We start from the raw sequence: 72,089 nt of genomic DNA on the forward strand, positions 1-72,089 counted from the left end.
TGATTTATTGATACAGCTCTTCTTGCTATCTCCATTGCACCAGTACCAAGGGTGAGAACACTGGTTTGCACAGAGGAGTGAGGTAGGAATATCTGAAGACAGCGGTGGGGTGGGGGGTGGGGGTGGGAGAGATACCCAGTACTGACCGCCCCCAGCTTGGGGAAAGTCACTGTACAGCGGCTGTTTGGCCTTCCTCTTTGCCATCATGTTGCTTTAACAGTACCTGCTGATCAGGGAATCTGGTGATCCAGCCAACATGACTAGTTAACCCAAAGGACAATATTGTGTGGGAGGGAGGCAGGGAGCACCATTGCCGGAGCCGGGCTATAAAGAATACCAGCTCCATCTACTTGAGCCGTGCCAAAGCCATTATTTCTGTCAATCAACAAGCAATTGCAGTGGAAGGATAGCAATTGGGGGTTCAGTTATATGCAAGGTATAGTTATACTGCAGCTCCGAGCTGTTAGTGGGTGTGGGAAGGGTGCGAATTTGAGGGCGAGGAAGAAAAGTAGCAGCTGCGTGGAGTCACTGTGAATGGGCCACCGTGAGATGGAAAGGGGAAACAAGAGCTGAGCAGGTTGTGCACACTGGACAGTATCAGGGTATTTGCTTCGGAGAGATTCATGCTGTGAGGCAAAGGAGCACCAACTTGTCGGTTCTGGAAAGGGAAATAAGGAACTCCCCTCTCTCTTTTTTTTTGGAAAGAAGAAGAACAGACTTTGTGGCATTAGGGGCTGTCTCCCTTTTTACTTACGAGGAGTATTGGACGGAGTGGCACAATGACTCATTTGCAGGCAGGCCTGTCCCCAAAGACGCTGGAGAAAGCCCGGCTGGAACTGAATGAAAACCCAGACACCCTGCACCAGGACATCCAGGAGGTGCGGGACATGGTGATCACCCGGCCAGACATTGGCTTTCTCCGCACGGATGACGCCTTCATTCTCCGCTTCCTTCGGGCCAGGAAGTTCCAGCATTTCGAGGCATTTCGCTTGTTGGCCCAGTACTTTGAGTACCGCCAGCAGAACCTTGATATGTTCAAGAGCTTCAAAGCCACGGACCCAGGCATCAAGCAGGCACTCAAGGATGGCTTTCCAGGAGGACTGGCTAACCTTGATCATTATGGCAGGAAGATCCTGGTTCTGTTTGCTGCCAACTGGGACCAAAGCAGGTAAACATAAGAGTTTGGGTTGTGGGTAGCTGGGGTCAGATGAGACACTTGCCTAAATTTACCATCGTGCTGTGATCTAGAAATGCCACCTCATCATAGCAAACTGAAATCCCGTTTGGCCCTAGTGATGAAATGATGTTAATATTCCTTTCCCAACCAGCAGGATGCCGGGCGTAAGGAATCTTGTTTTGTCCATAGTTCTCCATGTGGCAAATTGCAATTTTGATGATCTGATCCAGGTGTCCTGTCATAGTGGGGTGGTTTGATAGGTGTCCCTCAAATTCTTTCCAAATGCAGAGCTCAGAGACAGGGATAATCAACATTCTTAGGTTCACATTTGCATTGGGCCAGGTTGGGCCATAAAATGTAGGAGAGGGGAATGATGAATGAAAACTTGTTCTTTTATCTAGGATTCTTCACTTGGAGGGCTGTTGGTTAAGCCATTTTAGAGATCGTGCTCAGTAGGGGAAGAGGGATGCTCTTGATATACCACCTTTAATATCTTTCTGTGACAAGAGCTGTGATGCCTGTAAAGGAGCAAAAGTGCTGGCCGTTTGTCCTGACACTGACAGATATTTATCCAATGCAGTTTTGCCTGCTTCTGTGAAATAAGCAGTCAGCTGGGACACAAACAGAGGATGACGTTCAGTAGTGCTCATTTGCATGTCACTGTTGTCCACTCTTTCCAATGTGGTTTGCTGTTTCCCAGCTCTCAAAAGCAGCTGAGGATGTAGTGTTTGTCCTTCACACTTTGAGAACTTGAGATGGGCTTTGCCATTGTGGGCAAAAAAATTTGCACAGAGGGGTCTGTCCATCAAATAGGACAGATGGATTTTAAATTTCGGTATGATAATATTTCTTACACCATTTTAATATCCCTAATCCTAATCCTGGCTGCGACATATAAAAGTGCCTCTAGGGTTAAATATTTGTCATTCTTCCACAGGAAAGGAAATATCTCTTCTTCCTAAGCTATTTTAACCCAAATGGTCAAAGGGTGGGCACATAGAGGTGCTGTGGGCTGCCCAACATCACAACATTGTTAGAACAGCCTTCTCTAACCCCAGTGCCTTTCAAATGTAGTTGGACAGTTCCCATCATCCTTTACTATTTGGCCTTACTGGCCAGTGCTGATGGGAGTTGTAGTCCAGTAATATTTGGAGTACTTTGGCCACCTCATGAGAAGAGAAGACTCCCTAGAAAAGACCCTGATGTTGGGAAAGATGGGGGGCACAAGGAGAAGGGGACGACAGAGGATGAGATGGTTGGACAGTGTTCTTGAAGCGACTGGCACGAGCTTGGCCAAACTGCGGGAGGCAGTGGAGGATAGGGGTGCCTGGCGTGCTCTGGTCCATGGGGTCACGAAGAGTCGGACACGACTGAACGACAACAACAACAACAATATTTGGAGGGCACCAGATTGGGGCAGGTGAATTAAGTAAAAACAGCTTCTTCAAGTCTCTTGGAGTGAGGACTTTTAATGTCATCCTGTTACCTATGAGGGATATATTTATTTATTACATATTTTATTGAAGGCTTCTCTCCCTCTTCTATCTTCACAACAGCCTTTTGCATTAGATAAGTCTGAAAGATAGTGTCTAGCCCACTGTCACCCAGTGAGCTTCACTGCAGGAGTGGGGATTTCAACCATAGTCTCCCAGGTCCTGGTCCTACACCATTCAACCCATAATTACTCAGAATTTGCCCCAGTTCGGAGGTAATTTTTATAGCGTTTCCTTCTGGTCATCTCCCAAGTTGTAGCAGTAAAGCCTGAACTTCTGCATCAACATGGGTTGCCCAGAAGATAGAGGTACTTCCTAAGACAATATTTCAATCCTCTTGGTGTCTGCATGGTGGAAATTACCCATTGTGATATATAATTTCAGATGATAGCCATGAAATGTGGGAGCCAATCATAGTGGGGCAGAAAATTTGAACTCTGACTTGTTAATTCTACCAGTTTGGTTCAGTGGAAGATGATGGAACTCAGCTGAGATAACTGCTGCACACATGCTGATTAAGCACTCTGTCACAATGCTACTCAGCCCCTATGGACTTGATCCAACCCTGCAGGTACCTTGGAAAAGCAAGGACTTTATCTCAGAGGCAAACTCCATGACTCCTGCCAGTAAATCTATTTATCCTTAAATTTATCAGATGCCTTTCCAAGCAATGCACCTCAGTTGCTTAAAATGTAGTGAAGTGATAATGCAAAAGCAGAAGCACAGTAGTCCTAAAAATATCTTGTAGCAGGAAATTGAATATTCATCCCTAAAGAAATGCCTTTATTCTAATAAAATCCTGCAAGGCTCCATCAAGTCTCCAGAGCATGCAGACTTCCTGGCCCAGGCTGGTCCCAGTTTCCATTGTCTGGTATGTGTGAGCACAGGCAAGGGACCAGCCTGGTTTACACCACTGGAATCTCTGGTGTGATGGGGATGGGTATGCTTTAGGGCAGTGATGGGGAATCTATGACCCTCTAAATGTTGCTGTACTGAACTCCCATCATCGCTGACAAGTGGCCAAACTGTTTTGGGTTGATGGACACTGGAATCAAACAACATCTGTAGGGTCACAGGTTTCCCACTCCTCCTCTACAGTTAAAAGGGTATTGGCTATCAGGTCTGGCAAAGACCTTTGCCCAAGGTTTTGGAGGGTTTTGAATTACTAGGCATAAACAACCATGAGTTAGGTGTTCTGTGCTGTGATTGTTCTCATTTGTGCATTCTCTCATGTATATGCTGAATGGATGGAGAAGGGAACAGAATTAGTGTTTGGCTCCATCTTCAACAGGAACAGTAAAACAACAAAATAGGCCTTATTATGGCATAGGTTTTCATTGACAACAGCCGTATTAATCAGATGCAGGAATTGAACTGAGACGGTAGGAGGCATGAGGTAAAGTGTAGTAGAAAATAAATCATACTAACCTAGTTCTGAATTTTCATTCAAACCCTTCCATTTATCAAGCTAATACATGTAATACAAATGATTGTACATAGAGCAGCGTGAACAATACATATCTTGTCAAAATGACAACAGAAACCGAAATACAAGGAAGCCACAGTTGCTTATAAGCACTTACACTTTTTTTTGGGGGGGGGGCAGTTACACCCAGGAGTTGATGTTAAACACTGCCACCACCATAAGGTGATTGGTGGGGGCTTTTTTAATTAAAAAGGTAAAGATGACATCATCAGGATGCTGTCAATTTTGAGCTTTTCCTGCAATTGCACATAACCATGAAATAGGCACAGCCCTGGTTAAAACCCGCTGAAGCGTAATTTGTAAATCAAGCCTTTCCAAAAGGAAATTCTACTCTGTCAGTAGTTTATCATTTATGCTGGTACAACTCCATGCTGAATCGGTGTGAAAATAACAATAGCACAATCCTATATATCTTTGCTCAGAAGGAAGCCCATTTTGTGCATGTTGGGGATTACTCTCAGGTAAGTGTGCATAAGATTGCAGCCTCAGTATGTGCATTTACAGGTACTTTTAAATATGTTTTGAGAGTTGGCAACAGTAAGAGTTAATTTTGCTTATAGCACACAAGTGCTACAACCACTTTACAGATGTGTAATTGTGTCTCTTTTCTTAAGGCATACAACATTTTAGAAATGGGATAAACAGTGATTTTCTAACAGCATGCATAAATAGGGGGCATTAAACACAGTTAAATTAATCATGAATCTCAGATTATCTTTAGAAATTAGTTATACACCACTGAGTACATAAATGTGACCCATGAGACACTATAAGAAAACAAAGTTTCAGTGAAGGCAGCTGGATGTAAAACAGAATTTAATTTACTGGCATGCTAATACATTTTTTCCTCTATGTTACTGAAAGGCAATAGTTCCTAATTTACTTTTTCAGCTCTTGACATCCTTTACTGTTTCTTTGAGAAAACTTGAAGCTGGAGAAGGAAGAGGTTACTCTTACTTAAATTGTGTCTAATTTTGTCTTACGGACACCCTACAGTGGCCTTTGGGAAATTACACATAACTTCATATGTGGCAACATACACACTGCTTACTTTTAATCACTTGATAAGTCATTGAAATGGGTTGGGTAAGTATTTTATAGGCACTCCCAAAGTTGGCAAGTTTGAATTAGCTCTGAAACAAACTGAGGCTGGGGGATCCTGAAGCATATTCTCCAAACTCAGTTTATACGCAGAAATTTGAATGCACGTTGACCCAGTCTTCCCTCCTCCACACACAGTCCTCTCATGGATAGTTTTTGATGTGGTGGTAGTTGTAAAAGCACTACATTTCCTTCAAAGAGACTAACAGGATCGCAAATTTAAGTGTCCCTCAGAATGGAGCACTTGGGAATTTTTCAGAATTCAAACTCTGAAATTTTAAATTTGAGCAAAACTTCGTTTCAGCTCTACTTCAAACGTAACATTTAAGTCCTTAAGGTCTATTTCAGAATGGAGCATGTGTTGTGTTTCATCACTCAAGAGAATACATTAATGTAATCTGTCACGAGCCTGTGATGGAGCTTCAAGTTTACATTCATCCGCCTTACTGTGCTGTCAACATAAATAACGATAAGGATGAGGTGAAATGTTGGATATTGCAAGTCTTGGGTGAATTTATGCAAATAGTTCCTTGCTGTGGGAAGACTTCAATGCAGACGTCTTTCATCATAATTTGCTTGATGCTGCTGCTTTGAAAACAAAAGCTTACAATTTGTGATTCCCACAATGTATCATGGGGCTAATGGTTCGGATGTCTTAGCCATGTCTGGAATCAAGACCTGGTATTCTAACACCAGTTGCTGGGTTTGTCAGCTGCCATTTACACTTCCCAGGAAATTCTGGACTAACATTATGTTGGGCACTTCGGAGCATTGCTAGAAATTTAAATGCCAGCTCTTAACCACCCTTGGAGTGCGACTACCCATCCATTTTCAGACATGCCTGAGGGATCCAGCAACACGAGAAGGGAGAAACAGAAGGCATTTTGCTCATGCCTCTTCAAACCTAGCTTTGGCCCTGGTTTATCATTGAGCTATTTTATTTAATAAGAAAATTGCTGCCTTAAATTGTATCCTGTAGTGGATATTATGTTCATCAGTGGTGTTGTAAAATGAAGCTTCCTTATCTCAATGCCATGTAAGGCAAGGAGAAGGCCACGTAAGAAAACCAAGGTATCCACGGAGATTGCATATTGACTGCTATTTTTAAGTACTTTTAATAGGTCTTTCTGGATGAGCAGGTTCTTTAAATGCCCTGTTCTTTTTAAAGTTAATGGCTGCAAACCTGAAAACAGTTACGCTTCAAGAATCCAATTGACTTCCATGAGCTTTAAGCAACTCAACAGGGAGCAGGACTGCAGCCAGTATTGCTACTCTTTCTTGCTAGCTAGCTAATGGAAATTCCACAGTAGGTAAATCATGGAGAGGCATAGAGAAACATACTGAAGGAACGTAGCTCAGTGGTAGCGCATACACTTTGCATGCAAAGAATTCCAGATTCAATCCCTGGCATCTCCAAGTACCGGTAGGTTGGGAAAGATTCCTTCCCCAAATCCCTGAGAGCCACTGCCAGTCAGTATGGACGAGAAAGGGATGGGAAACCTGTGTCTCTCTGGATATTGTTTGCACCATCCCTGATAGTTGGCCAGCTGGCTGTGGCTGATGGGAGCAAAGTCCAATTGCATCCGGGGGGGGGGGCCCTAGGTTTCCAGACCCTTGAACCTAGTACTAAGCTAGGCCAATGGTCTGACTAGGTGTAAACACCTTCCTATGTGGATGAGGCTCAGGGAGCCTGAACAAAGTGCTGGGCTTGCAAACTCTCCCCTTTCTGCCTCCGCTGAAACTGGAGGAAGGATTTATGCAAAGTTTAGTTTCACATTTAAAAATTCTTGCCTTAGTGTTATGTACCAACCGGGAATCCTATTTTAAAATACAGTATATTCTAGCCAGTTTATAGCAAGGCAACTTCAAAGCTTGGGCTATTATTAAACTAGGCAAAGTTTGTTGCAAACCAAGTAACACTAAGATCAGACGCTTTAAAACTGAAACTATAAACTAAGAAGGGGGTTGGGAGTGTACAAACCTGGCACTTCACTTGGACTCATTGAGACTCAGCCACATAGTTTCATGTTTTCCTACAAATTCTGCTGTGTTGCAGTGTCACCCCAATCTTAAAGGTTTGTGTATTTATCTAATCACATATAGTGAAACTGTGATCAACATACTTTATCATGTGCAAACTGGATACTTTGACAGCAGATTGCAAAGAATACTGTTAGCTAGTGTAATACGATCTTGTCTTTGTTGGCAGGTACACACTGGTGGATATTTTGCGTGCCATACTTCTTTCCTTAGAAGCCATGATTGAGGATCCTGAACTTCAAGTAAATGGATTTGTTTTGATTATAGACTGGAGCAACTTCACTTTCAAACAGGCTTCTAAACTGACACCAAGTATGCTTCGATTAGCCATAGAAGGCCTTCAGGTAAAAAACTTGTTTTTAAGCATTACTCGTATATCTCCTAATATCTCCTCCTCACCCAAGAAACTCCCCAGTTGGTGTGGTTCCATGCTAAAAACAGAACAAGAAGAATATAAATTCAAATAATCCAGGAATTGAAATTTTAGGATATATATTCATTTCTCGTAATTTGTGACCTAACTGAAGAATAATCAAGTGGTTGTTTATTTTATGGCTGAGAAACTGAGTCTTATATTTGATGTTATAGGTAGGTAGCCGTGTTGGTCTGCCATAGTCAAAACAAAACAAAAAATTAAAAAATTAAAAAAATCCTTCCAGTAGCACCTTAGAGACCAACTAAGTTTGTTCTTGGTATGAGCTTTCGTGTGCATGCACACTTCTTCAGATATGCACACGAAAGCTCATACCAAGAACAAACTTAGTTGGTCTCTAAGGTGCTACTGGAAGGATTTTTTTATTTCATATTTGTTGGTTGCCTCAAATCAATCAGCTCTAAATTATTATTGAGGGAAGAGAAATAACAAAAACTCCCAAAGGAGGCAGAGTTAGATTACTGATGGATGTTGTGCATTGTCCAGCCAAAGCAAGTTCCTCTTCAATAGTGGAATTCATTTCCTATGCTGTGTATGCCTCACTCAAGTAAGTTATTTGGAGACTTCCCTCTGTGTTGTATCTGTCTCATCTTTGCCTGGGGCACATACTAGTCTGGATTGAAGCAGTTGACCTCATGTGGGTGGGGAAGAGCATCTAAATGCAGGGAGGTGGAGTCAGTGGTGGAGCTTCAAGCTCCGGCAGGGGGAGCAGAGAGCAGGTGTGGGCATGGCTGGTGCACATCCCAGGGGCGTGGCATGCTGCCCACAGGGGTGTGATGCGCATCCTGGGGTGTGTGGTGTGCCACCCGCAGGGGCATGGCACGCATCCCAGGGGTGTGGTGTGTTGCCTGCGGTAGTGTGGCGCCCATTGTGGGGTGGGGCAGCCATGATGGCACCCCACCGGGATTGTGCCGCCAGGGGCGATGCACTCCCCCTGCACCCCTATTCCTCTGCCAGTGGGTGGAGTAGATGGCATTTTGGCCTCTTCCTTCTGTAACTCATGTTTTTTCACTGATATCTTTTCTAATAACACAGAATAAGTTGGTTGTGCTAGTTGCTATGTATCACATGTAAGAAAACTGAAATTAACCCCCTGCACCCCTCAGAAAAAACCTATAATGTAATAGATGTGCTATATTAGGTTTCTGGTGTGTTGTGAGGAGAGAGACAGAACACATAACTGGATCTCCATGCTTGTATGAATGATTGCAGAATTAATTTTACAATAGCCACTGCTTCGGCCACCTCCGGACTATGGAGATACATTTCATGCGAAATGCCATTCCTATGCAAGATTCTCACCTCATGTGTTTCTAAGCATCGCTCAGCACATGAGTTGGGTGTGTGTGTGTTGCACAGCCCTGCCAGCTGCCACCATTGCCTTGAGTAATGCACAGTGGCCTTGTTTCCTGTGGTGAATAAATGCTTCACAGCATCTATTTGGGAGGTAGGAAATTTGCTACTGGGACATTGACCGCTGTGGTGAAAGTAATGTCTAGATTGGCTAAAACATATCTTCATGTCCTCAGGATAGAGTTCTGAGGTGGCCTCAGTAGTTTGCAAGCCACATGGAGAGCTTATTGCTTGTAGTTTCAGGCTATACAGTAAACTGGCTGTCACCACACACCCAGTTCTCTAAATTTTCTACCATGTTTAGGAGCGGGGTGATTCTTGGCCTGAGGGCAACAGAAAATGAGTTCATTAGTGTGGTTAGAGGCACCACGGCACAATGTTTTCAGAGGCCACTATGCAGTAAATGGTTGTGTGATTCAGCCCTGTATCTTGAGAGTTTGCTGATACCTTAATGCTTAATGGAGGTTGCTGTAAGCTTTTCTTAGCCATTAACTGCATACTTGATTAAAGTTATCTATAGGTTAAAGTGCTTCTCTTGCAATGTTAAATCATTGAATCATGGTGCATAAGTGCTTTATGTTGTATTTAATAAATGCAAAACTATCTTCATTAAAGCAAATGTTTATCTAAGAGGGAACTGAATTTTTAAATATCCAAATATTGAGGTTTTTGCCTCACTTCTTACTGCAGTTGGTTCTGCTTTTACTCGAGGAAATGCTTTCATTCCCTTACACTTCAAGCTCTGAAATGTTTTTATGACTCCTATAAAGCAAATGAGCAACCATCTCTATGAGCTTTTATGCGCTCTGATATTGCAGTCAATTTTAGCAGGGCCTGCCAGAATTTTCATCGTTCTTCTGTAGAGTTATGATCTAAGGCCACTCTCCCATGTCAATTCTACACCCAATATATATCAGGCTAATGAAATGGATTCGCATGTCCCTGGACTTGACACAGGACTGTTAGATAAATGCCAGTTTGGTTGAGGAAATGCACATTTCTTTGGGGCTGGGGCAAAAATGACTCATTTCTCACCCTCATCTCTGAGTGCAGAAAGTCACTTTCCATTTCTGGAAACTTCAGACACACTTATTAGTTCTTCTGGGCACCATTTTCCTGCTTCTGTGCCCACTCTAGCCCTCTTCAGGTCTTCTAGCTTCTGTATAGAAGAACGTAGGAGCAGGGCTGCACTCAGTAGCCCTGCCTCTAATATGATGCAAGCTGAGAAGCCAGTCTGCTGGCACCCACACATGCTGTACAGAATAGATGTCTGCTGGGAAGGTGCCCCCCCATGCATACAGCTGGATGTACAAACATCTACAGATGTTCTCACTGTTTGCACAGATGTTGGGAGAGGGTCTTCCCAGAACACATGATATTAGGAGGGGGATACTACTTGACCTGTTCCTGCTCCTGTGTCACTGCATGAGTGAACTAGAATGCCTGAAGGGAGCTACTGTATTTTGCCCTGTTTGCCCACCCAGTTGTTTAATCTGATTGGTGGTGGTAAGCCATGTGACGTCACCATAGTATTCTGACATGATGATGCCACAGACACATTGAAACAAACTCACGAGCCCATAATTTGAAATGACATTGTGGGAAAATCAGAAAGGAAATAGTGTTCAGGAAACAACCAGAAGAACAAAAGGAGCAGCATGGAAACAAAGGAAATGTTCAGTTGGAACTTAAACCTGCCTCTTATGTATGTTGTTTTTCTCTTTCGTTCCACATGAGTTGTGGTTACACTTCTCTTGAAAATATGCACCCTTGGAGTGGATAAAGACGTCCCACAGGTTTTTCAAACAAAAACTAATCTAAGGAGGTAGACTTACTTACAGAGCAATCCATTACATGTTTACTCAGAAGAAGTTAGTCCCATTGTGTTTACTGTGGTTTGCTCCCAGATAAGTGGCTATAGGATTGCAGCCTCCAGTGCCCTTCTCTTGACACCTCACATGTGGATTTGTTTTGGGGTATTATACTTCCTTGAGATACATTGGAATTTGGCTTGGGGACAGTCAGTTGTTCTACAAATCATCTCTTTGTTTATGTTCCTATTTATCAATGTTAAAGCATTCTTGTACATTGCAATATTAATTCAGCACCACCCACCAAAACATTTTAAGGTGCCATTCAGGACTCACGATGACTGCCCTGAATGGGCTAGAGTGTTGTGTTGGGAGGCCACTTGCTGAATCTGAATGAAAACCTTCAGGTGACCGTCAGGAAAAGAAGAACATTTATAAACTGGTTCCTTTCCTTTTCTTGCCATATGACGTGCACATCAGAAAGTCTCCTTCTTTGGATCAGAAAGTTTCCTTCTTTGGAGGTCTTTAAGCAGAGGCTTGACAGCCATCTGTCAGGAATGCTTTGATGGTGTTTCCTGCTTGGCAGGGGGTTGGACTGGATGGCCCTTGTGGTCTCTTCCAACTCTATGATTCTATGAACTGTTCTATCTGAGTTACAGAGCAGGTTAGAAAACTACAGATGGGAGATACTGAAAAAGGAGCATAACCAATAAGTACACACTGCGTACTTGCTGTCTTGATAAACAGCTACACCATTTAATCAGTGGAATTGTATTTGCTTTGGCTTACAAGACTTTGCCGAGATCACATGGCAGCTGAGGAAGAAAAAAAACCTAGCACTCTAGTAAATTAATTGCTTTTACAGGAAAAGAAAAAAGACGCAGAGATGGGTGGTTACCCCAGGATTACAGGAAAGAGAAAGTTGGACGGGCGACTCCAGCAGACTAGCACAGGCTGTTTAACGCCAAATGCACCTGTATACCAAATCAGCCTGCTTAAAGGTAGCCAACATTTTATACTCCAGATGTTGCATGACAACTCCCATTACCTCTGATTGTTGTCCATACTGGCTGGGGCTGATGGGAGTTGGAGTCCATCTGGAGGTCACCACATTGCCATTCCCTGATAAGCAATGACCAGATGGTGGTGGGTGAAGAGCAGTCTACAACAGCTCCTTAAGCTGCAGTTCTAACCCCACTAACCTGGAACTGAGGTCTGTTGATGACTTCTGATTGTGCACAATGAGGATTGCACTGTTATTCCAAAAAATGGTTGGAATACATACTGGGTGATTCTTTGGTGACCTTTTTTTCTGCAAGGTACAGATGGGCCTTGGTTGTGTGTGAGAGATAAGGGATAAATACATGGACGTGAGTCCTCCAGGGTTCCCTTTTGTCTTGTCTCACTTTCTGGGCCCACATGCATGATTTCCCTCTGGATGTCATTAGGCAATATTTCGTCCAACTGTACCTGATTACTTTGTATGGATGACATTTGAATTCCAGAAGCATTTCAAGAGTTGAAAAATAATTTCATACAATTGAAATGGTAGAGTTTGGTGCTCTTCTTTGAAGGACAGCTTGTTGTTTCCTGGTTCTTCATTTTCATTGCTTAACTCAGAAAAATTTTGCTCTTGGTGTAGAATGGTAAGCAGTGTCTGATCAATTTTGCGTAGGAAGCCAGATTCTGAGTGTTGTGATAAACAAATGTGGGGATTTGAACCCTATTCTTTCGAAAACAACAGGCATGTTGGTCAGAGGTGAAGACCGAGGGCCACATTTTCTTCTAGGCTGTCTCATACCAGTGCTGGGCGAGGTGAGAAGTCAACGTGAATAGATGCAAAAGGTTGAGCGTTGGGTTTACGCTATGCTCAGTGCTATGGAGCTTGTGGAGTTGAGTCAGCATGGGAGAACTCATTCATTGTGTCTCCTTCTGCATCATAGGGATTATAATAAAGTGCATTTTCATGTAAAAGCCTACCACAAGACTCTGAAACAGTGCTTTGGCAAAAAAAGAAAGAAAAGTGTATCAGATTGTATTGATGCTTTGTAGGTAACCTGGATTGAAAGTGTGGTGGCTCTACTGTTAGAAATAAAAATCACACTGGAGCTTGTTTGTTCGCAGCAAAAACATGTTTTGTTTTCAAATAGTCTAAAAGTCTTAAGCACTTACTGCTGCCTGAGCAGGCCACAGTGAATCCAGATAGATCTGATGTTGAGCAGTTCTACATTGTTGCCATGGTCGTTACACAGGATTGGGCTCCCAAGTCCCCTCTTGCCCAGCTCCCCTGACTTTTAGGGGTTGGTGAAGGAGGTCTTCTTGTCTGTACAGTGGTACCTCAGGTCACAAACGCTTTGGGTTACAAACTCCGCTAACCTGGAAGTAGTTACCTTGGGTTGCGAACTTTGCCCCAGGATGAGAATGGAAATTGCACGATGGCAGTACGCCGGCAGCGGGAGGCCCCATTAGTGAAAGCGCGCCTCAGGTTAAGAATGGTTTCGGGTTAAGAACGGATCTCTGGAACGAATTAAGTTTGTAACCCGAGGTACCACTGTATTACTAATGCACCCAATGGCTAACAAGCCTAGTGTTTAAAAATCTGTCCCTGTTTCCTTCCCCCTTTTTATGTTATTACATGTAATTGGCCTTCACACATCGCTGAGCATTTCCAAGGAAGTCTGCTAATTAATTAAAGCAAAAATTACTTAATAGGGATCCTTTTAAGAACATACAGCTCTTCCTTGCTTGAAAATATTGTGATGTTAATTAACACTTCCATAATTTCACACGCATAGGAGAAGCTCTGTGTGTCATGGCGCTTCCTGTTGTCAGTATAACTGAGTGAAGAACAGGGACTTACATCACGATCCCTGCTCTCCCCCTGTCCCACACTTCCAACACTCTAGCTACTGGGGATTCTAGAATTTTCTTCCAGTTCTCGGGAACCTTTTTCATCCCAAAGGCCACATTCCCTTCCATGCAACCTTCCAGGGGCTGCATGCCAGCGGTGGGCAGGGCCAGGGGTAAAAGTGGGCAGAGCAACAAATGTGAATGTGATCTTTGTTTCTTCACACACTTGCGCACCCCTCCCTATCCTGCAACCAGGCAAGCAAGAAGCGTTCCAGCTGCACAAAACTGGGCACTCAAAGAGGATACAAAAGCATAGCCAGTAAGGGGTGTGGCATGGGAAGAAGGGTGTGGACTGGAGAGAATCCCAAGGGGCAGATAGAGAGGCTTGGAGGGCCACATTAGGCCCCTGGACCTGATGTTCCCCATTATCCCTGATCTGCTTCCATGTTCCCCTTTCCTGCATACAATCATAATAACTTATCCCCACCTCTCCTCTCTCTCAGTGCTGAGTGCTTGGCACCTCCCACAGGGCCAGTATTTAGTTATATTCCCAGGGACTGATGGGTCATTTGAGAATGGTCCAGCATCATACTGATTCCCAGGTAGGTACTTCTGTGCATCTTGATGAGATTCATTTATACTTCCCCCTCACCCCTGACCCCTGCTTTCCCGCCATTATGTTGTCCAGATAAGTTTGATATTTGAAAGCCTCCTTAGAGAATGGCATTCAGCATGACGCTTCAGTTCAAGGTTGGCTGGGACAAGGGGGCAGTCAGGCCTGTTTTGTGCGCTCTCTCTTTCTCCTTTGACTGGTTTTGCTGAGCTTACTGGCTTGTTGCTCACATTATGTTGCAGAATCAAAGGCTAGAGATGAACCAGCAGATCAACACACTGCATGGATTTCTGTGAAGGTAGCAGTGTAGTAAAAGGTGTCTGTGTGAGATACATATATATATAATGGAAAGGACAGTCAGAGTGCCACATTATTAACATGTCTGTGTCAAGGTGATATTTAACTATTTGAGGCAAAGTAAAATGAGGGGGGACGTGGGTGGCGCTGTGGGTTAAACCACAGAGCCTAGGGCTTGCTGATCAGAAGGTTGGCGGTTTGAATCCCCGCGATGGGGTGAGCTCCCGTTGCTCGGTCCCAGCTCCTGCCAACCTAGCAGTTCGAAAGCATGTCAAAGTGCAAGTAGATAAATAGGTACCACTCCGGCGGGAAGGTAAACGCCGTTTCCGTGCTCTGCTCTGGTTCGCCAGAAGCAGCTTAGTCATGCTGGCCACATGACCTGGAAGCTGTACACCGGCTCCCTTGGCCAATAAAGCGAGATGAGCGCTGCAACCCCAGAGTCATCCACGACTGGACCTAATGGTCAGGGATCCCTTTACCATTTACCTTTTAAAAGGAGGGGGAGGGAAAAGGATATCCAGCTTAGGTTGCCATCCTTCTAAGGGAGCAATCCTAACTGAACACAATGGGATTTTCTTCTGAGCAAACATGCATACAATTGCATGCTGTGGATGTATAAATAAATCACGTGATAGGACTACTTTTTAACAATTCACTTCAAATGAGGGAAGGGAAAATAGGGAATGTTCTAGGTGTTTTAAATTGATTGTGGGTGGACTCTCTGGACAGAATCATTGTTTTTTATATCTTGGTTTGGAAACACATGTTGAGGGGAAAACTTGCTCTCTTTAAGGGTAAATTTAACGTTGCACAAAGGCAGAAGGCAAATGCCAGAAGTTCTTTTTAAAATTATTATTATTCCATCTCTTTGGAAATATCTTAAAGCAAAACTAGAAAAATGCTAAAGCTGCATTTTAAATTTGAGTTACAGAAAATATATTAGAAAAACAGAGCAAGTTTGTTTTTAAGAAGCTAAGCTTTCCAGTGTTGTCATTTGGTGAAGTCATTTCTGGGATCTGCTGCAACAGATTAAAAACAAAAACCAACGTAGGCACAGTGGTACAATACTGCAGCTCTTCATTTGTATGCTGACAGATGGGAGAATGTATTGTTCATGCCTGAGAGGGACAAGGAAAGGCTGTCTGGGTTTGCACTTACAGTAGTTTTCTCTACATTTTGAGCCTTTTTTGTGTAAATATACTTCTATCTATTCCCCAAAATGATTTTGTAAAAGGATGGTATAGGCAATGGGAAAGAATTTGTATTTTATCTCAGCTATTCAATTTGTATTCATGTTTGTCTAAGGTAAACCTTCATTGCTTTTACTTGCTGGGTTTTGATATGATAAGGTATATAATTTTGAAAAAAGGGTTTCTGGATCTTTATCTTTGCCCAGTGACAACCTATCATCAAACACATACATCCATGAACTCCCATTTCTTTTCAAGTCTATTGAATGGAAAAGGGAAGTAATCATCACTCTTGTCCATGAGCAATTAATTACTATTGCTTGTTCTCCTGTAATGGCATTAAAAACCATGCTGATGACATTAACAGCTGTTATTCAAGCCAGGCTAATTAGCAGTTCTGGTCTAAGGTAATGTTGAGTTGCAATGAAAATCATGTCAGACTAATGCTGGAAATATTGTCAGTTATCAGCATAGTTCTCGGTATACTTGGATGCCAAGCAGTTCCTCACTTAAGCTGACAGTTACCATGGTGAGCCTTGATCAGTTAGTATGCAAACATGCATTAAATTGTGGTACAGGAGAATAAACACAGATCTTAGATGCTTAAAGCGGTAGGCAAATAGTTGTGAACTATGTGAAGAAAATTGCTCCATTTGTTTCCCCCCCCCTTTCTAACTCATACTGTTTCCAAAGGGCAGCCAGTAGGTTTTTAAGATACAATAGAAAACTTGAAAATAGACAATTTTAAAAAGTAATCTGCCATTCAAATAACCCCCTGTTCTTCCCTGACTGTTAAATGAATGATCAAATTAGGCTTCATGTTGGTTCTAGAGCAGATTTTGGTTGGATTTTCTTAGCCATCTGATGAAAAAGAGTCACCTAATGAACTTTCCACAAATGGATTTGCTGCTCTGGGGACACCACACAGAAACTTCTCTCAATTGACAGTAAAGTTTGTAGCCAATTGTAGGGAAGGAAACGAATTATTTTTTTTTTAGTTCCTCCAGATCAAGCAAGCAAGCAGGTCAGAATTGTTGTAGCTTTGACCTGAAAGGTGTTCAGGCATATTGATTTCTAAAAGGAGAAACTGGAAACTGGAGGAAATGAGTGATAGGTTTCAAAGTTTGGTTTGATTTTCTTTGAAAAATATGAAGGACAGCAACATTCAATTTGTTCTGCTAGAGCAGGCGTCCCCAGACTAAGGCCCGTGGGCCGGATGCAGCCTGAGGGGCTCATTTATCCGGCCCCCGGTGACCCCCACCGCCCGCTGCTGCTGCCTGCTCTTACCGGTGCGGTGCAGCGCGGCTGCCCACTTTCGGGTCAGCGGAGTGCTGGAAATAGCTTGTGCACACATGCAAGCATCATTTCTGGCACAATTCAGGGTCTGCGGAGGCCTGTGTGCACGCGCACAAACTATTTCCAGCGTTGCACCGACCCGAAAGTGCGCCAGAAATGATGCTTGCACATGCACACAAGCTATTTCCGGTGCTCTGTCGACCTGAAAGTGTGCCGCAAATAGCATGTGGGCGCACGCTCCCCCGCCCTCCGGCCTGCCACGCAATTGGTGCTAGAGGAAACGGCCTGAGGTCTGGTAAGTCTGGGGACACCTGTGCTAGGGTTTTAGATAGGGGCTTGGCCTGCTGTCAGAAACTATGCAGCAATCAGACAATGCACTAATGGGGTTTTATTGCTATTTTCCTGTTCTGCTTTCCAGGAAATGGGGAGGATGACAGGTACACTTAATTGTTTTCTGGCCTGTTGGCAACCCTACTACAATTACATGGTGGGGGTGGTTGCAAATTAGCCAGTCGAATAGATTGCAGGTGGACCTTGGTGGATCAGATATTATATAAATCTGTAGCAGGGAAGTGACTTTGTAGAGCTGTGACTTCAGTGCTTAAGAAGCTGAGCAGAAATGTAGTGGTAGCAACAGAATCAAGGAAATATGCATAGATAAGGTGACATCTGGAAATAGGATTTCATTGTTGAGAAAATAGCCAAAGGTTGTATCCAACACTACAGTTGAACTTGCTCAACAGACCTCTGCTTCTACAACAGAACCTCCTGTCGTCCCTCTCCTCTGCATTCCCTTTCCTCTCAAAATCTGCTCCAGGGCGTAGGCAGACCCTCCAGAACCTGTTTTGGGGGCACACAGAGAGAGGAGAGAAAGAGAGAGTCCTGTTGTGCAAAGAGAACTATGCATGTTCAGCACTGGACACAATTCTTAAGTACTTGCCTGTTGTTTTAGAGTACAATCTTATGCATACCTACTCATAAGTAAGCCCTTTTATATTCATTTGGGCTTGCTTCCAGGTAAAAGTCTTAGGCTACAATCCTGTACCCCACTTCTTATTTCGCTGAGAATATATTTATTTGTTGGTGCTGTTAAACATAGATTGTTGGACAACAACTCAGCATTTTATTGTTTCCCTCCAATATCCATTCACCTGGAAACATGGCCACGAAAGACACAATAAATCCCTCTTTTTCCTCCATAGAAATGATGGATTTTCTTTTGCTTTCACTCACATTATGATGACAAAAAGCCTCAATAATTTTTATTGCTTTGTGTAGGAGTGTAGCACTGAAGGAAACCTTTATGTAAGTGTAACAGAAGAATTATTTAATGACCGTATTATTTATTTATTAATATCTTGTGGACCGAGTCTAAGCTTTCAGCTCTTAGACTCTGCGTTCAAATGTTATGATTCCTGCAAGAGGGTTTTTCTGTGTGTGAAATATATATGATGTAGTTTATATAAGGGCATCTTAACCTGTCAGCATCCTCCATTTAACAACTGCTGCTTTGAAAAACGACATTATTTTCAAAGAGCTATATGTCTACATTTATTTCTGTGAATAAAAACAAGCTGAAGGAGCTTTGTTCTATCCAGTATTTAGCTCTATTTTTGAGTTGCAGAACCCATTCAAAAACCTGTTGAGGTATTCTGTGTGTAGACACACACACACACACACACAGAACTTTGTGTACAAATTACTAAGTATAATTATTATAAATTATGTTCATATTTATACTTTCTGTTCTGCCACAGGACACTTTTTATATGCATGTCATATGCATTACAAAAACCACCCATGTCCATTTGGGGACAAACACTTTTAAGCCTAGATATTGGTGCTTTTGGTCAACACCCACCCATATCTGTATAAAAACTTCATGATTGGAGTAATTTTAAAACTTGTCTAAATGCAAGATATTTCAGTCCTCTTTATTTCCAGTACAGACATCCAAATGAGGATGGTAATTATTTTAAAAAACCATTAAGAATCCATAGGGTCATCGCTTTCAGATATGGTGCCAAGACAACGTTCAGGCTTGGCAGTCTCCAAACATTCCCTCAGAGCCTCTTTGTTCATACAATATCTAGCAGTCATGTTTGCACCACCTACACTAATGCTGCAATGGGGTTTCCTGCAGGAAACACATATAGCAAGGATGAGGAACCTGTGATCCTCCAGATATCGGTGATCTACTGCTGCAATCACCTGTGATCATTGCTTGAGGCAGGCGGGAGTTGGAGTCAACACCTGGAAGGTCACAGGTTCCTTGTCCAAGATACATAGTGTGTAGGGCAAATGTGCATCTCTAAATATTAAAGAAAAACACATTAGGAAGCCAAGATTTGATGCTCCTTCCTTACATACGTCCGCTATGCTCATTCAATTCATCCAACCTATTCAAGCCCTTAACAGGGTTCAAGATGATCACCATTAGATCTATGTGAGTTGGCATGTAGCATTAGCCCGAGGTTCTTTCATGTCAGTTACTTTGTGACTTTCATCAAACTTAACAAATTGAAATGACAACAACTGAGAAAACCTGAAAATTTTGTTTATTGATTGACCACTGGGCTTTCCACAACTACTCTTTGGGTGTCTCCAAGCGGTAGATTTGTCCCTTAAAAAACTAATGGGAAATATATTAATGTGATTAGATTTGCCTGTGATGGTCTGATTTGTGAATGACATTTCCAAAGCCAAGCAATCCTATGATAATGAACAGTGCATGATGCTGATGTTGTGTGAATGGGCTTGAAGAAACTAAACATAATTAAGTGAATGTTCAGCATCTGGAATAGTTCAGGGTGAATTCATACTTGCACTTTCCAACAGCAGTAAATTAGTCCAGCATTAAAGTACCTTACTCTGGACTTTCCACACAGCCAAATCAGTAGGGAGCTGGCTAGCAATATAGACAGTAATGAGGTGAAACATAACATTGTTGGAGTTACTGCTGGAATAAAGTGATGCTGTTTGATTGCATAGATGCAAACACACACACCCTGATGGTTAACCTTTCTTTCCAAACAAGTTTCAGTATTTATTTCCACAATTGAGGGTGATTTCTTTTGAATGTGAGAAGAGCTATATGGTGTGCATTTGTTAATATTTATTATTTATCAGGCATTTAGACAGTAGATTGGAACAGCTACTAATCTCTGTAATTATGTATTTAAACAACAGGCGATAACAGCTCCACAACAACCATTAAAACCTGTCTAATCAATAGTGTGCAACTTTCTGAATGTTTACTGATTTAAAGCCCATAAACTCGTAAATGTATTACTGCTGGGACAGCATTCTGTGCATTTTAAATTCAGGCATGCAGCTGCAGATATGATCTTCAGACAAAATCTGTGCTGTTCAAATGTGTGCTGAGCTGTCAGCAGTTAGAACGAGCTGCTCTGAATGCTTCAGGGAGTTCAGTGTGCCAGGAAAGTTGTTGCAGGATCACTAGGCTAATGGACATAGCCCATTTGTGTCTTCTGGGCATGCAGTTACCATCCAGCAGCCTTTAGATATCAGTCTGTCTTAGTTAGGTACGTGATTGGTGTATTTCAGCACCTCCAGGGCTCTGGACAGAGCAAGCATGCCTTGGAGTCAATAAGTGACTTCTGAAAATGAACAGAATACTTGCAAATTCTAGTAAGCAGTTTCTACAAATCTTCCCCAAACCTTAGCCCTTATATCAATTTCTGCTGGAATTTGAATGAGGGCAAGAAATTCTGAGTAAACTTCCTTCCTTCCTCCTTGTGGGGCCCAGATTGATTCATGGAATTTCCCTCTCAGTTTTTGTCCATCTAATGAACATCATTAAGATTATAGACTCATGTAGCTGGAAGAGAATGAATCACCCCAGGGCAGTACCAGCTCCCTATAACTTAGCCTTGTTGATCAAGGTGACAGCACATCACATGTAGGGGGAAAGGTGAAAATAAACGTGGCTAGAAATAATGCTAGCTTATCACATCTTTTGTGCACAGGCCATGGAATATGGTAGATTTCAATCAACTTGACCTTTCTGAAGGTTTCAAAAGAAGTACGCATTTCTGGGGCATAGCCAGCGTTTCTCTTCAATTTATTAATTGTGATAAGTCACTGCTGAATTTACAGTTCTTGACCCATTGTTCATTCCATTAAGCAAATGCAACCATTCCTAGTTTCCGAAAAGAAAAGAAAAAAGTACACAGCAAGTTTTCTTACAACTTCAGGATACAAAGAAAGGTTACTTTGTTTAAGTGAAGCTAAGGGAGGAATTTCAGACCAAAGAAAATAGCTCAAGTTGGAATCTAAACTGAATTTTAAAGATACTTTTTGAGGGTTACTTTTCCAAAATTTTCAATCCAAAACTATTGAGAGCTTTTTAGAATTTTGTTACCGGTTTTAACAAGGTGCAGATTGCTGCCATAGAATGCTGTATGATCTAATTCTACATATGTTGTTACTACTTCAGTTTTAGATGCATCATAGAAGTAGAAAAGTATTGCACTGTTGCTTCTTAGAAGAAGCCTAGACAAGGGGCATTATTTTTGAATTCAGTTAAATCAGAACATTGCATTGTTTTGAATTGCCAACATTAAGTGGAGTAAAAAGATAATACTGGATTTGCAGCTTACAGTGCATTATTGCTGAAACTACTTCTAGATATGCCCCTACAAGCTGGAGGATATGTACCTGGCGAGCATTAGTTTGCCAATAAATTATTTCAGGAAACTCCAGCAGTAAGTAGCTTCTGTTTCTCCTTGGATATTTGAAAGGGATGGCTCAAGTGAGTTGGGAGTGGATCAGTACCCTGTACAATTGCTAGTAGATACTACTAGTACCAATTCTTTACTAAGTAGGGTGTGCAGAATTGCAACCATAAATGGATTTTCTGTGCCTTCGGTGCAGAAGGGAAATATTAACTTTATACAGTCCTTATTCTGTCACCTTAAATTTATATCAAATGACTAATAAACACCAAATAAAACATGTCAATTTACTCAAGTCTTGATAGTTTGGGGCCAAAAAACAACAACAACACTGCTTTAAATCCCTCTTTATATAAGAAGACAGTTTCAGCCAACATTGCCTTAGATTCAGCACTTTGTCTGGCATTTCCTCTGAATACACCCCCCCCGCCCTGCTGCCGCCAACCATGTGACCTTGCACCTGTTATTGACTCACTCAAGTGTTTGATTGCTGGCTCCTTTTGTCTGTGTATCTGTACGGAGGTGTGAAAATGACTTTTTTGTGACATGATCTCTAGGCTGTCTCAGCACCTGCATCCTCTGTCAATGGCAGATCGGCATAAGCAGAATCAATTTGCATCAAGCAAGAGCAGTTTTGATTGTGCCTGTGCTTGTCATATGGCCTCACTGACTGAGGCTGCCTGCAGCTGGTGAGAATATGCCTCTTTTCTCCAAGGGCGGCTCTTGACTGTTCAGTGAAAAGATGGCAATTCTCATTCTGGGATTAAAGCCTCATCCTCTGGGGATGCTGATGCCGCAGATGCCATTTATTTAAGAGGAGCTTGAGCTCGCAGATCCCTTTAAGGAGCACTCTGGTGCAAATCTTTTTGTTGCACACTTGGGCATTGATCTAGCTCTGGTAATGTTATTTATTTTAAGGCATTCTGTGCCATCTTCCTGTCAGACAGGACATTCAAGGCAGCTTATAGTTTCATAAAAGCAGAATGAATTTTTCAAAAAGCAACAACCCTGAAAACCACTGTAAGAACAGAGGGTGATGCCTAGCATGGGCATGCACACAGGGTGTGTCGGGTGTGCAGTAGCAACTGGAAGGTACCATATATCTATTTATATACTGTGCCTCGGTCCTGCATGTCTAGCAAAATACATATCAGCTCCATTCACATTCGGCTGTTCATCTGTGCCCCACTGAAATGATGTGCATCCCCTATCCAGAACCACCCCTTTGACTGCCGAGTGATCATGTCACAATTTTTATGTAGGGTGGCGTAGAGATTAGGACTAGATGTTGCATTTTTTGTTTTCCTTTCCCATTAATGACACTGCTTTAAACTGCTGCTCCTAGATTCTTCTCTGATGCTTCCAATTTATATTGTGGCCTGAAGTATTTGCTCTGTTCTCCTTCTCCTCAGCACCTGCAGTTTTGCTGTAATTCATTATATGGGTTGTATCTAACTAAGTCATATTCACATAGATCCACTGAAATGAATGCACTTACATTAATCATGTCTACTGACTTCAATGGGTCTTCCCTTATCTCACCAAATTCACAGCATTTCCATGACTTCTGCCACCTCTTACCGTTTATTGCATTGTCTGACCTCTTGGGGGTATTAACTTCTTTTACTTCTTCAGAACCAAGAGAAAAACTCTTAGAAAACAATATTGGTCTAAGGAACTTCATAAAGAAAGCACAAATGTTTTTCCATTTTGAAATGGATAGAATGCCCCTAGCTCTTGTCTTCTAGCAGGTCAGCAGGAGATCATTGCCCTTGCAGATCCTGAAGAGCTTCAGCTGTCATCTCCAATGCCTCATTTATCTGAGCACTGACCGCCTGCTTTCTGTGATGGTCTGGTTGGCTCCCTCTCCTAACTTCTCCTACAGAAGTTGCTTCTCTGCTAACTCTGCTCTTTGTCCCAGACTCTGCTGGCTCCCCCCCCCCCGCCCCAGTCCTTCCTGCCCCTGAGCCTACTCACTTGATGTCATGGACGGGCTGGATACAAAGGAGTGGTGGGAGGTACCAGCTGGGGAACCTCCAAGGGAACCCCCAGGGGAAGAAGGCTCAGAGCCAGGGGATTGGTGGTGGGACAAGAGTGGTCAGAGAGAGAAGATGGGGCAGACTGGGAGGAGGAGGTGTCAGAAACTGAAGAGGCAGCAGGGTTTAGTGAGCAGGAAAAGGCGGAGACGGAGTGCAGTCCAGAAGCAGAGGCAGAAGCAGAGGCTGGAGAGGAGTGGGGGCAGGACTGAAGAAGCTAGGGAGTATTTGTCTCCTGCTGTGACCATCTCCCTTCCCTTCCAGTGTTCCAGAACACAGAGAGGAATAAAGTGCTTGGAGCAAGAGAGACAAGACAAAGGAGCCTCAGGTTGTTGGGGTAGGACCTGGGGGAGGGGTCTTAGAGACCAGTGGGAAGGTGGAGACCTTCAGTCCTTGCAGCTATTGGTCCGCTCAATCTACTGGAGCTGGTCTTTGCATGCAGGGGAAGTCCCTAACTTATCCACGGTTTGAGACCCATCAGCTACCCTGGTTTAGCTGGCCAGTCAAAGCCATTTCTCAGGGTGTGGCCACTGTTGCATGCTGACAGCTTCTAGGGGCCACAGATGAGAGATGAGTGGAGACCAAGGCAGACAAACTACCCCAGAAGCAGGATGACGTGCACCCCACCAGAGGTACTACCCCTACCCCACAAACCCCTGCAATATTATCTTACATACTCTGTCCTGGAGTCTATTGGGTGTTCACATCCTTGCACAAGCAATACTGCTTTCACTGCTGAGAGCAAAATCTGCAGAGACCTGTGCTTCTTATTTATCTCTCTGTAAGCAAGTGACGTTCCTTTCTTGCTGCTCTTACTTCCTGCCAAGTGTCATCCTGGCCTTTATGCCCATTCATAATTGCCTCCTTGGTGAGTATTGCAGCGAACAATGATTTTGGTAGATTCCTTTTGTAGGGCTTCTCTTAGCTCGCTCTGAAAGGCTTTCCCAAGGGTAGCCAGCTCTTATATGGTTTCTTGCCACTTCCTTCATGTTGCTCTTGCCTCTAAGCAGAACCTTTTTTGTCATCTGTTGTATTTACTTTAAAATGAATCCAAGAAAGCTTAGCCCTTCAATTATCAGGGCTTGGGGGGCATTCCTTTGGTTGGGTCCTCAGGCTACCAGCCTTTGCCAACCTGTAGCGATGGGAGTTCTCACCCAAAACATGCAGAGGGCATCAGGTTGCTGAAGCTTGAGCTGAGGAGCTTTTTCTTATAAAAGGAGACACATGAAAAGGCATACCCACAGAAACTTCAGGAGGTGTGGATAAATCTAGTTAGTTTATTCAGAGGAATTCATTTTGGACAAAGGTGAGGTTAAAAAAATAGCAGTTTTTTTTTCTTGCAGATCTATCAGTATCACGAAACACACGAATCAGCTTTCCAACTTATAAAACCTCATTCATCAGTAATGAAATGTGTGATCCATAGCTAATGAAATGTGTAGCAACAGCTGTACACCTGAGGGGATTGTAGAACAGTAACAGATCTGACAGCTCCAACTAAAGTCTTAGATTTTGGATTTTTCCATTTCTTTCATTGATATGTGTCCCCCCCCCCTCCATCTGAAGGCATCAGCTGCATGTTATGTCATTCTAGGGTCATATCAACCACAGATCAACTTTATATAGTAAAATAACAGGTAGGAGTGTGCTCTCATCCTGGGAATATGCAGTGACGAGCTATACGACGTTTTAGCTTGGGGATTTAGTGGACCCGTATTTAAAAGTTCACGAAGCTGAATGAGAGTTTCTGATTCGGAACTGCAATGCGAACAGGAACATAACTCCAGAGAAATGATCTGTTGGTCAGTTTCATGAGTCATCATTGTGGATTCCTCAAGCCTTCTCTGAGTTGACAACAGACCAGGAACACTGCTGGAGTCTACACCGTCATCATCAGCAGTATGGTTGAAGATTTTGTATCCACAGCTTTTAGTACCGATAGAAAACAGAAAATCCAATAAACTAGCCATTAAGCTGCCATAGGAACAAAAGACACATGTACTCTGGGTTTTATCCAAAGTACCACATCGCTTTCAGGAGAAAAGAAAAGAAAAACCACATGTGAAGATTAGTACTTGTAGACTGATGATCCTCACTGAATCAAACGGCTGATTCTGCTGTTTTATACTCTCACCAGGTCGCTTTTCCTGTTTTGCTGACCATGCATTCTGCAACTCAGGTGTTCTGTAGGGAGGGGGAGAGAGAGAGAGTGTGTGAGAGAGAGAGAGAGGTAGATGATTCAAGAAGATAATAAAAGTCACATTTTAAACTTCTGCTGAAAATAAAAAAGCAAGGCATTCCTAGGAATCATGGAAAATTTCACATTTACCGGTAAGTGTGTGTGCCTCACATTTAGAAAGTGGGTGAAGAGTTTATATATGAGGGCTCCCATGTGAGGAAGGGCAATATATAATGAAATCATCATCAGAAGATGTTGAGCTGAAAAGGGAAACAGTGAATCTTTTAGCAGGAAGTTTAGGAAAAAGTCAGTGGGATGATTTTTGAGAGAGGCCCTCAGAGTTGGGAAAACATCTTTGCTTGAATTGTTCATTTGAGAATAATCATGGTGCAGGCTTGACTGGAAAGCAGGAAAGTGACAAAGGGTATATGTCTACTGCATAGGAGACTTGGCTGTTAAGTTTGAATGAATATGATCCAGCCTCTTCATAAATCTTGACATTCAGTCAACAACCAAAAAGTTAACCTGATTGTAGTACAAATATATCGTAGCATTAAAAATTCCAAGTGCTATATGCGTTGTTCCCTAATCAGCTCTTGCTACTATATAGTTGTACAGGTACATGGATATTCAGCAATTACATTTAATTGACATTTAAAAATCCATTGTTCCTTTGCACAATGACTTGTATAATTTCCCTAAGAGCTAGTGAAGTACAACTAGAATATTGCATGCAGATTCCAATAACGTTCCAATCTTTTACACACAATACAATGTTTGTTCTGCACCTGCAAGGAATAGATCTTTTAGTTAGTGTATATTTGTATATAATAGGTATTTATGTATACTGTATTTGATATCTATGTATACATGTTTTTAGTGTACTTGTATATGATAGATCTTTATGTTGTGTTGTTGTTGTTCAGTCGTTCAGTCGTGTCCGACTCTTCGTGACCCCATGGACCTTTATGTATATTTGTTTAAAAGTCTGTTAATTTTATCTATATTTTGATAATTTTATGTTTACTTGTTTTTGAAGGCTGTTGATTTTATCAGTGTTTTACTTAAGGTACACAAGGTATTCTTTTTTTATTAAATGGTCAATAAATCTTGCTTTAAAAAAAATCCCACTTTTCCAGGAACAAATAGGTCACTACCTCTTAGTCTGGTCTATCTCACTGTGTTGTTGCGAAAATAAACCAGACACTTCTTTTTTTTACACACACTGACTTGGTTATTATAGTGATAGCCTAAACATCTTTACTTGGATGTAAGACCCACTGAGTTTAATGCAGCTTCCTCCTAGGTGATTAGTTTGGGATTGCAGCCTTGCTTGGAGAATGTGACATAAATAAATAAAGTTTAAGAGCATACCCCAGGAGCTGGGCATAGCAGTAATGCATGGAAATGCACATTGGGCTGAGGGGCAGTATATAGACGTGTCTCCCCACTTACGTGGGGGTGATGTTCCCAGGTACCATGCAGAATTGTGTATTGTGCGGAACACCATCTGAAAAGCCTGTAAATGCCCTCTAAACTTCTGAAAACTATTGAATACCCCTTTAAAAACCAGCAGCACTTACCAGACTGGCATGAATGGTGGCAATGATGGCTCTCAGCCTTCCTCATCACTGGAGGATGATGTGAAAATAACGACAAAGGTGGTATACCCAGTACCCCAAAGTGGGATTGCAGTTGCAAAGGTTCCTGGGATTGCTAGCTGTTTTCTTGCTCTTTTCAGGCTGTTTTTGCCCTTTCCACACTTTTTTTGCAGTTTAAACCAATTTATTTACTTATTTCCTGGCTTTGCATGTATTTGCTGTTGCACGCAAAGTCAAACATGTGTCGGGGTGTGTGTGCCTGTACTGAAGCATAAATCTTTAAATAACCGAATTTATTACTTGGAACCTGCCAGAAAAGATATTCTTGATCATCAAAGCTCTGCTGAAACTTATGAAATCGCAGCATTTCTCTTGCTGCTTAAAATTAATACAATAACTACAATATGTTGAGAGAAGGATGTGTTTTAAGTGATAACTTGGAAAGATGTAGACAGAGGCTATGATTCTACAGAGAGGATGGATAATTGTGTTCCCAGGGAGAGATGTATACATGGCATGAGTGGGGAAAAAAGTGAGAGGGATAGATGGACTGGAATGTAGATAGGAAGGTTCATCTAGGTTACGTTTTCAAGATTGCCTTTTTTCTTTTGCAACAATGAGGCCTTGGAACTTGCATTTTAATATGAAAACCCAACATTCCAGGGTTTTAACAAAATCATTAGAAACCTGCCCCCTGTATACAGATTCTGTGAGCCACCAAGTAATGCAGCAGAGTCAAGTATTGCTTGTAAAATTGGTTTGCACGGTTACATTTTCCATTCTTTCATGTTTCTTTAATAGCCGCCTGTAGAGAAACAGCCAAAACCAATTTAGAAAGCAGTTCAGTAGAGAAGCTTTCTCCCTACATTTCTTATAGGAAAATCTCTCTGAGTCTGCAGCATAGACAGAGGTTCATAAATATTCTACAGTCACATTTAAAGAATACATAATGTAGTTTCAGCTTTATGATGTATTGTGAGTACCGAGTAAGTATTTACCTGTAACTCCCTCATCTCTTTTAATAATCTATAACATAGGAAAGCAAATATATAATTGTTAGACCGAGGAATGGGACAAACTACTGTGTTAATTTATTCAAACATTTATAGGTTCCCCCTCCCCAATCAAAGGCTCACAAGGCAGCTAACAACATCTATAAAACAAGAATAGTGTTCATTCATAAAAGATAAATGAAAGTGAATTTGGGTACATGGATGGGGAAAACAACTTGTGATGGCAAATCTTGTATCTAGAATGAACATATTTTAACTGCTACCTATCAGGCAAAATTGCCACCTCTTTATCTGAAAGATTGAGAGAGACTACTGACAGGAAATTGGGCATCTTGGTTATCGCTATCCTGAAATGAAAAATTGGAATTCCATTCTTTAAATATTACCTTACTTTTGTTCTTTGCCTTTTATGTTTAAAATAACGTGGCTACATTTTAGGATAGAGAATTCAAATGCCATGCATGAAATGACTTAGGTGTGATAATTGCCAATAGAATATTGGATTTGGAGTGAGAAGGTCTGGATTCAGAATCGCATTCAAGCATGATTGCACTAGCCGAAATCTCAGCCAAACGTACTGTACAAGGTTGTGTGAGGGTACACTTTGCGATGAGAAGGAAGCAAATTGCAAAACTGTGATGAATAAAACAAGCCCACTAACCATCTTTTATATATATTATATCCTAGGACAGTTTTCCAGCTCGCTTTGGAGGAATTCATTTTGTAAATCAACCATGGTACATCCATGCCCTCTATACAGTTATACGGCCATTTTTGAAGGAAAAGACAAGGAAAAGGGTATTTTTCTCTTGTTTGTTTGCATGGTTTTGCAAAATTGTTCTTTGTTTCTGGATTGATCACTTTGGCAAGCAACACAAGCAGCAGAGGCAGTGCCCCTAATATTGAAATAAATTCCTTATGAGACACATTCACTCATTCTAAAACGATGTTTGTTTCATCATGCAGTGTGCCAATGGGGAATGGCTTCTGTTGTTCTATTAAGAGTTTTAACTTCCAAGATATTAGGAAGCTTTGCAAAATTGTAATACAATAATCACATTTTTTAAAGAGTAAGAACATTTGTAAATATATTTTATGTAAGAGATAAAACATTGATATTAATAGACTTTAGCACCCAGATGGTAACAGAGACTAATCAAATTCATCTTCAAACACTGTTCCTTGATCAATCAAAGCTAGCCCTGATTTTATAAGTTTTATAGTGCTTTAAAATGTTCTGAACCTAATGCAGTGAGCATAGTTTAAAAATGCTGTGTGTCAGTTAATAAAGAAGCTGTCATGAAATGAGACATAATCAAATTGCCTGTGTTTTAATTTATGGGGATGTACATATTCAGAAATCTTGGTTATGTTGGGTGCAGGTTCCTAACCTATTACTTTTATTGAGATGCATAATCCTGTAAGTAGCCAACATGTGAAGCATTGGAGTAAAATATTCCCAGGAAGCACTGGACTATAGTATTTTGTACCATCTGATACTTCTGAATATCATCTCCAGCTGAATATCACCAGCTGAATATCAGCTGGTACAGAATACTATGTTGACTAGTCAAAGTTATAAAGTCATGAATGGCTCGTGTTAACTTAACATTAGACAAAAATACAATGCCTGTGTTTTAACATATGGTGATGTACATTTTTCACAAGAGTCATAAATGGAAATCTGACCTGCTGGCTTAAAAGAGAAATGGTGGTTGGACTCTGGAGCATTGATTACTGCAGCACTCTGTGTTTTCATTGCCCATTTTCATCAGTCCAGTGTACCAATTTGTCTGATGTGGACACTAATCAAACTCCAGGAAAGTACACCAGCAAGAAAACCTACCCATATGTGTTAGGGCTTTTTTCTATCCCTTTCCCAAGAACAGCCCTTGCACCACATTCATACGCTGCCTTTGAAATCCATAGGAAATCCAAAAGCAGCTTGAAATGACATGCTAAGTAGCACTATTCTTTGAAGGGAAAGAAAAGAAAGTTCCACTGTACATGCTTTGAGCCCTTGAGGGTACATGAAAAGGCTAGCTAGATGGCAGCTACTAATGGTATCTAGAAGCAAAATGAGATGTAGCTGAATTAACCATGTCCTGCTGTAGTCAGAGCAAGTGGAATTTGATGAAGGAAGAAGAAATAAATTCCATGACACACATCACAGACCCCACTCAGTAGGATATTTAAAAAGACCCTGGCGGGGTGCTGTGGTTTATCTTAGATTTCTGAGAAGCAGAGATGTTGTGTTATCCAAGACATTCTGGGTTTTTCTCTCCAAAAACACTGTAGTGTTTTTCGGTCATATGTCAGATTTTTTTTTTATTTTTTAGTCTGGAAAATATGCTTGGGGATATTTGGGGGCACTTATGAACCTATGATTGCCTATTCTTTTAATATAAACACACACACGCGTGCGCGCACACACACACACACACAAACAAAAGCCATCTTGCTGGATATATTTGCATTCTCCCTTCAGCTTCTGCCGCAAAGTGTCAGCTGCATGAAACTTATGAGATGCACTTGAAGTAGTCCGAATTTTAAAATTCTGCCCAGCGGGTTTGTATCCAGTGCTGTGGATTTGAATTTGAATTTGAATTTGAATCTGAGTGCTGTGTGAATGGAAGTCCACTTGTACCAGGAAGTATCTTTGCAACCATTTGCTTGCACTAGCTATTTCAATCTAATTTGGCAATCCTCCTTCCCTTTTGTACCCTCCTGCCCCACACCTCAGGCCATACTTGAGAATGCCTGCCCTTGGAGAGGTTTTTCAGTGGGCACAAGAGGCTACATTGGGGAAGAGGTATGTGAACTTCTGATTGCATTGGGTACAATCCAGTACGCATGATTTCTAATAAATTAGAAACTTTTAAGTGGTCCTAAAATGCAACATGCCTTAGAGTTTAGCAGAACTTATATACATACACATTACACACATACATTTATTAACTAGGATCCATAGAATAAGATTTTTCTTTACTATTCCTTGTTGAACATCAGACATCCCCAACATAGCTGCTTTTTGAAACTCCTGCATGGATTTGTCAGGAAGGCCTTGTATCTGCTGAAGGTGCTGCCTTGTAATGTCTTTGATTCATCCTTTTAACAGATATTTCTCCATGGAAATAACCTCAACAGCCTGCATCAGCTAATCCACCCTGAGATTCTGCCTTCTGAATTTGGTGGAATGCTGCCGCCTTACGATATGGGCACATGGGCAAGAACGCTGCTTGATCACGAATACGACGACGACAGTGAATACAGTGTGGACTCGTACAACACTTCTGCAAAAGAAGTCGAAAAGGACCTGTCTCCCAAATCCATGAAGCGGTAAGTTAGTCAGGCCTGTTGAAACAGAAAAGAAGGGTGTAGACAAAATGGTACCCTCCAGATTTTTGGGTTGACTACAGTTCCTGACCATTGATGATGCTTGGATGGGGCTGATGGGAGTCGGAGTCCCCAAACTTCTAAAGGGTATGTCAGGAGCTATCTCTCATGTAGATAATTTTCTAGACTGAAGGACTTCTGCTGAGGGCCAGGACAGTAGCATATGATATCATAGGAACATAGGAAGCTTCCTTTATGACTCAGTCACTGTTGGTCCATTTAGCTCATCACTGTTGACACTGTCTGGCAGCAGGTTTTCAAGCAGTATTCTTTATCTACTTGGAGATATCAGGAATTTAATCTGAGATTTTTGGCATGCAAAGCATGAGCTGTGGTCCTTCCCCTATGTAATTTAGCCATTCCATTAAATTGTAATGCATATTGATGCAGTAACATTGGTTGTTTTGTATTAATGCATTTTGAAGTGGAAAAAGAAAACTCCACTCAAGGCAGTTTGCAACATAGAACATTACATTTTCATTAATGATATAAAATACAAAGAGAGGGAGAGGGCCAGCAGTTTAAAAAGATCGTAAAAACACTGTCTGCCTCATATAATAAAAGCCTGCCAGAACAGAAAGTAGTGATGCACAGGGACCAAATGCACTCCATTGATTTGATTGGCCATGTATTTCTATGCCATCTTCCATTCAAAGGAGTCCCAATGTGGCTAACAATAAAGAACAGCCACAGCTGTAAGCTACAATTACAATGTTTGGCCCATTTAGAGCTGACCCCACCAAGGCATATAATACCATTAACAAATCAACAATCACATGATCATAGGTAATTTTAAAACAATACTAGCAAAACAGCAGCTAAAACACAGGCTAAACATTCACCCTCGCCACTGCACATACTGCCTCAATAATCATTTACTCTACTGAATGAAATACAAATCCCAGCAAACAAGAGGACGTTGGTACAATAGAAATACCTACAAACAGAACCATACTGCAGCAAGCGCCTTGTCTCCTACACACCGATCACAAAGGGGTGTGTTTGTGGGCAGCAGCCCCTCTACTGTTCCCCGAAGTCAAGCTCTCAGCAAGAGATTGGGATAAGCCCTACACCTGCTTCCTTGGGACTGCTCACTCTCACTGAGGAGTACGAACCATTTGACACCTCCTCACAAGCAATCTCAATCCCAGCAACAAACAAAAGCAGTGATATCCTATTACAGATCTATAGGTGGGCTGTCCAGTAATTGGCAGCGGACACATCTCATCACTCTTCCCAGTAGCTACAGCTCATCAGTGTCCAGGCTCCTAGAGCTGCCAGTGAACTGGGTGGTGGGTGGAATTACTCCCCCCCCCCTTTGTTCATACTACCTGGTAGTCTAACAGCCAGTCAGAATTCCCTCCATCCACGTTTCATGCTCCAGCTCCTCACCACTAAGAAATCCCTCTCTTTTGCCCCACGCAGCTGTGCTTCCACACTTAGCAGGACACAGAGGACACCTCTCTTGATCTAAGGGAGCATACGGGATGGTGTGAAGTTATTGCAAGTCATGGCACTTTCATGCCAGCCCTGTGGAGTGTTGTGTGATTCCAGATGTGGAGGACAACCCATTGGGACACAGATATCAGATATTATCATGGGGGAACCAAGTGAATTCCCCCTTTGGGCATTATGCTGGAAGAACAAAAGCTATGAAATTGAAACATGAATGCAGCAAAGCAAGCTCAACGAGATATGCCCAACTTGTCAGACATTGCTCATTTGCTACACCTGTGCAAGCCACGCTGTGTGCAACAGAGTTCAGAAATTCAGGAACCAGAGAAATAACCTCTCAATAACAGGTTAGACAGTATTGTTAGGAACTACACATGTGACTACATTATTATTCTGAGATCTGAAGCAATCCAATTCTACAACATCAGTAACAAATATTAAATTACATTTGAAGGGAGGACTTTAGAGAAAAAACAGCATTGCATTTCCAGTGACTGCAGTTTCTTTCTGATGAAAAAAAAATGTTAATGGAATATAGCTGCATGAACTCTGAAGCTTTGTTCTCTGCTAGTTGACCAGCTTTGCTGAAGGAAACTGTCCTTGCTCAGTGATAATAGGGTAACATGTTTCCCTTTGTGTTGTCAGAAATATTAGTGCAGGCTGGTTGTCAGTCCATTTAAGTTCAAGTCCAAGGGGTGCCATGTGTCACTATCCCAAAGTATCTGTTTGAATCCTTTCTTCCTAAGCTACAGCCTGAGCTCATCCACCCACTCATGTTTTTAATATCCTCCTTGGGCATTTCCATGCAATCCACCAGAGATCTACAAACAATTTGTTTCATTAGTCGAGTAGATTAAGCTTTTCTGTTGCACCTTGGCTAGTGGTCAAGTTAATCTCAAGAAGCTGGCGCATGTATTACTTCAGCCAAGAATCATTCTGCTTCATGGCTTTGGGGTAAATGCTGTTTTGGGTGCCTGCTAATGCTTCTCTTGAAAAGGCCAAGTAGGGCCTCTAGGTAACATGTGATGCCAGTTCCAGAGCATTATTAGCCAGATGGTGTGTTGGAAATATTCCACTGCCAGCAGCCTGCAGCTGGCAAGACTTTGTATGAAATCTAATCCCCTTTCCTCAGTAACAGGACGGTTTCACCTTACTGCTAGCACCAATGCATGGAAATCCTAGCTTGACCTCAGTAATAGCTAGTAAACCTATTTTTGTAAGATTCATTGAATTCAGATATGTGTGTTTTTTTAATTTGGTATTTCTACAGTCAGTATTTTATTTTTTATTTTTTATCAGATTTATATACCGTCATTCATCACAAGATCTCAGGACGGTTTGTCCTCTTTGATCCATAGCAGTTTCACTTCTACTAGGTAGCTCCCATCCTGTGAATTAAGGTGATGTCTCTGCACTCGCTCAGGACACATGCCCCTATAGACATCTGTGCACTGTGTTCCGGAATAAGGCCTTTTGAAACACAAAAGACTGGAAGGGAATTTAGCTCAAATGTGCTAGGAATTACTTACTCGGGACGCTGGCTCTTCTCTGCTGGAGGGCAGACTGCTGCCTGTTTGGTAGAGATGCTTTTGCCCCACCTGGAACACGATACTTTTGCCAAGTTTTGGGTGATTTCCCCTCCTGGTGCAGCCCCAGACCACACAGGAGCCCGCTGACCTGCTGGAGGGGCTTTGTGGGTACAGGGGCTGCAGAGGAAGAGAAAGGTTGATTGCTCAAGATGCCTTCTGCTTGCACCCACCAATGAATTCAGTTCCATTTGTATAACTAATGTTTCTCACATTATTTCAACACCTGACTTATTTCTGTATCCAAAATGAGTAAATTGGATGTTGAAGTGAATTAAAAGAGGCTCATTGATTTGTGCAAGATCAGAAGCCCTCAACTTCTATATGTTTTTATCATGGAGTAAGTGAGCATGTAAACTTGAGGGTACCCAACAGAGTGCTCTCCAAATGTTGCTGGACTCCAAGCCCCAGCATCTTCGCCCATTGGCCATTCTAACTGGGGCTGATGGGAGTTGTAGTCCGCAACATCTGGAGGGCACCACCTTGGTTATCCCTGATACAAAGAATTAAGTGTTGTTCTCTTGGTGGGTGGATCAGTTTCATCAAGAGAATGGCATGTGAATGACCAAAAAAAAAAAAAGGTATTCTTTGTTAGAATTCTTTGTTAGTGTAAAATAATGATTGAAAGTGATTTATCTGTTAGCGTAGACAGAATTTGTATCTCAAGTTAGCATTCTGGGGTGACAAACCTAAAAAAATAGATTTTGAATCTTTCCTGAGAAAAGTTTACCAGCTTTCTTTAGATGAAGTATGGAGAAGCTGTAGCCCTTTAGGTGTTGTTGGACTATAGCTGCCATCACCTGTGACTATTAATAATGACAAAATTATTATTATTGGCCATGCTGGCAGGGTCTGATGGGCATCGATTTCCAACAACATCTGGAGGCCCACAGGTTCCCCACCCCTGATATAGTGTGTGGAGGAGAGGTGTACATCCTTAAATATCAAATATACACTGGTTGTAGGTATCACACCATATTTCCCAAGCAATTTTTAAAGCTTTTAAAAATAAGTAAATGAATGAATGAATGAATGAATAAATGAAGTCTACTTTCCTTTGTCTTAATATCAGGCTTTTCTTTTCTTTTTCTTTCTTTTTTTTTTTAAAAAAAACAAACAAACACGTTTTTCCACAGGTCTCAGTCAGTTGTGGACCCTGGAGTGTTAAAGCGCATGGATAAAAATGAAGAAGAAAACATGCAGCCCTTGCTTTCTCTTGACTAACAATGTCTGAGCATCGAACATGAATTGGGGTGGAAGGTATTGCCTTTCGGCAACAAGCGAACCATTGGGAGGAGAATGTGTACCAGCCGGAATCCTATTTTTCATGTTAATGTAGCATAACGTAATGAGGCAGCAGGTTTTGCCAGTAAGCCTGGAACATGAGTGCCCTGGGCTGGAAAACAGGGTGGAAAGGAAGAAGATGCAAAGGAGCAAATATCAATAATATATTCTGTTAAGTGCCAACCTGTTTGTAAATAGAGTCTATTCCTTCTCTCTGCATTTGTAAGTAACCGTAGGGATGTAGTACAGGAAAGGGAAAAAAAGAGTGGCTATTAAAATATGCCAGTTGAATGCACTGTAAAAGAACGAAAAGCACTCTGAGAAAAAAGAAAGAAATCAGACCTAAGTAACGTTCATCCTTTTTATACAAAGCCATATTACACCTTTCATATGGACTGCTTTATTCTGTTCCAACTTTTTTTTCCTTTAAATGAGAAGATATAGGGTCCTGTAGACATCGTTGTAACTGGTGTGATTTTACCTGTCAATCAGATTGCATTTCACAGACATTGCTGAGATTCATGACGGAGGCTAGAAACCATATGAGAGAGAGAGAGAGAGAGAAAGAGAGAAAGAAGGTATAGACACAGGGAGCCAAGCACCTTTCTTTGGCATATAAGACAACTGGTTTTTAATCTTTTAATACTAAGTTTGGGGATTTGAGACCCATTTAGGTCCCGAGCATAAGGTGGATCTCAAAGCATCTGCCTCTTATCCGGTCCCCATTTGAGAACTTTCTTCCTTGACTGGACCATTTGTAGTAATGCTCAGCATTCCACACATAATACTCAGCAGCAACAGATTGATGCATTTCTAAACCTTACAAAACTGAAGTCTGAATACATATCTATATATTTTTTACCACTCTCTACATATAAAGTGTCATTGGTAGATAAGTATATGTAATCAAGGATTTATAAAAAAACAAACCATACCTATTTGGTGTGCTTAGAGTTTATTATAGATTGTATATTAAGACAATGTCATTGTTAACATAGTAAAAGATTAAGTACAGCATCCTACTTTGAGCAAGATTTAATTGTTTTAAGTACGGTGTAGTATAATACCATGCTAAGGCCATCTTTTGTTTTGTGATGTAATTGTGTAGATGAAACATGTGCCATATTAGACAGAAAATACATTTTTACCTCAAAAGACCAAACAGTCCCTAAAGTGGACTGAACACGGTCAGCTGTAGTTTAGGGGTATATATTCATCTTTGATGTGTGCTGATATGCTTGTGTATTTTCGCCGTACATCAAGACAAGAATGTACCCTACAACTATACAGATCTCTGTCATCAGAATTTAATATGCCACTTGAACAGGAATGACAAGATCTCTTTCTTGCAAAAAAACCAAAATGTTACTACTGAACTCTTAAGGGCTCTGAAGAAATATATTGGAATTAATTATTGGATATTTAAGATGCCTAAGATCAGGCTTAATGTTGCGACAGATTGTGTTCCCATTGAAAATCTTAAGTTTCAAGACAGTAGAATGACTTTGTTTTAAATCACCTCCATACCATTCAGAGACAACCTTCAGATAATTCTTGGGGAAAGAGGAATTAAAATACATTCTGCCTGTACTGTCTTTGTGTAATCCAGATACTCTGTTGAGACACCATATGCATGTCTGCTATCAATGATTTCCACTGCAAGCTAGTGTTAACATGATGTGACGCTGTAGTGTATTCTAGACCACTTAATGCACTGCTGGATGCTCAGTTAAGAGATTCTTATTTGGCTTAATTTTTCTTTTCCTTATTTAAATTATGACAATGGTGTTCTTTGCAGGCTAGAGCATTATGCTTGGTTACATTATTGAATCATTCATCATTCTAATAGCATGGTAAACAAGCAACCTATCTATTAAGAAGGGAAACCTTCATGGTGGGAACACTATGATGAATGCATTAACCAAAACAGATCTGTTTTTGACAGGAATGGCTTCTAGTTGACAAGACCTATGCTTATCACATCCAGAGATCTTAAGTTGAAGGCTGTGAACTTCACACAACGACTGCCTATTGTATGATATCAATTGCCTTTGGGTCACCTCACTGAATAAACACTTAACAGGCAGCCATGTCCAATCTAGGCTATCTAGCATATGTGCCAGGACCAACAACTGTATCTGGTTTGACCCTTGGTGGTAAGTAAGCAGCATAACATATCACAAGACTGCAGCCTCAGAGTTTTCCTAGAAATGCAGCTACAGCACCTTTAGCAACATCAGCAGTAAGAACATTGCATGTCTCTACATGGGGCTCTACATCAGTTCCCGTGGAGCAATTTGATTAGATATGTGTTATTTCTAAATTGAAACTCCGGACTCTTAACTTTAGAAGTTTCCTGTACAACACTAATACCTTTTTGCATGGCTCCTTAGGAATGAACAAGCTGTTTAATGATTGGAATCCTTATGCTTCCAAACTGATAAGAGTTAGACAATTTGGAACAGAAAACATGTTAGGCAAAATGAAATGGTATTTTGTTCTTAGCTCTATAGTGGATAAGCTTAACTGCAGATGCAGACATTTGTAGAGGACTCTGTCTTGGTGCAGCACAAAAAAGAGTCTGGTGTTAAAAACAAAAAATGAAACACACCTGTAGTTGGCACCCGTCTGTCTCGGGAAGCAATGGACGAGTGTTCCTTTACCGGTGAGATCAAACTGTTGGCAGGTTGCAACACTTACTGTGGCTGTAGAGACTGATGCGGGAGAGACACAATCTGTTGCAGCTGGGGCAGATGATGATGCCTGGTTGTGCTGTTGCAGATACACCATGGCGTTTCTTCTCTCTGTGATCCTCCCAGAGGTCATTTCTCCTATGCTATGGATACACGACTTGACCGCTTGTCTCCAGGCACTGCGGTCATCTGCAAGGGATTCCCATAGAGAGGGGTTTATGTTGCCAGACTTCATGTCATATCCACAGACATCTTTATAGCACAGAGTTGGTCTGCCAATTGGCCTATAGAATCCAGTTAAGAGATCAGCTTACCTATTATGCAATTTCATCAAACCAGATTGGCAGCAACATATAATGCATGGCTCTGAAATTATATCTGTGAAATGAATAATGGCATTTGTGGTACACCTTGAACTGTGTTGGGCACATAGATCTGGGTAGGTGGTGAATGAATCTTTCTGGTGGTTAGAGTTGGGAAATGTTGTGTTATATGGTACATTAGTTACTCCGAAGTCTTAAGATTTGAGATCTGCCAAATACACACAAGTTGATAGAGATAGGAAGCTCCAGGAACCCTGGAATTATGCTACAGTAAATTTCTCATTCTACAATAATATCCTGGCTCGGGCAGTAGGGAAAGAGCTAAGCAAAGGCTTTGTTGAGTGGGAGAGCATGCTCACTTCATTATGGGCTACAGGAGCTATCCTTTCAGGACCATATGCATGTCAGTGCACCATCTGTTTCCCTATAAATCCTTGTTCTCTGGCAAAAAGCTTTTATTCAGAAAGCCTAGGATTTTTTTTGGGGGGGGGGATAAATGAATTCAAGCCTCAAACGCTGTGCTTTGAATCACTAGGGCCTGTCCCCATGATTCCTTCCATATATATGCTGTCATGAAATGGATTATAGGTGGGTCTATTTCATAGGTTGAATCACACTCATATAGAGCAATAAAAAGATCTTTTTTCTTGCAGGTTAACATGTTCCATATTTAAGCTTCAGTGAAGTCAGCGGTGCTTAAGCCACAGTTGACAGTTTCTGAATGTACACAGACAGAACTGCTGCTGGTGTGACTGAGCTTAGCTTTATTAATTCCACTTTACAAAAGCTGAATTTCATTAAGGCTGTTATCCTGGCCTCACTTACCTGGGAATAAGCCCAGCTGAATTCAATAGAACTTTCCTCTGAGTAGTCATGGTTAGAATTGTGGTGTAATTCACTTTTAACAGCACAATCCCATCCAGGTCTACTCATTGGATATTAGGTATAGAAAGTGAGTATAGGTTGGCATGTCTAAAGGTTACTATTTTTGCAATCTTTATGAAACTTCATAAAGGAAAAATCAATCTTATCTCATGAAACCTCTGTATACTAAGTGGCTCATTTAGTTTTATTTTGCATTTGAATTCTTGTCTCTATGTGCAATTTATGAAATGCATCCCAATGTCTAATTCAGTTATTGCTGTAATGAACACTCAGATAGTCCTCTCAGGAGGTAACACCATGATTTTACATAATTCAGCCTCCATATTTTGCTGAGAATAAACTGATATGTTCCAAAGGAAGTACTATTGCTGTACAAAATCGGGTCTTCAGAGAGCACCAGCAGATTCTAGGCGCACTGTATGTCCCATAGCCACAAATTAATTCAGCAGCAGATTTTCAGAGGTGGGTGAGGGAAATTAATAGCTTATTCCTGAGCAGGCTTCCTCCTTTTATGAATTCAAGAAGGCTTATGATGCCAGTAGAAAAGTCCTTTAAACAAGAAAGCCAGCCCCTTAGATCATAGCAGGGATCTAAAGGAATATAGGACATGATAAAATCTTACTAATTGAGGGTACAACCTCAAAATCAGTTTAGGAACCTCCTGTATCTATTTTACATGTTTGTCTGAATTATAACCTAAACATACTGAGAGCTAGATCCTTGGCAAAGTGATTGTTTTGAATATCACATCATGGAGCAGCCATGGACTGGAGGTTCAGCACCTAAATCTCACATAAGAACACATGCTGTACATTTTTGTTACAGGATCAGCAATTTCACATTTGAGAGAACTCTTGGGTGGATTCCACACTGACCCAGTGAGGAGTTCATTTTATTTCTTAGTAAAGCCTACGGCTTCATCTTTTGTCACCACTGCCTCAGATGCTGACTCCTTTCCCGAGAAAGTTAGTTCAGGCACAGGGATCTGCCTTACATCTTCCACAGTTAAAACAGATGCAAACAATTCATTCAGATTCTCTATGGTCTGCTTTTCCTCTTTTAGCAGGCCTTTGACTCCTTTGCTGTCTAAACATCCAATTACCTTTCTGCTCCTGGTGTTTTTCTTCTTGGGGATTGTTGGGTTGAACATTTTTAACAACATGCTTCTTAAATTATTATTTTTCCTTCTATCCGTTATTGTCTACTTGCATTTCTATTGCCAAAGTTTGCATTCCTTTTTGTTCTCATTTTGACAACACTTCCATGTTGCTTCTTTGACTGCTTGATACCCATTCTGGCATCCTCTTGGTCTTGGTGGTACCTTTTCCAGTTCTAGCTAAGCTTCTATTATTGTGGTTTTTAATGACCCCAAGCATTCTGGAGAGAATGGTAGCTTTCTGCCCCTCAGGGCACAGCTGGGACCTCTGCCATGGCAACGATTCCATCCTGCAGTGGTGGTCCCCAGCAGATATGCATATGTGCCATCCTGCCGCCACACCCTCCATCAACATTGGTCACTACCAATATATGGGTGGCAGCTGTGTTAGGATTGGACTCTATTGGGATGTGACTGTTAAATCTCAGTGCAAATCATGACTTCGTTGCCATTGCTTTTATTACCACATCTAGTTTATGTGTAGCAAAGGGTTTACTAAACCCCTTGAAATAAGGACACATTTCAGCCTAAGTTAAGTAGATGCTTACTGTTCTGAATGAAATATCTGAATTTTGACTGCCTCATGCCAAATCTCAGTAAAAAGACAGACTTCTAAGAATACCTTTTGGTTTGTTGCCATCCACAGGCTTCTAAGATTTGTTACAAGATTATGAGCCCAGAGGCAGAAACTACAGCCAGGCAGTTTTGTGGCTTTATTTTGGAGTAGATGCTTGATTGCAACTGATATGGCATTAACATGGATGACAATATTAAGCATAAGTATGTTAACATGAAATCAAGCTAATGAGATGTCATTTCTTTTAAAGCTTTGAGATGTACTGTAAAGTGCCATATTAATGTGCATAGTAGTGCCTGTTAGATATGTAAAGATGCACAAAGCATTGCTTATCATATTGTGCTGGCATTATATCAAGATTTTTGATGTTGTTTGCGTCACCGTTCTTCAGGTGAAAAATAGAAACTGAGGCCTAAATGCATGCAGATTTCAGATCTGTATTCTTTGCCAATTAAAGTTTGAGGCTGGTGGAAAAAGTCAAGCTGGTAACTTCCCAATTCTTTTCCTGAAATTGCCCCACGTGGTCCGATTAAGAATTAACAACACCCTGGAAAATTGTAGGAAACATTAATCATTGGCCCATCACATAAGGACGGTGAAAACTTCATCACAAAAAAGGGAAAATACACCTCAGGGTAACTGTTCTGTCAAAAAATGGTGCAAATCAGGCAAATGTTTTCAGAGAGGAAATGTTGGATGACTTGTCGATACTCTTAGTTGAGCACTGCTAGTCTGTAGTGATTAGAAGATTACTAATAGCACTGGTGTTTGTGCTATTTTTATGTACACATCTAACATTACGTATTTTGGTCTCTGTGTGGTGTGCAGCACAATCCTTCATATACCTTACTAAAAAGTAAGCCTCATTGAACTCAATGGGGCTTACTCTCCCAAGTAAGTGGATATGGGATTGCAGCCAGAAGCACCTTTCACAGCCACTCTCTTTTGTGTTATATGTCTGTGCTACCTGTTCATGTGACGTTTTTGACTAGGATGGGGTTATGAATGGAAATTGAATGATGCCGACAATTTACAATGGCTTTGTGTAGACCATATTGCAGCCAAGTTACCTAGAGAGCTGTACATGCTGGATTTGAAAGAGAAAGAATAATCTTTTTTTAAAAAAAGGAAACACTGGACAGCTAATTCAGAGAGGGAAATGGAACTGATTATTTTCCAGTGTTATTAAAAGCCAGCCAGTTTTCAGATGAGGCAGAGACCACATTCCCATGTTCGTTTTTGACGAGAAAGTTACCACATAATGACATTACCTTTTCAATTTCACCTGGTGACTGTTCTTATAAAATGCACCTCCACATGGTGCCAGGTGGTATTTATCACATTAGGAAATGCTTGAGGCCTGCCAAGTGCCCCGAGGCGATATTAAATAGCAGGCACATTTATAAGAATGACCCTCCCTATGAAACTGACAGGGTAAAATTGTATTGCGATTGAATCTGGGAATTGGACCAAATCCATGTTGCTAATGAGAGTTCTGCTGAGAGAGATCTTTTTTCTTGTTCACTGTACTGACTGGGAAGAACGTATATTTATTGTACTACATTTGTGCCAAAACTGATCAGTATAAGTACATGGAATAGAATGTTTCATATTCATTTATTCGCGCAAGACTCTTTGAAAAGTTGTAACAAACCTTTTCACTGTTTATATAAACAATATATATTTGAACAAAAATAAACAACTGAAGCTAATTAGTAAGGATGGCTTCAATTTTGTCAAAATAAAGCTTTGATGAAAAAAATGGCTCAGGACATCTTGATTTTGTTTTAATTTTCATGGCTTTTTCCTTTTCTGACAGTACTGAGAATCAACAGTTTTAAGAAAAAATAGTAACCTTCTGATTGTTGTTGTTGTTCAGTCGTTCAGTCGTGTCCGACTCTTCGTGACCCCATGGACCAGAGCACGCCAGGCACGCCTATCCTTCACTGCCTCCCGCAGTTTGGCCAAACCCTTCTGATAGGTTGCTTAAAAGGTAAAGGTAAAGGGACCCCTGACCACCAGGTCCAGTTGTGTCCGACTCTGTGGTTGCAGCGCTCATCTCGCTCTATAGGCCTAGGGAGCTGGCGTTTGTCTGCAGACAGCTTCCGGGTCATGTGGCCAGCATGACAAAGCCGCTTCTGGCGAACCAGAGCAGCGCACGGAAATGCCGTTTACCTTCTCGCTGGAGCGGTCCCTATTTATCTACTTGCACTTTGATGTGCTTTCGAACTGCTAGGTGGGCAGGAGCTGGGACCAAGCAATGGGAGCTTACCCCGTGGCAGGGATTCGAACCGCCGACCTTCTGATCAGCAAGCCCTAGACCCTTTGGTTTAACCCACAGCGCCACCTGGGTCCCACAATATGTTGCTTAGATGATATTAAATATAAACATCAGCTAATTTTTGAATTATTTTGATCCAAACACAGTTTTTTGACCAGACCTTCTTACTATATTTTTAAAAGTTGTTTGCATATTATAAATCAGAATTGCCTTCCTTCTGGAAGGAGCTGAGGGCAATGTACAATAAAAATCCCACCAGAAGAGAAGAACATATCAAATGAACAAACCATATACAAATAACTATACATTCCCTGGAGAAAGGGGAAAGAAGGCAGCATGTGATGTGCAAAAGGAAGAAGAGATTTGGGGGCTTAAAATAACAATAATACTGCAGTGTTCTGCATTGTCTAGGAACTATAGGATGAACTCTGCCTCCCTAGAAGGTGAAGCTATGGCAAACCTGTCTTGTTGCTGTCTGTTGTCTTTGAGGATCAAATCAGAGTCTTTCTGGTCCAGCATTCACAAACAGAGCACATTGGAAATGAATACCGTCTTCAGTTGTGTGTCTCCAACCACTCTTAATCAGAAATGTACTGCCTTTGAACACAGAAGCCCTGTTCTGATTTATTATGGCTAACAGATAGAATTTGTTTCATTGATTGCCCCAGAGCTCCAATGTTTTGACAGATAGATAATAATATCTCTCTATTAGCTCTTAGCACAATTCAATTTTTTTAACCACTATGTTTAGTTGGCCTGATCCACTGGGACTCTTCTTATGTATTAATCCTTAATACAGTCACATGCTTAGCTGACTGCTTTAAGAATGTTGCTGATGCTATATCTGAATTCCTCTTTCCTTTAGGCAGGCAAACATTTAATTACATCCTCTTTACAACACTCATGTTTACCGGTACATTTTTAGCATGCAAGATCAAAAAGATAAAGGTTGTCTATTTTACATCATGGATGTAGTGATATCCTAAATTAATTAGCTACAAAAGCATTGAGTTCATTTGATGTTCTCTCCAAGGATGAACCTCCTACCTACTTGCTGCATTAAAAATAATAAAACTAGAACTTAATAATAATGTTTCATTTAAAATATGGATTTACACTTCTGAGAGGCGGCATATCTGCAGAACACAAGCTTAGGGCAAAAGTAGATGCGCAAAACATGAAATGTAAACAAACAACAGTCAGGTTTGGGGTTCAACATTCCTGGGGTTTGAAGCAGGTGAGAGGAAGAAAAGGGGATGGAACCTTAGCCTTGGAGTAAAGTGTGATCTTTCTCCCCTCTGGTTATCTCCCTCCCTCTCCTCCTTCTTGACAAGGTGTCTAAATGGGTTCACACACTGTGTACTAGATCTAGTGGCTTCTTCGGGTGCCTTGCAATCTGTTAGGGAATGGGTGGGGGGGCCTTGCACTCTTTCCCTTTATTCAACCCAAGCACCTGTCTTTGCCACTATTGCACACATCTTCTCTTATGCCTTTGGTAAGATTCTTTCCAGATCAAGTGTTGCATTCTCACTGTGATGCCCGAGTTCCCTGTGCCAGAACTCAAGGCAATCTACTTGCATAGGACTTTATCACTTTTGCCTGTTTCCTTGTGCACTCTAGTTCAACAACACCCTAAAGGCTCCAGCTGGAAATCCCCCCTGGATGTTAATGCTGCCTTTGAAATCCCCAGATTTAAGAAAATTTTATTGTATTGCCTCATCTGCTGTTACTCCATAGCTTCTTGGTTGCAGCACTGCTCTACAGCCAGCTATGACGGTTGCTCCTGAACTTAATTTCCAAGCCAGTAGGTGGAGGAGGATTAACAGTTGCCATGGTTTATTTCAGTTTTATTGGGCATTGTGTGTGTGTGTGTGTGTTTTCTCCCCAGCAAATGATGAGTCACCATGGAAAGAGTACGTTGCAGGTTGAAAGTTGGAAAGCGACCAATTTATACTGGTGCATATTTCTGTTCCTGAGTGTTGTGGTGGATCACAATGTCTTGCTGCTGCACTGAATTTGAAAGATGCATTATGGCAGCAATTACAGCACATGGCAAGACAATTTTGTCAGAAAGCATGATGAGGTTTCTGGGATGGGGCCATCTAAGGTTAATGAAGAAGAAATAGATGGTGTCGCTAGCAGTTAAGAGGCAATTCGAAAAACATGCCGGTGACACTGATGGGAGAGAAAAAACCACAAGGTGGAAAAGTCACATATAGAACTGGGATGGAGGCCCACAGACTGAATACAGCCCTCGGGGCAGCCCCCAAGCTCCACCTCTCTCTGCCCCTGCTCCATGCTCTCCTTGAGAGCTTTTGTAAGGTTGGACTGTGTTCTTCAACTGTGGTCACGCTCCTCTTTGCCTGGCTGAAGAGATGCAGAAACCTTTGGCTATTGTGGGGATGGAATATAGCTTACAGTACAAAGGAAAGAGTCACATCCACTTTAGCTTCTGACCCTGCTAACCTTTGCTTCTGACCAAGCTCTGCATTGTGTTGGCAAAGCAGCAGACACTTCTGGCACTGATCCTGCACTGTGCTGAGCTCCCAGCTGCCTTGAACACCCCCCCCCACACACACACCTTGGTAACTGGCAGGAGGACAATGCAGTCTCACCAGCATCACACTGCTAGCTTCTATTAGCTACCATCAAACATGGACAGATAATAGACCCTCCTCTTCCCTTTTTAATGACAAGCAGCATTCAGGAAAGAACTGTAAGATTCAAGTTTGGTTTCCTTTCGCTAATTTCTCTTGCTGCACCATAAATGTATCCTTCCTCATGTCACATATGAAGAATGGAGGGTGGCTTGCACATCCGTTGAACTCATTAACTGGCTTGTAAAGCTGAACACAAAATGCTAAGCCCCGTGGCAGTGTGTTATAATTGTGCTTTCCCACTGGGAACAGAGTTTAACACTTTGGGGCAATCTGGCAGAGAGCCAGGGTGTTCTCTAACGAGGATGGTCAGAAATGAGTTACACAAGAGGATTGAGGAGTCCCCAGAGATAATAGCCGAAGAATATGAATCCAGCCATGACCTACCTGTGAATGTGTTGACTACCACAATAAATCTCCACCTATAGAACCACCTGGATAAAAGAAGGGAACTTTTTACAGCTCTGCAAAACCTCCCTTTCTAATAAGCTGCCTGCAAAGGTTGGAAATAAGAGAGCTGCAATGGTCCACGTCCACCTACCACTATGGCTGAAAGCTTCCAAACATTTCTCAGAGAAGCTGGAAGTTCCCAGGTTAAAAAACAGGAAAACCTACAAAAGGCATTGGGGCCCTTTAAACTACCAGGGCTCTTTAAACTGGTCATGTTTTAGGTTAGGAGAGGGAAATGTGCACGTGTACAAGCACACCGGGATTCAAAGCAAGACCTAGTGTCATACCTAGTGCTTTTCTTCTAGAAGAAAAGGCTTGTACCCACTATGAAGTTATTACAGTAAGTGCCAGATATTTAACCAGTGCTTTTCTGTGTGCCCTTGAGTATCTTCAGAAAAAAGCACTGGTCAAACCCTCTAACACATCAAGGCGAAAAACTGGGACACTGTCTTCTGGGGCCACACATTTTTGGGGGGTGAGATTGTGGCACCCAAAATGGCCGCTGTGCTCTCACGCGAAAGAACAGGATGTCCCGGTTTTCCCCACACAGTTGAGGGGTATGCAGGTGTGTGCAAGTCTCAATTCCTTCTTCTCAATTAGCTCTGTTATATTACTATTGACATCAAAGGAAATTTAGTATGCCCTCTCAGAAAGCAGTTTTATCATTGCTTCTTAAGTGGGCCTATTAAATTTCATTTGAAGTATAAGTGCTCTTTTACACATACGTTACGTGGCTTTGTACATACAACATTATATTATCACCCCCATATTGTAGATGGGAAACGGAAACGGAGAGGGGGGGGGAAATAAAAAAATTCCTTCCAGTAGCACCTTAGAGACCAACTAAGTTTGTTCTTGGTATGAGTTTCGTGTGCATGCACACTTCTTCAGATACACATGGAGACAGTTGAAATGGAGAGAGTTGGACTCACTTAGTGAGTTAAAGGCAGGGGCAGGTTCTGAGCGAGAAACTTCTAGTTAACACAGCTCTGTTGTTTACCCACAACACTATGTCAGCAGCGCTTCTGTAGCCTCACCTCCAACCCCAGTCACCCATGATGCCTAAAAAGGTGTTCCCCAAACCGGAAAGGCCTGTTGAGCACAGCAGTATAAGATGATGTGTTTGGGAAAAGAAGGGTAAGTTCAAAGTGCCTAATCTATTGACAAGATAAAGAAGGGGAAAGGAAATGAAGGTAAGTATCTAACTTTGTGTTTACATTTTGCGAGTCACCATAAAATACGTCATAAAGCCACATGATTATTCCTTTGTGCTCATGTAGCAAAAGTATTGGAGTGCTGAGGATTTGGAAACAAGGAAGCAGTGAGGCCATGGATGCCAATATTACATTGTTATGTGTGTGTTATAGAAAGGCATTCTGCCTTCGCATTAGTCCTTTAATTGCCCTGTTACATCAGGTGCCTCCAAAGCAAGAGCAATAGTCCCACCAAACCTCATAAATATTAATAGTCCAGAAATAACTTTTAGGCTAGTCCCACATGAATGGCTATATTATGCAAAAGAACAGCATGCAAGCACAGACAGGCAGACTTGTGGGAGGCGATTAGAATGTACGAGCGGATCTATCCAGACATCTAAATCACATTTTCTAAATACCATTATTCATTTCAATTTCGGAGCTAGGATTTTTATGAGATTTATTGTAATTTGACTCCCCAGGTGCTGAAGAATTTAGAATGGCTGTCAGAAGCTGTATCTTTGGGGAATTGCAATCTCTAAATAACACTGAAGGGAAACGTGTTTCAAAGTAATGGGAATTACATCAAATATTACCTTGGTCCCTGCACAGTCCAACATTCATTAGCTGAAACAAATGTATTGCTCTGCTGTATTTCCCAAGGGGCCACAGGACCCCCAAAAGTTCTAGCAAATGCAACCCTATGAAGGTTGGGGGAAGGAGGAGATGCTGGCGGAAAAACTGCCACTTCCTAAACCATGCAGGGCTCATACCTGGCACGATGGGGGGAGCAACATTTCCCCCTCCTCACTGTTGTTTTTCCTTTTTAGGATATTTTACCTTCAGTTTGTTCCAGTGAGAGGGGAAATGTCTGAACCAGATACAAGGCTGATGTAGTTTCTGACCCATTGTAGAGCCAAACTTGTCCCTGATCTGCCTCTGCCCTGGGACACCCAGTTTTGACCCTTAATGAGGTTGTGTCAGCAATGGCAGCAGAGTTTTATTTGATTGCACAGGGAAGGTATCCAACCACGGATCACCCTCTCCATCTGCAGAAAAGGAGGTTCACGGTATCCTGCAAACTCTTGGTCACTCTCCAGGGGAGCGTAGGATTGCTCTCTTGGTTGCCTTGTGTCAGAAAACAAGTACTTAGGGAAGGGTGGATTCAAATTTGCCTTCATGTTAAATAGATACCAAGGTGGAATGTAAAGATCATGTATGCCTGCCCTTATAGCATCATGAGCATAAATCATCATGAATGCACAATAAAAGGGGTGGTTGAAGAGGCCCGTTGACAACCTGCATAGTTAGTAAAGCTCATTCTTAAATTATCCTGGTGCTTTAGTTGATAGGCTGAGAATATTTAAAGACAGCCAGGGCTTCTGTATCACTAAATAGAATCATAGAGTTGGAAGGGACCATGAGTGTCATCTAGTCCAGCCCCTTGCACTGCTGGAATCTTTTGCACCACAAGGGGCTCAAACCCATGACCCTGAGATTAAGAGTTCCGTGCTCTACCGAGTGAGCTATGACCCAACAGTGAATGTTAGTAGCTTCAGCTTCACTGCTGCCTGGTAAGCTGGAGCAGCCCAAACATTCTCCTATACATCTACACAAGGCAGAGGAACCCAGCCCATATTGGCTGCTGCTTGATGCTGAGAATATAGGACATGGAGGCAGACACTTGTGCTAAATGGGGATCCCAAAGAGGTTTGGGTGAGTTTAAATATCAGAAAGTCCATGACAAAGAGCAGACCATAGCAGTTTAGTTGTGCTGCCAGTGTTTGTGTGTGTTCTTGCATCAAGTTAAGTGGAATTATTCACTCTCATCAAGAAAGGGCAAAATATTCTAGAAGCAGTGGTACTGAGTGAGGGCTGGGGAGTCAAGGAAAAGAGAAGAAAGGGAAAACCGAATTTCACATTTCTACTAACAGTGCAATCCTGTGTAAGTATACATAGTAGTAAGTCCCACTGTTTTCTGTGAAGTTTGCTCCCAGGTAAGTGTGCATAAAGTATGGCAGGCTACATCTTTGGCAACTGAGCTTCAATGGATAAATACAGTGATAAATACAACTGAGCTTCAATGGATAAATACAACTGAATTTGAGATGGACATGGCTCTTTCAGTTACTGGCATGCCTGTGGCTGCCAAGTCAACATCTTAGGTTAGTGTAAATGTTTGAGTGACAAGTACCCATTTGCACATGAATCAAGTATTTACAAAGATCTTGTTCTGAATGACATGGAAATATATGCCCTCTGTGTATGTCTTGGCCCTCTACCAAAAAAAGAGTATAGTTTCCTGCTGTGTAGGTACCGAAGTGGAAATGCGTGAGCGTTGTAAATTATAAAGCTCATGAATACAGCAAAAGGCAATCATAAAATGCATGGGCTTCCACAGTTTATATCAAGTTTATGGTACAAATTAAATATATTTACTGGGCAACAGGTTTTATACAGCTGAATAAGGACAAAAAATCAACTTGTTCATGTCTGGCATCCTCAAACACTGTAATAAGGATGAGGACAAAGAGGAAACAAATTTGAGATACATTGAAAAATCAGTACTAGTAGAGCAACAACCACCACCTGTAGCAGTAGTAGAAATGATTGATGATAATGATGAATTCTTCACTACTGTGGTGAATGTATCACAACTGGGTCATCATTGAGGGGAACCATCAAATAGCTGAAGGGAGGAAGTTCCACAGCTAGGGTGCCACCACAGAGAAGGTCTTGTCCCATGTTGCTGCCAAGCATATTTTCCCCATAAGCAGGATCACCAACAGTGCCTCCAGTATATAAATGATATAGGCCATTCATAGAGACTCTGAAAAATTAACTTCAAGTTGCATGGAATTGCATGAAGGCAGTGAAAATATCCAAAGTTCCCCTATATCAGAATTGCTCTTCACTGCTTCCCAATCACTATATAAAGTTTCATAATTCTTCACACATGTTTACAGCAAATGTATTTTAACAAGCATGCTCCTTAAAATGCTGCCAAACCCGTCAGTCTTACCCTGATGACTGAAGCATTAATTTTCAGGCAGAAGAATATTCATCTATTTTTATCTCGTGGCCACTTGCTGTTTTGATTAACTTACGCTGTAAAAACCAGGATCCCTTTCCCCCCAAGATTATATTTGTCCTGGATTAAGGCAATTAAATGATAACGATGGTTTTGCTTTCACAAGGCTGCTGCTGACACAGATAAAATCTGACAGATCAGATCTCCGACAATGTAATGGTGTCACAATGGAAGCATTTCTGCTCCACTTACATCTGTGAGGAAAAAGCGACATGATTGTTCAGGAGGAGAGAGAAAAAAGGCAGCGTATACTGAAGCACCCAATTAAGCCACCTCTTTAAGGCCAGCTTTCTGCTGGTCTGATATCCTTAGGCATGTTATCATAGCTAGGAACCTGTCCAGAGACATATGTGTTGTATTTGGAAGGCACCACACAGGTAAAATCAGTTCACATATGAGTGTGCAACATCACAGCAGCAGGAAAGGGCTTGGTCCCTTTCTATGGAGACCTACATCTGAATGCATCCATATTTCCTGAGTTTTCACTCCTCTCCATCAGTGTTGAGATGGGCAGGGTGGAGAGAAGCTGTTTCTCTGAAACACTGTCTCAGCATTGGAAAGAGTGTCTGCAAGTGTGTGTGTGCGCCGCATGTGTGGGTTTGTGTGTGCTGAATATGTGGTGAGTGTGCATGTATCTGTGTCTCTATGGTGTGTGTCTGCACACATGTAAATAAACATTTGCCACAGTTACCACTGGAGGCAGCCCTGATAGAGGTGGCCAACTGTCAATGCGGCCCTTGGGTAAAAAAATTGTTTTGCCGTCCCTGCCCTAAATTGCGATTAAACTTAACTATGGTTTGCTGAAAGGATCCTGTTTCTTAAACTATGGTTTGAAATTAATAAGGCCAGTTTGTTGAGGTTAATGTAGATCAGATCAGAGGTTTTCAGACAAAGAGGGAGAGAAGAGAATAGGTGAGGTGAGGCTCATCTCTGCTTGTTCTCTAAATGATAAAATATAATTTACCAAGCTACTACAAAGGTAACACAGACACAGTAGCTCATCAGGCCCTGGAGATTTGAATTCCTTTAAAGTATCTAGGTGTTTCCTTACCACCTCTTTTCTTATATTGAACTGCAGCTCCCTCCTTACAACATTTGTTCTGTTATCACTGGGTTGGGCATGGCTTTCCTTTTGGGTGAAGACAAAGACAAAGAAAGTGTTGAGCAGTTCCACCTTCTCTCTGTCACCCAATAGCATTTCTCCATCTTCTTCATGCAGAGGACCTACCACTTGCTGGTTCTTCCTTTTGCTTCAAACATAGCTGATTAAACCTTTCAAATTATTCTTAACCTCTCTTGCAAGCCTGAGCTCATTCTGAGCTTAAGCCTGCCTCATATTCAGCCTGCAACTGTTTGCTACTCATGTATACCCCTTTGCGATTTCCCCTTTCTAATATTTCTTATACTTGCCCTTCTGAAATCTCAGCTCATCTCCACACTGGTTTCTTTAGATGCCTCCTACTTTTCTTTCTTGTTGAATTGTCTGGATTTGTGCCTTCAATATTCCACCTTTAAGAAACTCCCATCCATCTTGGACTCCCTTCTCTTTGAGTATTTCTGACCGTGGGATCTCATCCAGTAGTTCCTTAAGCTTTTTGAAATCAGCCTTCTTAAAGTACAGAGTGCATTTCCAACTACATTCAATTCCCTTACCTCTGTATGATGAAACCTAGGAGGACATGATCACTTCCTCCCAAAGTTCGCAGTACTTTTACTTCATTAATCAGTTCCTCTCTGTTGGTGAGGACCAGGTCCAAGATAAACAAGCCTTTGTTGCTTCTTCCACCCTCTGGGACATGAAATTGTCAGTGAGGCAGTTGAGGAATCTGTTGGACCTTATATTCTTGGCAGAGTTTGTGTTCCAACATATATTGGAGTAGTTGAAGTCTCCCATGATTACTGTATCTCTCATTTTTGAATGTGTGGTAATCTGCTCTAAGAAGGCACCATCCAAGTCTTCAGTCTAGCTTGGCAGTCTATAGTAGACACCCACAATTTTTACCCATATACTCTCAGTCTGCTTCTAAGGTCATGGATCTCTTCACAAGTCTACACATCCTTTACTTATAATGCTACTTCTCCTCCCTTCCTGTCTGGTCTATTCCTTTTGAATATGTTATATCCCTCAATTTCTACATTCCAGTCATGAGTCTCATCCCACCAGGTTTCAGTAATGCCTATTAGGTTATATTTGCCATCCTGTATTAAGAGCTCAAATTTGTCTTGCTTGTTTCCCACACTCTGTGCATTTGGTTTAGATAGGCCTTTGGTTTCATTCAAGAGGACTCATTTGTTTTCATTGATTGCATTAGGCCCATTCATCCCTACTTTGAAAATATGTGTTTTTGTGATGCAGAAAGAATTGCAGCATTATTCTATTTTTCACACCACAGCAAATATATGATATATTTATTTCCTTGCAATTTATTTCTTAGCAATTGTGATACTGCAGTAGTAGAACCAATTATAATACACCAGAGAACAATTTTCTCTTTGTGTTACGACATTTGCTGAAATAATATAAAAAAGTAAACTATACCAAAGCCTAGGTTTAAAAAATTGCTTCAATTTTAACTTTAACACACACACACACAAACACACACAATATATATATATATGAATTTTGAAATATGGTTCCTATCTTAATTTATATAGACTACACAGCGGTAGTGGCTCTGTTTTTAAATTAATATGGCTCAGAGAGGACTAGAAATATTGAGTTAATTTCTTTTATCTCTATTATTTTCTTTTGCTGCTCCACTTAGTTAACAGAGCTGATACATTTAAGCAATTAAATACATCAGTTAGTTGCATTCAGATTTTCTCCATGAATGGCTTCAATATATATTTCAGATTCTGCTCCCAATTTAAAAAAGAAGATAAAGAAAAAGTTTTTCAGTCCCCCGGGATACAACCTATAAAGAACAGGTTCATAAAGTGTGCATCAATTTATGAAACATATATCAGCTTAGGCATAAAATGCATGTTTGCCAATATACATAGTAGCTCTATTTCCAGTTTTGGTTGAGGTCTTCAGATTTAATAAAACAGGCATTGATTAGAGTGAATGTATTTCTATAAAGCAAATACACTGTTATTTTGTAAAGGGAATTGCAATCTAAAATTGGTTTAATAAATGAAAGTTGTGGAGGATAAGTAGCGTAAAACAAACCGTCTTAAAGCACTTCAACATAGTTTGAAGAGGGAACTGTCATCCAGCCTACACACCAACATCACTTTCAGTCTATGCAGTCTAGGTCACATTGTGTTGCAGGCTGACACATGATCTAGCAGAGCAAACAGTTCCAGATTCCTCAAACAAGCAAGAAGAAGAAGAAGAGTTTGGATTTGATATCCCGCTTTTCACTACCCAAAGGAGTCTCAAAGCGGCTAACATTCTCCTTTCCCTTCCTCCCCCACAACAAACACTCTGTGAGGTGAGTGGGGCTGAGAGACTTCAGAGAAGTGTGACTAGCCCAAGGTCACCCAGCAGATGCATGTGGAGGAGTGGAGACGCGAACCCGGTTCCCCAGATAACGAGTCTACTGCTCTTAACCACTACACCACACTGGCTTTCCAGTAAAGTGGCATGTTGTAGGAGAAGGCAACTTTCCATAGATTCTCTAATCAAGACTGGCTCCACAAGCACAACCTGCTACCTATGACTCAGCCCCTGTTGCTAAGCTCAGGACTCATTTAGGGTAATTTAGATCATCAATCCCAGCTGAGCTCCTTTGCCAGTCAGCACTGTGGCATGAAGCCCATTGCTCTGGCATGAGTTCAGTGCTCTTGCCTAAAGACCTGAATGTCTTGCCATTTTTATGTTGTGCTCTCTGCATCTGATCCAACATTATATCCCAGGCAACTGAGCATTGATTGTCACGGAATCAGTTTGAAATAGAGATTCAAAACAGATGTTTACATTGCTCCCATATTTGTTCTTTCCCTCAACAATAAGAATCAACCTTTAACCATGATATCTGTGGCCAGCACCCTATTTGCTGCAGACTGAATTTTCTTTCATTGTAAGAGTGGCTGATGGAAGCTTCCCTCGAAGACAAATAGCTACTTCAACAAGGGCAGGCAGAGGGAGAATTGGCGAAATGGTTTAACCCTCTTCCCACAATCCCAGTTCTGCTCAGTTGCCCACCAAGTGCTATTTAAAGAACAAAAACTGTGCATATAAAATAGTTACATACATTCAAAATAATGTGTAGTTTGTGTTGTAATATACAGGTACAGTTACTGACTTGCACTTGCATGCATAAAAGGGGTAACCTGAGTCCTGAACTCAATTTCCAGGTAAGAAGGGCTCAGCAGGCCACCAGAAGCCTTTGCCTCTCCATTCTCTCTCTCTGTGTGTCCTTCCTGGAAGAAGCTGGAGCTTCAGTATGGCAGTTGAAGACAAACCATGTGAATGAAAAGTCTCTCTAAATGGAGATTTTTACTCAGGCTTCCTCAACCTCGGCCCTTTAGATGTTTTGACACTACAATTCCCATCATCCCTGACCACTGGTCCAGCTAGCTAGGGATCATGGGAGTTGTAGGCAAAAAAAAAGGGCCGAGGTTGAGGAAGCCTGTTTTTACTGGTTGCATCTTTCTGCGTGATTCTTTTGTAAGGAAACCAAGTTCTTTCTTTTTAAGTCATTTGGAACCTTTCTTCTTCGTTTTCCTGCCAGTGATTGGAGAATTGTTTGCTGTAACTCCTGAAACTCTGTGAGTAAAATGTTCACATATTTGCAAAGATAAGTGGCTGTGATTTATTCTAGCCTAAAACTTTTTGTGAGGAATGCTTGTTTAAAGGTGGATGAGGGCAGATGTAGATCTAACCAAGTTTTAATATGCTTGGACCAATAGCCATTGTGCCAAGTCTGCTGTGAGACAGTAAGAATTTCTCTTCCAAACCTCTCTCTCCAATAATTTGACCCTAAGTGATATTCATCCCCTCTATCACCAACCCCACCAATTATTGGGGCTTGTTGCACAAATAGGGACTGGAGGGGTGTGCATGATTGGTGGTGATCCTAAGTGTGGGGTTACTAACACGGAGACAGCAGCATCACACACCAGGTTGTCTGAGTAAGCACCTTTTCCTATATACCTCCTCGCCTACTGAAATCCATTTCTAAAGAACTGCTACAGAGTCTGCCAGAGTCAAGAGTGGCCAGAAACAAGTAACAATTTTTCTAGTGGAATTTCCTTGTTGACTGAGATGAGATTCAACAAATTTTAGAATAGAGGTCATTTAGGTCTCTCTCTCTCTCTCTCTCTCTCTCCCCCCCCCCCAAGTTTGAGTAGGTTTAGTGGACAGCAGGTCTATCTGCATTTCAATCCTGCTGTATTATTGTTGCTTTTCATCAAGATTGTTGCATGATTGTTATTTTCATTACAGTCTTAATGAAAATAAGAGTGCACTTAATGTTCGGGATCAACCACCTAAAAGAATCAGTATGCAGAGGAAGGAGATGGTCTGGTCCAGGGGTACCCAAACTAGGGCCCGGGGGCCGGATGCGGCCCAATCGCCTTCTCAATCCAGCCCGCAGACGGTCCAGGAATCAGCGTGTTTTTACATGAGTAGAATGTGTCCTTTTATTTAAAATGCATCTCTGGGTTATTTGTGGGGCCTGTCTGGTGTTTTTACATGAGTAAAATGTGTGCTTTTATTTAAAATGCATCTCTGGGTTATTTGTGGGGCATAGGAATTCGTTCATATATTTTTTTCAAAATATAGTCCGGCCCCCCACAAGGTCTGAGGGACAGTGGACCGGCCTCCTGCTGAAAAAGTTTGCTGACCCCTGGTCTCGTCTGTTTGGAGCACGACCTCTATCAACACAGCACCAGCACAACCATCTGTTTGGTGCAGAGTTTCCTTACATGCGGAGGCATCGATGGGCACCCTTTGAACTGAGCCAAAACAATTCTTTCACAAAAGCTGTTCCAAAATGGAAAAGTTGAGATCACTATGTATGTATTCAGCTAAAGAAGGAACCTGCCCACTTCCAAGCTATGGCTTTATATCAGAAAGACAGAAAGAAATGCAGTTTGGCTTCAGCTCTCTATTTTTGTCTCTGGATTCTTCCATTATGTGCAGCTGAAAGTTATTTTGGTTTTGCTGTATGTCAGAAAATAACACAGCTCTCCTTAAGGGGCTTTGATTCTGCTAATGTTATTCTGGTGACCTTCAGAAAAGGAGGTTTCTTGTATTCAAGGGCAGAAAGCAAAGGCTTTTTAGTAATAACACCAGCACATTATAGGATGCATGTGTGGCATGAAATGTGTGACTTTCTAATTGCAATTAAATATATTCAGGATATTAATTGCAGCTGGAGGGCAAGACAGTTTGAAGGCTGCAATAAGGATTAGGAGCTGGGGCTGGGGGGGGGGAGGAAGGCACTAGTGTCAGGAGTTGGGGGGAAGACAGAGGGAGATGAAATCCTAAGGGTTACAACAATAAAGACTTTTTATTGGGCCCCCAAGATTCCATTTTACATTCTTCTTAGGAGCACCACAATGATGATTTCTAGTGTGCTGTGTAACTAAATTGGGGTTAGGGAAAAGAAAGGCAGGAGGGCCTGATCTGCCTCCCTGTAATGCAAAAACAGCGCAACCAGAGTCTTATCCCCTGGCCTAAAGGGAAGAGAAGCTGATGGAAAGCAAGCTACTTAAGTGAAACCTGGAATTCTGTAGGTTGTAGAGAGCACTTTAGCTTTATTGCCTAAGGGAAGATTGCTATTATATATGGAGGCAACTACCTATTGGTTCCATATAGTCACTGGAGTTAGGAGAGGTTAAGGGGAATATCTTAACCGTTAGCCAGAAATCCCAAAGCCAGGGCAGTGTGTACTTAAAGAAATAAAAACCCCAACTCTTGCTGCAAGGCAGCCCAAAATTCAATACTAAGAGGCGAATTCTGATTATTTGACCTAAATCTAAGAAAATAAGAAAATTTGCATACCTGATCTCACATTGTATAATTTGCTTTGCTTCTTAAAACTATTATTCATTGTTGGTTCTTGTTCTGTCACAGGAAGAGGCAAGGAAGTATGCAGGGTACTGAAGTCCTGCCTTGCAATCATTGGAAATCTTATCCATCCAACCCTTTGGCTTCTGAAATGAGAGTGGACCCACTTACCTTTAGAAATATGTTCATAGCCATAAACGTCTAGAAATTCACTTTGAAATTATACACACAGTCCTGTGGGAAAAAAATGCATCTAAAGCAATGCCCCACTCAGCCTCCAACCTTCAGGTGTTGAGTAGGTGTTGATTTATTTGGTGCATCTTCACTTGAATGCAAGTTGAACCCTTCACATGATCAGGAAGCTTTCTTTTTCAGGATCTTCAAATATTCAGAAAGTTCTGCTTGAACACGAATAAAAGCTCTATTTGGACTTTTGTCACTCAACATGGGAAAGGTCAGGGACTGAGTAGGCTGGTGATGTGCACCAGGATGTTAGAGGCGGGTCTTGAGTACGTGCTTCTGTCCCCATATACCAGGCACCCCCAAACTTGGCCCTCCAGATGTTTTGGGACTACAATTCCCATCATCCCTGACCACTGGTCTTGTTAGCTAGGGATGATGGGAGTTGTAGTCCCAAAACAGCTGGAGGGCTGAGTTTGGGGATGCCTACCATATACAGTCAGAGCAGTAACATGCTCTGTCAAATGCTGAAACATGCCTTGCGTGATAATGGAGTTAAGTGTTGGCAGTGTAGTTTGGCTTTTGTGATTCTGAAATACTGTACCCTTTCCTGTAGTACATTGTCCTGTAGAACAATGGGTGCATTAAAAAGTATATCCATAATTTAACTGGGCACCGTATGAAGAAGTGCTTCCTTATGTCTGTACCGAATTGATTGCCCCAAGTTCTAATATTAAGAGAAGGACTTCTGCATCCACTTTCTACACACAGTTAATTGGCCCAACAGTGGTCCATTGGAGCATGCAATAGGTACATTGGTGAGGAGGCATCAGCATAACTTTCCTTCCTTCTCTACTTCCCCCCAAAATCTATCTTGTTCTAGGGACATGCTTTGAAACAGTTGTCTTGATAAGACCATAATTATTTTCCAGGGGAGACAGGAGATAAAATTATCACAGCAGTGTCCCCAAAGAACTCACACATACAATTAGTGTAACTATTAGGTGTGTCTGCAGTGTGCCCTGTGCAGAAGCGGTGTTGAGGCAGAAATATTCAGTTGCATATCAGAGACATGAAGTGCCTTTGAAACCTGTATAACTGTTAATATTCTCAACAACAGGAAAGGGGCTATTGGGTTACCATTACACACAGCTGCAGTGTAATGTGTAGCTTGGCCCTGTTCATCCAAACTCAGGCATGTTTACTCAGAACATCGCAAATGAAGTTTACTTCACAACAAGAAGTATTAAAGCTTAGAATGCATAGGTTGGAATGACATCAAAGAATAACATAAGAACTATGTATGAATGTTCTGTTGAAGCATATGGGGCTCTCAGAGTCCAAGTTACACTTCTGTAGTTTAACCCTGAAGGTCCAACTCTTCCAAAGAGCTTAAAACTGGGAATTAGAGTGTCATCTTTGGCACAAAACTGGTGAAAACCTGTGGAATTGTACCTGTATCATAAATTGTCAATAGCATTGGTAGAATCTCAGAGATATTTCATTGAGAGTTGCTCCTCAATATCTTGGTATTTGCTAATCTTGTGCATCAAGATGAAAGAGGAATGCAGCATGGACCCAAATACCCAGTTACCTGGACTATCTCCAAATCTAAACCTGTTTAGCACAGAACTGATCCACACCTTGCAAATTACCAGGATACCTGGTGGTGTTGCCCCGTAAGTACAATGCTAGCAGTATTAGCAATGATAAAATGCAGGCTTTCGTCATTTTTGGTGGAGGTGTCCTTTGGGTCAAATATTTGGATCGCTTCATGAGAACTGCTGCAAAATATTTTGGGGGCAACAGATTTTAGCACAGAATTGGACATCTGCTTTATGCTCCAAAGGAATGGAATGGTACCTTCAATTTCTTGCAACTGCAGAAATGGGCACGCAACAGTATCAGAGAATGCTGAAAATATTATAAGAATTATTAATATTTAGGAGGGTGGGCTCACAGAAAACTGGGCCACCCTACTTTCAACTGCAACAAGAGGTCCTATTTTAATTTTACTCTATATAGTTACTTCAGGCAGGGCACGTTTTACCAACACTGGGATACAGACTTCAAATTTTCTTGCAGTTGCTGAGAGGCTCAGAGAATATTGTGTGCGAACCTGGAAGAAAACAAACAGCAAGCTATCAAAGTAAATCGCAGTCAGTTGAAAAGGCTGAATAGAGGTTAATTCAATTATTTAATGGATGTCTACTTCTGTTCTTTCCTTCGGGCAGCTGTGCTTTTGCATGTTCTGCTTTCCACTCGAGACATATTTCTTCAGAGTTCTTTCCCCTAACAGCAAGAATATTTCACATTCCTTGCTATATACCTTAGTCTTCAGCATTATGACAGTCTTCCCATACAGTCGGATGCCTAAATTTTGCTGTGCCCATTGGTAATGTGAATGACGCATTCAGTTCAGGAAAAATGTCGGGAAGGTTTTTAAAATATCAGTATACAAAGCTTATGAGCAGGCTTCACATTTATTTATCAGATGAGTAGTTTTAATAATCTCAATGTCTAATACCTTTGGCATGCAACAGGGCCTGGAATTTTGGACAACTTATGCCCATCATTGCTGCGCCTTCAGCTCTTGAAACTACTACCGGTACTTATTAGAGGCAGGGTCTGGGTATCTTAACCAGGTCTCACCAGAATTGCTGCATATTTTCAGACTGCGGTGGCTTGGACTCACAGTCCAGTTCAAAGATAGTTTACAAAGCGGGTTCTCCTTCATGGAGAGCACGTGTTGCGGTGGGGGCTAACAAGACTCCCCTCTATTGCTGGGCAAGATCGGATAGATGGTCAAAGCTTCTGATTGGGTTCTGTGGGTTGTTGGGCAAAGTTATATGTTGCAATGTTTGATGGACAGCCCAAGGCTATATATTCACCGTGCTCCCAGTGTGAGCCCTCTTCGCTGCGTGCATCGGATCGCCCACCCTCCCTCCCCATAATTTAGGCTTGCGCTTTGACCTTACTATGCCTGTCATGGGGTCGTCTGCTTTTGGGGCAGGGTTCCTGGTAGGAATTTTTCCATCTGGCTGATTGGCTGGTGCCATTTGGTTTTCACCTACTGCGTAGCAATTAGTCACAACTTGTAAGGTTGGCGGTTAGGCATTGGCTATTAAATTGGTTGGTGGAGGGGAAGCGGTTGGCTGTGCCTGCCCCTCCAATGCTGCTGCTGTGTGGGGAATTCCGTTAAAGGAATCCAGGGGCTCACCATGCTTTTGTCCGTTCCCCTGGTCAGGGGCTAGGGCCACACAAGAGCCCCTGGGAACATTAGGGGAGAGGGAGGGCGAGACCCGCTGCCCCCATTCTCTCCCCAAAGTGTTTTCCCTTTACTGACTTCCGCAAGGTGGGCGGATTTCAATCTGTCCCTAGGAGGGGACAGATAGTTGGAACCACTCACATTTTGTATTTTAATAAAGTTGTGGCCAAAAAATCATGCCAAAAACCTAAAACTTAATTCCTGTGTGAAGTGTGTGTTATTTGAGGGGTGGCTTGGGGACCTGGACACGCAAAGATGGGCCTCCTGTCAGTTTGCATTTCTTTGTGCAGAAGGTATTGATCTTTCCTTTTTTATTGATTCAAGAGGGTTCTAGAAGCTTCTCTGTGTGGTACAAGCTAGTGCAAGCTGGAAGTTTCTAGCTGACAAGCAAGTTTTTATTCTGCCTAGAAAGAGGCAGAAGGTGCTGATGTTTGGCTTATTCCTTCAGAGAAGCTGAACAGCTGGTTTAAATTGGTTCTGTTATCTCTTTCACTCAAGGTCATGCTGACTATAATAATAGGCCAGAAGGAGCTTGAGTTTCACTTTCTATCTCTCTTTCCTTCTGGTATGGTGTTCTGTACATAGTATGCTTAGTGTTAAGGTTTTAGTCCTATTGTAAGTTATTGTAAATTTAAGTTAAGACTGTGCCAATGCTTAATGTATGGATTTTTGACCATTATGCTCATTTGCCTTCAGTAGCAGTAAAGCTCTGCCAGATAAAATACAATTGCCTCTGTTCTATTTTTTTTTGGGGGGGGGGATCCTGCAATGAGCTACATTTATTTTACTCTGCTAACTATACATTGGAATTTGCTCTGGATCAATATTGAGCAGAATTCTTGACACCTCCATCCTAAATCCACCTAAAAGTCTGGATATTGTCAGAGTCCGGAGGCAATTTTGTCCTTATATAAGGCCTTGCTCCAACATGTTGGTTAGGAGGAGAAAGACAAACCTATTAGGGGTTGTAACCATTTTGGGCCATGGAGTTTTGAGAAAAATAGTTGCTGTGGTGCATATGGCAGAACACAAATGGTTGCCATGGAGATGTGGCATTGCATGTAAAAGAGCAGGGGAAGAATGACAAGAGCATAAAGTGGTGCATTGTTGGTTTTTGTTGGAATATTTACTGAGACCTTTTATAGGCTCTACAAGCAGTGCTGGACTGGCAAACCTTGCTGTACATAATGGTAGGTGCAGCACTGCCCCATCCTATCAGAATGATGAAGATTCCTGTTCAAAAGGAAAGTGGACTTGCTTAAGGCTTTTGCTTCAGATTGCTTTTTCTCAGCACAGGACAACAGCTGTAGCAGTAAGGCTAATAGCTAGTTGACACTATGCACTGCACATTTACATGCTTTCCACTGCAGTTGAATGAGATGCTTGGAGAGGGGGGGTACTTTTTATAATGCAGCTGTCAAGATGTTGCCGCCAGAAAGCACAACAGGTGCCATTATGTGAGAGCCTATCCAGCTGTCAGATTTTGCTTAGATTTATGCTAGACGGTGAAGAGAATGAAGCAGTAATGGTCCTTCAAAAATAGGGGAAGAAGACCAAAGTTACATCATGGTACTGTGCATGTTTGTTTATGCAGAAGAAAGTTCAGTTCAGTGGGTCTTTCTCCCAAGTACTTCAGGTTAAGAACAGTTTCAGGTTAAGAACGGACCTCCAGAACGAATTAAGTTCTTAACCCGAGGTACCACTGTATTGGAAAGTGTTAGCATGGTTGGAGTACTGTGGCATAAAGGAGGAAGGAGAAGGCATCTAAGGGACCCAGAAGTTGAACTGAGAGAGGCAAATTGAGAAGTATTCGTAGGTTAGGGAAATGGTCCAAAACAGGCGTAGCAGTATCAGCTCTCAGTCACTCCAACTGAGCCCCCTGGGAGAGCTCCTCAGAGCCATGTGTGCCATAGATCTGTCACATGCCCCTTAAACTAGCATCTTGCCACCAGGTGCACTGGGGTTTTTTTTATCCCATTGTCATTGCTGAAATAAGGTTTCAGTCCAGTCCAGTGAGCTGTTGTACATGGGTTGTGTGTGTGTGTGCCATATTGTCATATGCCCCAGGCAGTCAAATGTCTTTGGCCAGCCCTGGGTTATATAGAGAGATCATGGAGCACATAGCAGTGTAGATATAAAAACTTGTGATATTACATTTTGAAAGTTTATTATATATATAGTTTGCTCTGGATTTTGCTGTCCAGAGAATGCTTTTCTGTCACAAACACTTTCTTTGAAACATTAACTTTGCATAGGCTTGTTGAGGTTTGCTGTTCTGCTTTTGCTAGGTTTTCCTTTAGCCATAAAGTGGCCCTAGAATAGAAAGGGGGGAGGGAACCCATTCACTTTCTGTCTTCTTCATCAATCATACTACGACAACCTATACAACCCATTCCAGAGTAAAAAGACAACCACTGTCTGACTGGGAAATGTAGCAACGGGATAAGTAATGCTTAAGAAATCAGTAGACTGTGACTAACTACGGTTGATGACTTTGCATGTCTCATGCGAGCTCTTTAGTACTGATGCCAATATCCACTGACACTTCCAAGCAAAGGCAAGGAAGAAGCCTTTATTTACATTGTCATTCAACATACGTCAATAACAATAACACAAAATTAGAAAGAACAGTGTGGTCCATTTGATAGAAAGCTGGGGAGACCACATGCAAACAAGAACAGGGGTTCTATAGCTTTAACGAATATATTTGATATGGTAGAGACTTTCCCCCCACTACTTCCTTCATTTCTATTATTAAAGACTTCATTTGTTTTTCATTCTTCAAATTATATTCATTTTCTTATTAATTCAGTATTCTTTTATTTGTTTTCATTATTACATTTCCTGGCCTTTCTCCCACACCCATAACTTATTTTCTACTACCTGCAGATGTGGTAGCAATCAGAACTGATTTGGCAGCAGCCATGTTATTTAACCAGAATGACCCAGAACAATGTAACATGCAAAGCATTGGGATGGGGGGGGGTGCGGTAATGGCAGCCACCACAAAAAATGGTCTCTGTCTAGATGCTGACATTTTTTTTCTCAGAACACCCCAGAATGATTAAACATTGGTTACATTCTGGAAAAATAAAATAGCAGCTTCTAGGAGGCAACTGCTGAGAGAACATTGAGTGCTGATGGGGAAGGCAAGTCCACTCCTCCAAATGAGTTATGAATGAGTATGAATTGGGCAAAGAAAGCAAACCCATATTGTTTCATAACATATTAAACTTGAACCAACAACAACAACACTTTATAACAGTCATAGACCAGCGTAAGTAGGGAGGGGTACAATCATTTAAAATCATGTAAAATCTAAAAAAAGTTAAAAAACTAAAACTAAAAAACCTAAAAGGAGTATAAACAGAATATATTTAAGTCCATAAGAATCCAAAAAAGGCTAAGAAAGTCTAAAAGAAGGGTTAGGAACATCAGACAAGAGTGAAAGAGCACAAAAGGCTAGTATATAGCTATCAGTCTACAGAACACTCCAATATGAGTGCTCATTATATCTAGTTTGTGGCACAGGTCATCATCCGTCGAATCTTGAGTGCTGCTGTGCAGAATCTGGCAACGTTGTATGTTGTATCAGGATTGGAACTTGAACCAAGCGAACCCCATTCAACACAATTTTTTATTCCTTACAAAACTATGTGAAAGGCCTTGCATTCTCTCAGGAAGGATGAGGTTGAAGCACCAGAAGTGCAGGATGGCTTGTGATGATAAGGAGTCAGTTTAATCTTAATGTTATACTTAGCTTTTTACCTGGGTGCATGTAAATAGAATATGAGAATCAGAAAGCAGAGGGAAGCCATATAAGAATGAGGGTGAGGGAATAGTCTTTGGGTGCCTCTGGATGGTGCAGGAGGACATCAAGCACATATCGAGATCTTTTGCAGATTGCAAATAAATGGATAAATAGAATTAAAAGTGTGGGATGAACAAATAATTAATAAGGAAGTGTGTAAATTTCCCACAAACAAATTAAGATGTTTACTGTCATATAATCACTCCATATATAAATAAGAATGAATGCTTAATAAAAACGGGACACGTGCAATTGTCTCCAGTAAAGTTCCCCAGTGGGTGCAGGTGGTGCTGTGGTCTAAACCACAGAGCCTAGGGCTTGTGGATCAGAAGGTCGGTGGTTCAAATCCCTGTGATGGGATGAGCTCCCATTGCTTGGTCCCAGCTCCTGCCAACCTAGCATTTTGAAAGCATGTCAAAGTGCAAGTAGATCAATAGGTACCACTCCAGTGGGAAGGTAAACTGTGTTTCTGTGCGCTGCTCTGGTTCGCCAGAAGAGGCTTAGTCATGCTGGCCACATGACCCAGAAGATGTACGCCGGCTCCCTCGGCCAGTAAAGCGAGATGAGCACCGCAACCCCAGAGTTGGACACGACTGGACCTAAAAATCAGTATAAGCAAGTGAACAGATTAGCAGGACCTGAATAAATTCAGCAGTAGAATTTATTCAGTAGGAGATAATTAGTAAAAAGTAGAATTTGGTAACTTAGAATATGTGGAAGAGAGGGAAAAGAAAAGATATCAGAGGAGGAGAGAAAGGGAAGTTCTTAGGTGTTTTGTGTTGTGTCCTTGGTTTGTCATGGTTTTGTTTCCATTTTTCTTTGTATATTCTTTACTTAACATTTTTTTTAAACTGTATGTAGAAACACAAATAATACTTTTTAAAAGAAAGGTATTTGTTTATGTGAATGTTTGCATTGGTCCACTACAGATCTGGTAACAGCTGAGCCCCTATATGCAAAAAATAGTTTTACCATGATTATTGTTACTATGCTAATGGTTATGTACTGGGTGGCAAAATTAACTAACTACAGCACATCCTAATATTTACATGCAGATTGATGTATCCATTTCCTCTAAGAGATACAATTTCTCACTAAATATTAATTGGTTCCTTTTGAAGCACAAGAACAACAATATGACATTGTTTATACAAGTAATTGCATTCAGATTGCTGTTGCAGGTTGTTTTTTCCTCATTTTAAATTGAGATCAGTGATGCCAGTCCAATTCATTACCACCATATTAGTCCATATTCAATACTAGGAACACAAGCTACATGGTTGAATTAGAAAAAATAAAAAATAAAAAATTCCTTCCAGTAGCACCTTAAAGACCAACTAAGTTCTTGGTATGAGCTTTCGTGTGCATGCACACTTCTTCAGATATTTGGTATCTGAAGAAGTGTGCATGCACACGAAAGCTCATACCAAGAACTAACTTAGTTGGTCTCTAAGGTGCTACTGGAAGGAATTTTTTATTTTATTTTGTTTTGACTATGGCAGACCAACACGGCTACCTACCTGTAACTAGAAAAAAAAATGAAAGTTTGGATTAAATTTTAATCCAGAAGGTAACATTGGGAGATGGTAGCAGTGGGAATATGTTGGTCCCATGAGTAGAAGTACAGAATTAAAGCTACTTGATATTAAAACCTGGGGGAGGAAACCCCACTTGGGTTAAATGGCTGGTGGGAAAATGTTAACACTTCCTCTTCTCTGCTTATAGTCATCCCTGCTTGAAGCAGCTTTCCCTGCTGAAAAATGGCCAATGGATTATTATTTGAGCTGCAGAATCTGCACAAGATTGAGAGTGGTTTTTCTCCCTCTCTCTGATCAGAACACCGGTTGGCATCGTATTCTATTTTCCTACTCACATCCTCCCATTTGCTTTGGCTTTCTTGTAATTCCAACTCCCTGTCCTTGCAAAGTCATAGAAACATCTGATGTTTTTTTAAAGTCACAAAAGGAAGGGGAAACAACATTCAAATGGCAGCGACAGAATGATGAAAAATGCAGGCTCTGAAATACTTGCTGGGGGGCAAGGAGACTTGCACGTGTCCCATCATCCGCCATGGTCATGCTTAAACTGACTTTTGTTGCCATGCAAATCACAAACACCTCTTCGTCACAAATATTCTCTATTCAACCCTTTTCTTATTTGCAGAGTGGATTGCACAGACTCGGACAGGGATTAAGTCACAACCATGGGTTGAGAAGATCTTTCTTTCAGCCTGATTAGTATTGGCTGTAGCCGTGCCAATGAGAACAGGTGCCTCTGCCACTGAAGGTGCATCTAAAAAGGACAGCTGAAGCAGAGGTACTACACAGTCCCCTTTGCAAGCCCATAAGAGTGATCTGCTTTGCAAATTATTACAGGCTCCACCCCTTCATCTTCTTCCCCATTTTTCTAGGATCTCCAGTTTGCTTTTCCCTCTGCTTCCACCACACCACACATCTTTTTCTTAGTGCTCAGTTATATAGCTGAAAATAAAATGTTTTAAATGTGTAGTAAAGTACACTATACAAATGTGACACTAGATGGAGATAGTGAGCTATGCAAAATTCAATGTATTTTTCAAAACGTTTTTTAAAAAAGCATTTTCACAGCTTTTTTAATATGTGTGTAGATTCCACCTTAGACTTATTCACTTTCCCTTAGCTTACTTACTTCTGCTAGCACATCCTCTTCAGTGATTAGGTTTTTCTAATCATACAGGTAGTTGTGGGCGGAGTGACAGAATTCATCTACTGGCTGCTCTGCTGCAAGACCAGCCATGTTAGCTTGTTCTCCCTCCCTCCCTCTTTCTCTCTCTCCCCCTCTCTCACACACAATTGTAGTTTCTAGAGGGGAGGACACTTGAGTGGCCTTGCACACTGAAGATATTCCACACTGAAGGATTTGTATTGGATGCCTGAATATTTGAATGACCAGAAGTAGAATTTTAAATCTGATAAAATGTAAATGGTAATGGGGAATCCTCATACGGGGAGAAAATAGACTTCAAAAGGCCAAGCAGTACAAAAATCAGCATTTATTTATTTATTTATTTATTTATTTATTTATAAATGTTGATTTAATTTAAGGCTATTTGTCCCACATCTTAACAGTATTTAATATTTAGTGAAAGTATAACTATGCCTGCAAATGCGAAGTATTGAGTTTTTGTGACAGTTTGTACCTAAGGCATGTTCTAATGCATAATTCATTTAAGCTGTGTCAGAGAACAAACTAGAGCTAGAAAATGATTTCCTTAACAGCCCTTGAAAACCTAGAGTAATGCAAGGGGGTAAGACATGTTATTTGCTAAGTTCACAGTGGCTGAAATCTGTAATTGAATGTGCTTGCTAATTTAATTTCCTCTGCTTGCTCATGAACAAAATAGCTTCCTCTCTGATCTGCACAGATTAAAAGTGAAAGGACAAAATATTGGGGTGGGTGGGTCAGTCTGCTTATACCTTTGGAAATTGAAAAGATGTGTAAATTGTAGAATATGTAGAAACTCAGCAAATGTGGACAGCTATAGATCAACATGGGTGCTTAATTTCAACATATGCTATGGTGGAGACACCCATTGAATGTTGACTGATACTTCTTCTGTGTCTGACAAATGTAGACTCACGGTGGCAGAGAGGTCAAAATGCCTGACTCATGAAATGAATGAATGAATTCATGGCAAAGCTGTCAACCTGTTCATGGCAGAGCTGTCAACCTTCCTTTTTTTGCAATGGGAAACGGCCATAGCTGTCAACTTTCCTTTTTTTGCAATGGGAAATGGCACTGGAATAAGGGAATTTCCCGCAAAAAAGGGAAAGATGACAGCGATGGTTCATGGGTAAGCAGGGAGAGCATCACTGTTGAGGTTCAATCTCCCACCTGTCACAGCTAGTATTGTGCCAGAGGCAGTAAAAGTAGCAAGGCCGATCCTTCACTGTTGCCAGAATTGCCAAGAATATGAAAATGTTCCTAGAGAAAAGGCGTTCTGGCGGTTCCCTCACTGCGAGAAGCAAAGCTACAGGGAACCAGGCAGAGGGCCTTCTCGGTAGTGGTGCCCACCCTGTGGAACACCCTCCCATCAGGGGTCAGAGAGATAAACAACTACCTGTCATTTAGAAAATACCTGAAGGCAGCCCTTTTTAGGGAAGTTTTTAATCTGTGACTATGTATTGTATTTTAATATTTGTTGGAAGCCGCCCAAAGTGGCCGGGGAGACCCAGCCAGATGAGTGGGGTATAAATAATAATAATAATAATAATAATAATAATAATAATAATAATAATAAAACAGAAAAAGCAAAGAGTGTGAGTTACCTCCATAAAGACTGAAGGGAAGGAAGTGGTGACTTGGCAATAAAGGTAGAATGAAACATTGAGCCAGAAACTAGCAAATAGGTACCAAGAGTAAGTCATAACCATATGGTTCCTGTGGCCAGTAATTATGGGGTTCCTGGGAATGGTAGTGGTTGAAACTAGGACTTGATAGTCAGAAAGACGCTTCATTTATGGTGGCAAGTTATTACAGGTGGGTTACTTGTGGCATAGTGTATGCGTGAAGCTTTTTTCATGCATAGCCCTGATATTAATGACATATTTGTGGTGGAGCACTGCAGTGTAGGCTGTCTCCGCCCTACTTACACACAGCCCAGTGGAGCATAAGGACGGCACGTGTTGATAGGAACTGCAGACATGTATTGGCTCCACACTACACATTGTGTTTTGCATGTGTGGGGTGGTTGATGGTTTGTGAGCCCCGGGCTTGTATCACACAGGTCACACACAAGATACTAGTTTCCCTTTTCTCCTGTTTTCTTGCTCTCAGCTAGTCCTGCTCGTTTAAATTTTGCATTATCCCAGATAATGTGAATTTGTTTATTCAGACTTTGCCTAGTCAAAGGGAGTAGAGTGGTGACAAACAGTAGCAGGTCAAATGCCAAACCCCAAATGACCCTACATCAAGATGTGAATATCCAAGCTTAGGAACGTGAAGCAGTATCATTCTGCAGTAGAGGCTCATCTGTTAGGCTGAATAGAGCACTGCCCCCACCAATCTCAGTCTGCCTTAAGGCAGACTAGTTCAGGTGTGCCACCAGCTATCAGTTTGCTCCTCCTTAGTCTCAGCGTTGGTCCTTGTAAAATTTGGCAGGGAGAAGATGGAGGACCATTAGTTGGCTCCTATTCTCATTGGTTTGGGCTCCACTTACTGCTGGTCTCTTAGCTTTCCATCCCCCCAGTCCTAATGAGCACAGGCTGCCACTGGAACTCTGAAGAAGATTTTGAATTATGAATAGTATCATGATCAGATAATGAAGCTGTATTTAACTAAAATAAATGGGAAGCGTTGTTGAAATAATCTGCATTTTATTTAGGAGAATAGGTGAGGCCTTTTAAAATATGAATCACTGACACGTTTTATAACATTGGGCAGTTTGACATAAACCAAACAGTTCATTTGTTTGTTAAATGCCTCTTTGGGTAAGTACAACCTCAAGTTTCCAAACAAGCATCTCAATCTAAAGGATGATATGCCCCCTCCCTCGTTCCCCCCAAAAGTATCACAGAATTAATTACAACATTTAGGAGATGACAAAATATGTGCTATATCAAATATATTTTGAAGAACAAAGATATTAAGGAGGCATACTCTTGGAACGGAAACATTTTAGTAGTATGCCAAGGTGTGTATCAAATAACTATCCAGACGGAGAATGCATTCAAACACACAAAACAAAACATTTCCTGTCCTTGGTTAATTTTTCTTTTGAAGAGCCTTTTGGATGCAACCTTCATCACAACAAGAGCCTATTTCTTGCATTTCAATAGTGAAATGAATTGGAGTTGTGGTGGGCAGGGCTGAAATGTTATTTGGTGTGTGCAGAAGACTGTGTTTCTAATTCAGGCACCTGTAATCAACCACTGAGTGCCTACTAGGGCTAAAAAATGATGCACCATTGTCTGTTTAAATTCCCTTATTAAGAAATTAATCAGAATTTCCAAGAGAATGAAATAGGCATGATGTCCTGAGATCTGGAGAAAGCCTTGAATCTAGTTGTGGCTTTGCTTCAGCAGAAAGTTCTGCTCACGCAAGTTCTGTGTGGAAAACCTCTGGAGAGAATGGGTATGGAGTGATGAGCTACAGGAGTTACAGAGGGCCGGTGAGAACCAATAACCAATAGGGAT

At 41.5% G+C, this 72,089-nt stretch overlaps 1 protein-coding gene across 1 annotated transcript; it reads left to right on the plus strand.

Annotated features, from left to right (window-relative positions):
• The first annotated feature begins 547 nt into the window (after positions 1-547).
• Positions 548-38,347, plus strand: CLVS2 (clavesin 2). Its single transcript, XM_033143719.1, has 5 exons — positions 548-1,168; positions 7,467-7,641; positions 29,354-29,464; positions 31,785-32,005; positions 36,240-38,347. Exons 1-5 carry the CDS (start codon positions 780-782, stop codon positions 36,325-36,327), a joined length of 984 nt encoding a protein of 327 aa, XP_032999610.1. The 5' UTR covers positions 548-779; the 3' UTR covers positions 36,328-38,347.
• Positions 38,348-72,089: the final 33,742 nt, after the last annotated feature.

The sequence above is a fragment of the Lacerta agilis genome, chromosome 3 (genome assembly GCF_009819535.1).
Source record: "Lacerta agilis isolate rLacAgi1 chromosome 3, rLacAgi1.pri, whole genome shotgun sequence".
NCBI lineage: Eukaryota > Metazoa > Chordata > Lepidosauria > Squamata > Lacertidae > Lacerta > Lacerta agilis.

Excerpts from the sequence above, each read along its gene's own strand:
- CLVS2 (XM_033143719.1), top strand. The coding sequence starts at position 780 with ATGACTCATTTGCAGGCAGGCCTGTCCCCAAAGACGCTGGAGAAAGCC. Across the intron at positions 1,169-7,466 it reads GCCAACTGGGACCAAAGCAG|GTACACACTGGTGGATATTT; the intron begins GTAAACATAAGA and ends CTTTGTTGGCAG. Across the intron at positions 7,642-29,353 it reads TAGCCATAGAAGGCCTTCAG|GACAGTTTTCCAGCTCGCTT; the intron begins GTAAAAAACTTG and ends ATTATATCCTAG.